The sequence below is a fragment of the Plecotus auritus genome (genome assembly GCF_963455305.1).
Source record: "Plecotus auritus genome assembly, chromosome: 8".
Taxonomy (NCBI): Eukaryota; Metazoa; Chordata; class Mammalia; order Chiroptera; family Vespertilionidae; genus Plecotus; species Plecotus auritus.
Window position 1 is genome coordinate 142,861,623 of NC_137782.1, and position 72,089 is coordinate 142,933,711.

The 72,089-nt window shown below is 39.6% G+C and overlaps 1 pseudogene across 1 annotated transcript; it reads left to right on the forward strand.

Annotated features, from left to right (window-relative positions):
• Window positions 1-5,169: 5,169 nt before the first annotated feature.
• On the forward strand, window positions 5,170-35,015 carry LOC308256692 (neurofilament light polypeptide-like; annotated as a pseudogene). Its single transcript has 2 exons — window positions 5,170-5,245; window positions 33,996-35,015. The product of its transcript is annotated as a neurofilament light polypeptide-like (transcript).
• The last annotated feature ends 37,074 nt before the right edge of the window (window positions 35,016-72,089 follow it).

Consider the following 72,089-nt stretch of genomic DNA (forward strand, 5'->3'; position numbering starts at 1 on the left):
GGGTTGTGACTGAGAGCAAATCCAGGTTTTCTAATTCCAAGAGGAGGGCATGAAACTAGGACTCCAGTTAATTGGCTTGCAAATGTGCGAGAAGGGGAATATTTTCAACAAAAAAAAAGTATATTGAAACAAAGAATCAAAGGGTGGATAGTTTACAGAAGGTTTTTACAAATTATTTATTCAGTTCCTGGGTCTGGATGGCAAGACATAGAATGTTGTCATGATCCCCAAGCTTCTTTTCAAAATTTCAACATAGATCACATGAGAAGCGAATTCTAAAAGTTGACAGCCCAATGCTTTAGCTTTCAGCAAAATGGTGTCATCTTCTCCTCATATTTCTATTCAGGTTGTTGCGAAATGTGATATTAAAAAAAGGTGCCTCAAATTTAAGCAAAGAAAGGAGGAAGTGAGAAATCATACCAACAGGAACACTCATGATTCCATTGATTGCTTTTTAATCTGTGACTGTGCCCAATACTATTATCATGAATTTATAATTCAACCATGAAGTCAATAATGCTAAATGACCTACACTGTTGACATTTCGCAACAACTAAATTTAGCATTCTGCTATTCTAACAGTAGTAGCAGCAACCATCGGAAATGTATAGTATGAATGTATTCACTAGTGTCTTCTCGTTCTGAATCTCCAGAATTGATCTCCCAGTTTCAAAAAGTATCCTTGAACCCCAAATACCAGGTGAACCATACAATGTAGATCAATAGATTTTTCAAGTGCAATAATTGTTTCTCCCTGGGAGATTCCCATTAGTCCCAGAAGGAAAAATACTTTGATTGACCTCGAGGAACACAGCAGATGTGGATAAGCTGTGTGTGCTGCTGACCTTATCAGAAGAAAGCCAGGCCTTGAAAATCACAGGGAACACCCTGGGCATATGCCTGTTGGCTGTGGGAAAGAAAACAGCTGGTCAAATGTGTACTCTCTTTAAAAACCAAACAAGCCAAAAAATGCAGACCATGAGAGGGGAAAGGAGAAAAAGCAGTGTGTGAATTAACAACACCTCTTTAGGTTTAAAAACATTCTCAAGAAATAGTCATATGAAGGACAAAGAGGAGGTATGTTGTCAGCATCTGGGAATTTTCAACCCACTAATATGAAGATTTTCTAGATAAAATGTTGGTGATCCAGTTGCTTAAGCTCCTGGGGACAGAAAAGTTAACTCTGTTACCTTTGAATTCTATATTTCCTGCTCTGTTTAGGGGCTCTATGACCAAATAAGATGGCAGGAAGAAGGTGGAGCATTAGCAAGACTGATTTCTCATAGATAACTATAACCCAAAGAAACAGTTTAAAATTAAGAGGGTGTTGGGAGAGGGAGAGAGGGAGAGAGGGAGAGAGGGAGAGAGGGAGGGAGGAGGGAGGAAGGAAGGAAGGAAGGAAGGAAGGAAGGAAGGAAGGAAGGAAGGAAGGAAGGGAGGGAGGGAGGGAGGGAGGGAGGGAGGGAAGGAGGGAAGGAGGGAGGAAGGAAGGAGAAAGGAAAGGAGGGGAGGAAGGAAGGGAGGAAGGAAGGAAGGAAGGAAGGAAGGAAGGAAGGAAGGAAGGAAGGAAGGAAAGGAGGGAAGGAGGAAGGAGAGAGGGAGGAAGGGAGAGAGGGAGGAAGAAAAGGGAATCTAGGACACACTCTGGGAAGTCTTGACTTTGGAATGACAAGAGTTTTTAGCTCCATTAAAATCACAGCCCAACACCAATGAGGCCAGACATCACTGGGCAGAGGCAATCCTTCGTCCCCTGCCATGAACTGCAAAAAGAAACTGAGTACATTGCTAGCATAGAAGAATCACAAGTGACTGCATCCCGACATCTCTGAGAAAGCAGCATGGACAAAGCACAGTGACAAGAGTTCATGAAACAAAACTTTACAATCTCAGGTTAAAATTATTCCAATTGTGCATCAAAACCAAGGCACCATTGAACAAATCGCACAGATGCAGGGACATGAACATAAGCCCTGGTTCACAGGCCAGGAGAGGACTTAAAGGAAGTGCCTTCTAAGGACCCACAACAGATGTGAAATCGGGAAATTCAAAATATCAACGTCTCTCTTAACATTCCTCAGAACTTGTTTAGAGGCCTCCATTCATTCAACTGGTATTTAAGGCAGGCCTACAATGTGTCAAGCAATATATTAGATTCTTAGAGACACAGTAACAAAATAAGACCAGGATCTTTGCTCACAGCTGAGCAGAGGGAAAACACCCTGGCATTTACTCACCACAGTGCAGTGTAATGAGCACACTATGGTTAAAGGAAGGGTCAGTGTGATGGAAATGAAGAGGGGGCAAATGGAAAAGCAAAGGCCAGAAGATGGAACGGGTGATCCTGGAACACTAAGGGAGCTGCAAGGAGTTAAAGCCCGTTAAACTTTTATTTTGGAACATCTCTGGGTAAATCATGCGTATTTCCCTAGCAAGCACAGGTCACACCACTCCCTAATCTCTTACATCGGGTCAGATGAACACATTTATGTTATCGGACTAGCCTCTGGCACCACATGCATTTGTGCATATGATTCCTGAGCTAGGTCATGACCAGGAGACATGCTACCTACCTCTACAGGTCAATTGCAAACGTGTGAGGGTGTTTTTCCTTGTCACTATAACTGCAGGTGCTACTGCAGTGGTTCTCAACCTTTCTAATGCCGCGACCCTTTAATACAGTTCCTCATGTTGTGGTGACCCCCAACCATAAAATTATTTTCGTTGCTACTTCGTAACTGTAATTTTGCTACTGTTAATGAATCGTAATGTAAATATCTGTGTTTTCCGATGGTCTTAGGCTCTACAGCAGCGGTTCTCTACATTACGATTCATAACAGTAGCAAAATTACAGTTACGAAGTAGCAACGAAAATAATTTTATGGTTGGGGGTCACCACAACATGAGGAACGGTATTAAAGGGTCGCGGCATTAGGAAGGTTGAGAACCACTGTGCTACTGGAAGTTGTAACCCCAGACTAAGGATGCTCCACATTCTGCAAAGCCCGGGAAAGCCCACAGCACCTCCTTTAGACACTCTTGGCCAAATTGTGCCATGCTACACCATTTGCACTTTAAACTTAATATTTACTGTCTGATTTATAATGCTGGCTCGACATGAGTTATTAACCTTTCTATACTGCTAACAAGAGGACACATACACAAAAAATAATTCCACAGAGCTTTATGTATAATTGACGCTGAGGAAGAGAGAATGCATTTTACTACATTTGCAACGAGGGCAATGTTTTCTTCCCTGAAAGAATAGCAGTACCTGGTTTCATAATAAAGAGAGTCTGTAAACAAGGTGTTCTCTTCCCACTATGATTTCATACCAGCACCTTATTAGAGAAACTAGAGGTAGAGCTATCCAACACGGCCTTTACGGGGGAAAGCTTTTACATGTGAAACGTCGGGCATCGCCCTCCTTTGGATGGTAGTAAATGCTGTATTGGGGACGAGGGGCCACTTCTTGCACACATCGGGAACCAGAGTGATGTAATGGAAGTGTTTCTGGTTGACCACGCAGGGCAGAGACCACAGTGGGAATGGGTCAGAGCCCCTCACAATGACACTCACTGTTTCTCTGATCTCTCTCCTGGTGTGAAACCCAAGAAAAGAAATTATAATTGTAATGCTCTTGGAAGCTTCAAAGAATGTGTAGAAAGGGACAAATGATGTTTTTCCTGGGATTGAAAGGCCAGTTACTGTACACGACGCTACAGAAAGTAAAAAGGGAAAGTCTGCTCCCCCAAGGATAGTCCTGGGAAATGACTGCCCAGGAGCACAGCCGTGGTTGACATGCATGAAGATGGACAATAATCCTGTGGTCAAACCATTACTTCAGGTTTTCAGCAAATAATTGGGAAAATGGGACAGAGATGAGTCTTCACATATCTGTAACCATTAAAGAGCTGCAAAGGGGCATTCTTAAGTTGCAAGGGTGGAAGATTCCTATTGAAAGCATCCCCTCACCCCCTGACTGCCAATCTTTTTTGGAAACTGAGCCCACTCTTAATGTCCCCACTCTATTATTCCCACTCTTATCCGTCTGGCTTCTGTTGCTGGGGGGATTCTCATACCACATTCAGTAGGGAATCATCCCCAGCCAACAATCTCTTCCCCGCTCACTGTCCCTGCTGCCTCTTCTCATTATTTATGCAGTATTTATTGCTATACCACTAGATGCAATCATTATTCTAGACCCAGATGAAAACAGCAGTGAACAAGAGAGGCAAGACCCAGCCCTCAGGGAACATAGGGTCTAATGGGGGGAGGTGAGATAAATAGACAGTAACTGAACAAAACAAAAAATGAAGAGTTTATCAACTAGCAAGCAATGCCACAGAAAACATCAAATAGGGCACGAGGCTAGACAGTGACAAGGGAGGGGGCTATGAAAGACAAAGGAGCTTTTGAGTACTAGGCCAGACCACCAGTGTTCATATCCTGGCTGTGTCACTAACTAGTTGTGTGACCTGAGGGGAGTTGGGTCACTTGCTGGTGCCCCAATTTCCTTGCCTATCAAATTAATAATAATACATGCCGCTCAGAGTGGTTTTGAGGGTTAAATGAGTTAATAAGTGCTTTCTATAAGTGAATAGAATAGTGCCTGGCATTAAGAGTTTAACTGCTGGTCCACCACTTCTATTACTATTCTCATGATTACTTACACTAGAGGCCCAATGCAAGAAATTCGTGCAGCCCTAACCGGTTAGGCTCAGTGGATAGAGCATCAGCCTGCGGACTCAAGGGTCCCAGGTTCGATTCCAGTCAAGGGCATGTACCTTGGTTGCGGGCACATCCCCAGTGGGAGGTGTACAGGAGACAGCTGATTGATGTTTCTATCTCATTGATGTTTCTAACTCTCTATCCCTCTCCCTTCCTCTCTGTAAATAATCAATAAAATATATTTTTTTTAAAAAAGAAATTCGTGTAAGGGGCTTGGCCCTCGCAGCCCCTCGCAGCCCCAGCCGGCCCTCGCAGTGCCAGCTTCATCTGGAAGGTCATCCAGAAGGTTGTTCAGCTGTCTGCATATTATACTTTTATTATTATAGATTGGGTGGTAAAGAGAGACCTGTTTAAGGAGGTGGCATTTGAGCTGGAATCTAAATGGAAAGCAGCGGAGGAAAGATATGGGGGGCGATTATTCTAGGCTGAAGAAAAGCCAAGATGAGGAAGAGCTTAAGAGGTTCCCAGGAACAGAAGAAAGAGCAGTATGACAGGATCCTGGATGATGGGCAGAGTGGTGAGAAATGAAGTCAAAGCAGCGAGCAAGGCCAAATCAAGTGGGGGCTTATAACGATATAGAATACCTCTCTGTTATGTAAGCAACTGATAAGTTTGCCCATCCACATGGACGTTAACAGGCTATTGTCCCCACAAAGGCAACCCAAGTAATATAATCACCAGCATTTGTGTACAGTTTTGCTTCTTACTGGTGATCATAAAACACGAGATAGGTGGTCAAGGGACTTTGATGTGGTCCTTACTGGTTAAGTGACAGAAGACAAATGAGTTAATTTCTCTACATTTATTTCTCAATCTGCAAAATAAAATGGATTGAATTAGAGGTCCTTTCCAATCTGTGATTTTATATCCCCATTCTTGCATCTCTGCTGTATAATGAAAACAAATCTAGGTCAGTAGAACTACAACATACTTTACATAAAGCTATATCCTTTCTTTACTTTTCCTATTAATGGGTCTGTTAATTAGAAAATAGTAATCTTCTCGAGTTATATGTAAAAGTAAACACCACCACCAAAATCTGCCTTCTCTAAGACTCTGATTTTGTAAGAAAATCTTACCTTCTGGTAAATACAAGATCTGACTGGAAGATTTTTCACTCCTTCCTATGTGCAATTAACAGCAAACACCTCATCATAAACATTTTTGAAAGGTCAGAGATGGCAACAATCTGCTAGAAATAAATAGTCAAATAAAACACTGCCCTGGTAATTCCTGGGCTCCAAAAACCAGCATAAATCTGATCAATAATAAGACACACAAAAGGGATTGTGGGATAAAGGGCGGGTCCAATTTGAGGTATTAAAAACCTGCCTAAGTCATTTTTCCCCAAATACATCTTGTGCTGCAGCAGATACTGAAGCCATTAATGATAGATTCATATTTACAATGTTAGAAAAATAAGATTCTGATTATGAAACAAGAGATTGTTTTAGGTTGAAGAAGTAAATAATAGTAAGAATAAGGACTTTTGCAAGTGCCAAGGTAAGAACATTTTTACTTCTGTAATAAATCAGCTACTGAGCTCAAATTCTAAATGTGATTTTCAATTGTACTTGTTGACTTTTACCCTTTTCATAGCACAAACCACAAGAGTTCGAAGCATGCTAAGTTATTCCTAAAATGTGTATATATATATATATTTTAAGTGTGCCTGAGTAATAGCATGTTTTATTAATATGTTCCTATCTATTGCTGTTGTCTTAAAAGTAAATTTAACTTTTTATGCATTGAAGAGATAAGTTTCCTTTTAAAATTTTTCTTAGTAAATTTTATTTTTTTAATCAAGGCTTTCATTTCCAGTTCTTAGGGAAGATTTTTATATTCCTGGAAAAAAGTATTTTATCACTTAAACTGCATTACACATTGATTATCTATTGCCTGCTCATATTAAGAAGCCTCTATTGTCACTTAATGTTTACTAAACAATCAATAAAATCTAACTGAAACCAGAATAAATTCAAACAAATAAGTGGGCTGAAACTCAAAGAAAATTGAGACCATATCCACTTTAGAAGGGCAGCCTTTGTGAGAACTCATTTCTGCCTAAAAGAGCTAATTTATCCTTTTTAATGCCATCAAATTTAATAATGGATGACATGTCTTATAGCTTCAGAGATGCAGCAACTTGTCGATAACACAGAGAATTTAGAAACCAATTCATCAATTCATGATTTTTTAATTGGACCGTGGATGGTTAATTTTAAGTCATTAGACTCTCCGATAATAAAAACCTAGAAAGAGAGAGTTAATTAATACAGAATTGGGCAGCTGTCCCCTCTCTCTTCAATGAAAACTCAGAGTTCCTGTTCTGCCTCAATAACAGGTGGCACTTTTCACTTTGAGCACTTTTGGGGCAGGTTGGGGGTAAGTTGTGTGGAGTGGGAAAAAGTGAAGTAGGAAAAAAAAAAAAAAAGAAGGGCCTGTATATAAGTATATATAATTATATGTGTGAGTTATTTATACTTATAATAAATTTACATTTGTATTTATTTTATAATTTTACATATTTATTTACATATAAATATATATTTTGTGATATTATACACACTTAACAAATACTCCTTTTCCAGATACCCACAAGGTGTCCAATATATTCTGGGCAAAACAAAAGGAATACAACTTCCCCTGACTTCTTTATTCAGAGGGGAGGTAGGATGGTTCAGAGATTTCCCCATGTCTCAGTTTGGCACTTATTGATTGGTAAAGGGAATCAGAGGCTCAAGGACATTAAGAGACCTGTCCAAGGTCACACAGCCAGAGACAGAGTCAGCCATCCTCCGGACTCCCACACCCAGCAATCAGTCCACTCCACCAAGCTTCTCTCATCTCCTCTGGCCGAGAACCTATCTTCTGACACTTGCAATGGAGAAATTAATGAGTCTGCAAGTTAAAGTTTCATTTTAAACAAATTGGTTCATTATTACTTAATTGAGGAGGCTTCAGAGCAATAAAAACCTTGCTTACCAAAACTAGATAAGCACTTCATGAAACATTGAGCTGAAGAAATGCAAAAACTGTCACAAGTCAATATGTGCTGCCTTTCTGTTTGATAAATGCCACCCAATAGCTTCAGAAGTATCAGATACTAATGGCATCCCAGCACTCTGTAGGCATACATTAATGGAATCAGGAGCATAAAATATAAACAATAATGTATATATTGATTATTCCGGACACTTGAAGCCCAACAAACATTTGAAAGGTCAGTCACTCTGCTTGCATAAAATTACAGTTAAGTCATTTGCTTGAAGCTGGAAAGTTGGCTCTCCATGTAAATTTAGCTCAGTGACCTATAAACTTAATCATGCCATACCTCTGTTAGCTCCCTTAAGTTGTCTGACATGAAAAATATACTGTAAATGCTTAACCCCATAAAGCAGCCTATCTAATAAAGAGGGAATATGCTAATTGACCATCACTCTGCCACAAAGATGGCTGCACCCACAGCTGAGGCCAAGTTCCCATAAGGAGCCTTAACGAGCAATCAGCAGGGACCTGAGGCTATGCCCTCCCCTGCCCCCGTGGGGCTTGACAGGGGATCTCAGGCCACACCCCCTCACCCAGCAGGCTTGACAGGGGACCTCAAGGTGCGCTTCCCATCCTGGTGCTGGGCTAGGGGACCTCAGGCCGCACCCCCCACCAGGTGGGGCTTGATAGGGGACTTCAGGCCATGCCCCCCACCCTGGCACCAGGCTGGGGGACCTCAGACCGCACCCCACTCGGCGGGGCTTGACAGGGGACCTCAGGCCATCCCCCCACCCCAGCACCGGGCCAGGGGACCTGAGGCTGTGCCCCCCTGCCTGGCTGGGCTTGACAGGGGACTTCAGGCTGTGCCCCCCACCCTGGCACCAGGCTGGGGGACCTCAGACCGCACCCCGCTCGGCAGGGCTTGACAGGGGACCTCAGGCCGTGCCCCCCACCCAGTGGGAATTGATGGGGGACCTCAAGGTGCACCCCCAGTGCTGGGTCGGGGAAACTCAGGCCACGCCTCTGCCCAGCAGGGCTTGACGGGGGACCTGAGGCTATACCCCCCTGCTGGTGGGGCTTGACGGGGGACCTGAAGCTGGGCCCCGCCCCCCCTCCTGGTGGGGCTTGATGGGGGACCTCAGGCCATGCCCCCCACCCAGCAGGGCTTGACAGAGGACCTCAAGGCATGCCCCCCTGTCCTGGTCTGGGCTGGGGGACCTCAGGCCACGCCCCATGTCCTGGCACTGGGCCAGGAGACCTGAGGCTATGCCCCCTGCCTGGCAGGGCTTGATAAGGGTGGGACTGGCCGGGTCTGGATCTAACCCAATGGGGGAGGGCCAGCTGGGTCTGGGTCTCACGCGATTTTGAGGTGCATGTGGGTGGGCAGGGACTTGACTCTGGGTCCTGTGGTGAGCCCCAGACTGACAGGAGGAAGGTTTTCATATACACTTTACTAATTTTTTTTTCATCTCTGACACTTCTATTATAGAGAAAGGGCAAATAGCAATATTAAATTATTTCCTCTAATTAATCTCCTTTTAATGTGCATGAATTTCGTGCACCGGGTTACTAGTATACAAACAAACAACAATATACTACACCTTACCAGAAAGGATATTGTCTCCGTGAAATCTGGTCTATAGGCTGAATAAACATCATGAAACAGCATTTTACTCTGACAAAACATCTTCAAAGGTTCCTGTAAGTCAATTACGCCATGGGCTTACAAATGAAAATGTATGCTTTGAGGATGTTTCAAAAATATACGAGTTTAAGAAATACAATGACATAATTATTTTTACTTTTACCTAAAAACTAAAATCTGGTTTTACCAGGTCACACAAGTTTAGGCAATTTTTTCTATAATGAAAGATTTACTCAGAGCTCCTCTAAAACATCTTAAAGCAGGCTGTGTGGGTTCCGTGGAGAGGGAGCCTTTTGCTGGTGCTTTCACACCCAAAGGCTCCTCTCCTCCAGAGATGGGCTTCTATCTAGCATGCTCACCGGTGCCCCTACATCTGGACAAACTGAATAGCAGGAGACAGTTCACAACCCCACAGCCCCAGTTTCTTTCCTGAAATGATAGGTCCCTCTGTAGAGTCAGTATTCCCTTGCCAACTTTTAAAAAGGGCAAGAGGGACTTGAGAGGTTGAAAGAAAGACTTGCAGTGTATGTCCCCTTTATGAGAACAGGCAAGGGTTGGAAGTATTCCACCTCTCCTTTACAAGGGCTCCAATTATCCTCAGCTTGGAGAGTTCCCCGTTTGCTGCTAAGGATCATTGTCGGGGGAGTACCAAGCTTTCAGAAAGGTCTCCCACTCAATAGGGGGGTGAGGGGAACTGAAGCAGGACAATGCCATCTGCAAGAGGCCTTGCTCTATCTGTAGAAGAGTGAACATATACCTGCCTTTAGCTGACAGTTTTAACCCTAAGTATATGCAACTGTGCCCTTTAAGTAAGGTGACCAGATTTCTTCTTTCTGAATTTTACATTTTATGAATCTTTCACACTGATTCATCCCAAATTCTACAACAGCTAAAACCAGCCATTTTGAAAATCAGATTTCCTTACTCATGATTCACGCCAGTTTTAAAAACACTTTTAAAATTCATATTACATTCATTAGCAATGGGTAAGCATTGCAAAATCATATATTTGAAATTTACATTAAAATGTCATAATCCTAATAACACAGCAGAATTAAAAACTCCAACAGAAAGTAATGGTGATTTATTTGGGAGCCAAATGACTTGATTTTAATATTGAAGACATCATTTTATAGTTTACTAATAAAATATTATCTATAAAAGAGATTATTCTATTTTAAAATATACATAAAACCTTAAATGAACCAAAGAAATTAATAAATATCAATTTAACCAAAATTCAATTATGTTACTGGTCAAAAATGGGAAAGCATTTCAAAGACAGACCTTTTGTTTCCTCTTAAAGCAGATTCACTGTGAATAAAGTTCCTAAATGTACATTGTATTCCATTAAAGTAAATAAGCTTACACTATGTTTTTCTGGCTATGTAGATTTTAAAAGGCTCCAAAATCCTGAGTATCTCTAACATCTTTTATCATAATCAAAACTCAATTAGGTCATTCATATTAATATTTTTAGGAAAGGAAATTTGGGATTTTCATTTTTGATAAATGTTATATTCTGAAATTCAGGCCATAACATCCCTTTGTTCTAAAAGCCATTAGAATGGTAAAGAAAGGCAGCAGCTTTTAATTGCTAACACCATTTTGAGAGTATTAAAACACATCTTTTACTGAGCAAACTTTTAATCATGAAGATCTGACTAAGCATACCCTAACAAGTAGTTATCTGTATTTCAAAAACTATTTTCTGCACTTTAAATTTTAAACCAAGGCTTTGATGATCAATGAAGAAAAACTTTTAATTTGAGATACACACAAAAATATCCTACTTCCCCCATTGTTTATAATACATTAAAAAAACTGTTCACACATCCAAAAATGCAGGCTTATAATGACATGTAAGAACAGAGCCCTTTGAACTATCAAGTTGAAGTAACTGCAGAATTCTACCAAGGACGTCTGCAGAACAAAAATAAAAAAAGTACATTTATTACATTCTCCCTTTAAATGTTTCCTCAAAAGCTATGCTAATTTTTCAAAACTCAAGTCTAATGGACAGACTATTTTTCTCTACTCCCAACCAAGGAATATTTCTTTCTCACGGACAACGTATCACAGGACCCAATGGCTGTGTACCTCCAATTACTGATCATGACGTTTCAGTTTTAGAAAAATGAAACGAGGCTATCGATGCCACCTGAGTTTGAAAGGACCATTGTCTGCCACAGTACCTAAATGCAAAGGATTTCCTCCTGACACGAGGCTTGTGGTGATGTGAAAGGGAACAGAGTCCCTACTGGGACTGGGAACATCATCACATTTGTGAGGCCAACTGCCACACTCCTGCTTTTCTTGTTCCCTGACAAGGCTTGTCCCAGTCCTTTCTCCTGGGAAGCCTTTGACAGCAATTGCAAACAACAGAAGCCAGCAGGACCATGTAAGAACAGGTGCTGGAGCCTCCCAGGGCAGCCTGCCTGCAGAGAAAGGGCCTCCTCAGCGCAGCCCTGGGACACCCCACTGCGGAGGTGCCCTCTTGCCCCCAGCCACTGCAGGATCATGCTTCTTTTTACACAACAGATGTTTGGAAAGATTGGTGACAATGCATTATGGCTTCTAAGTTGCTGCTGGTAAATTTTCTTGGTCATCTTTTAAGGGGACTTTGGTGAAAACTCCAACAATATAAAATAAGGATGGAAAAGGTCATTCATGGGTTTGTGTTCAGATAAAGCAAATGATAATAACGAAGACGTAGGACCTTTCCCTAGTACTCCATTATTCCAGGTTGCTTCTTCCCACTTCCTTCCACATCTCAGCAAAGGGGACATTCCTAGGTTCGGGGGATCTCCAGCTTTGGACAGGAAACATATTGATAGCACTTCCTCCACATAGTAGATCCCACTTTAGGAATATTCACACACTCCAGCATAGTAGACCCCACTTTAGGAGCATCTGGCCAACTACTATGAACCTTTAATCTTTTCCTTTATTAAAATTGCTTTGTGGTCAGTGCGCTGTGCACCATGGAGACAGTCACTTGTGCAAGTGAACAACCACTCAGATGGCTGCTATGGCTGCTTCTCAGTGTGGTCCATGGATCAGCAGCAGCAGCAGGTGTCACCTGGGAGCTTGTTCGAAATGAACCTATCCCAGACCTATCCCAGACCTACTGAACAGAATTTAAGGAGATGCCAGGTGATTCATATGCAGATTCCAGTCTGAGAAGCACTATACCACAGTTTCTTTTTTTTTTAATTTAATAAATCTTTATTGTTCAGATTATTACAATTGTTCCTCTTTTTTCTCCCCATAGCTCCCCTCCACCTGGTTCCCACCCCACCCTCTGCCCTTACCCGCCCCACTGTCCTCATCCATAGGTGTATGACCTTTGTCCAGTCTCTTCCTGCACCCCCCACACCCCTTTCCCCCCTGAGAATTGTCAGTCCACTCCCTTTCTATGCCCCTGATTCTATTATATTCACCAGTTTATTCTGTTCATCAGATTTTTTTATTCACTTGATTTTTAGATTCACTTATTGATAGATATGTATTTGTTGTTCATAATTTTTATCTTTACCTTTTTCTTCTTCTTCCTCTTCTTAAAGAATACCTTTCAGCACTTCATATAATACTGGTTTGGTGGTGATGAACTCCTTTAGCTTTTTCTTACCTGTGAAGCTCTTTATCTGACCTTCAATTCTGAATTATAGTTTTGCTGGGTAGAGTAATCTTGGTTGTAGCTTCTTGATATTCTTCACTTTGAATATTTCTAATATTTCTTGCCACTCCCTTCTGGCCTGCATAGTTTCTGTTGAGAAATCAGCTGATAATCATATGGGTGCTCCATGTAGGTTACTAACTGTTTTTCTCTTTCTGCTTTTAATATTCTCTCTTTGTCTTTTGCTCTTGACATTTTAATTATGATGTGTCTTGATGTGGTCCTTTTTGGACTCCTTTTGTTTGGGGTTCTCTGCACTTCCTGGACTTGTAAGTCTATTTCTTTCACCAGGTGGGGGAAGTTTTCAGTCATTATTTCTTCAAATAGGTTTTCAGTATCTTGCTCTCTCTCTTTTTCTGGCACCCCCATAATTCAGATGTTGGTACGCTTGAAGTTGTCCCAGTGGCTCCTTACACTGTCTTCATATTTTTGGCTTCTTTTTTCTTTTTGCTTTTCCAGTTGAGTGTTTTTTGCTTCGTTGTATTTCAAATCTTTGACTTAAGTCTTGCGACCCTCTAGTCTGCACTTAGATCTCTGTATAATATTCTTTATTGCAGTCAGTGTATGCTTAATTTCTAGTTGGTCCTTTTTCATATCCTCAAGGGTCTCACTAAATTTATCGGCCTTTTCTAGAAAATTCTTGAAAAACCTTATAACCGTGGTTTTGAACTCTATATCCAGTCATTTGCTTTCCTCCATTTCTTTCATTTGTGACCTGTTTCTTTGTCTCTGTATTTTGGTTGCTTCCCTGAGTTGACAGAGTGGCTTTGTGTGCTAGGTGTCCTATAGGGCCCAGTGGCTCAGCCTCCCCAGTTACCTGAGGTGGACACTCTTGGTGCACCCCTTTGTGGGCTGTGTGCACAGTCTTGTTGTAGTTAAGCCTTGATTATTGTTGGTATCACTGGGAGGAATTGACCTCCAGGCCAATTGACTGTGAGGATCAGCTGTGTCTACGCTGGGAGAACTTCTGTGCTGGAGATACCCTTATGAGACAAGACTTGCAAAAGCCTCTGTCCTCAGCTTGCATGGGGTGGAGTCTCAGGGTGGAGCAGACAGCATTGGTTTCCCGTCAGCCCTACCCTAATAGGCCCTTGTGTTTCAGTGTCCTGTGGTAATCACTGCAAGCATCTCTGAGAGAAAGCCGCCCTTGAGTTCCACCCACTGCCAGAGAGTCCAGTTTCTCCCCGAATGAGTCTGGGTCCCCAGAGTCTCGCCCAGAACTGGAGTTCAGTGCAGTTGGAAACTTTTGTCTCCCTCCCACTTGAGAAAGCCAGCCATGCACTCAGTTGCCCATCCTCTCCGCACGCTCGTCTCAGTACCTCTGCCTCCTGCAGCTCCTCTGAGTCTCAGTGTGCTTTTCTCTTTCCTTCTAGTTGTAGAATTTCCACTCAGCCAGCCTTCCTGTGGTTCTGGATGATGTCCATTTTGTCTTTTAGTTGTAGTTTTGCAATTGTTGTGTGAGGCAGCAGTTTAGGTGTTTACCTATGCCACCATCTTGGTTTCTCCCACAGTTTCTTACAATAGCTCCATACTCAGGATTTAGCGAGCAAGATGCTGCCCTACCCCAACGCAGTGATTCACTCTACTCCAAGAGCACTCAGATGTGGTATTTAAGCCTCAAACTCTCCACACAAAATACCAGCAAGAATCAATGAATCAATGTTACAGTTGAAAAGACCAAAGTTAAGCAGTAGATGATTGTTGGTAGTAGGACTCAACTCAGAACTTCCAAATCCTACACTCTGCCCTTTCTGCCGCCTCAGCTAGTCCCTAAGGAATGGCTGCTTCTTTCTCATCTGGGCTTTGTGCAACCCTCCCACCCCCACCCACTCCCCCTCCTCATTGGTAACTTGTTATTGTAGGAATAAGACTTCAAGTCTTGGTTCTGAATTACTCACCCCCATTACCTTGAACACATCAACTTTAAAAAAAATAGGTTGGAAGACAAATAAGCTAAAAGGTATTTATAAAATAAGGTGAATAAACTAAATATGTAACAATACTACAAAAACATTAAAGTTCTAATCTAATCTGTAATCTAATTTCTGAAAATGTATCCTAAGAAAATACTCCCAAGGAAGAAAATGTTGTATGCACAAAAATGATCATTAGAGTATTATCTATAACTAGAGGCCCAGTGCACGAAATGTGTGCACTGGTAGGGTCCCTAGTGGCTGCTGGCTGCTGGCTGCTAACCGGTGCCTCCCTCCCTTCCCCCGCCAGCCCCACCCCATGGTCAAACTTCCAGACGAACTCCTGGTCGAGGGGACAATTTGCATGCTATGCTTTTATTATATAGGATAGTGAAAAACTAAAAGTAGCAAAATATTCTTAAGATGTGGCCAATCCTATATAATAAAAGGCTAATATGCAAATCAACTGAATGGCAGAATGACTGGTCACTATGACATGCACTGACCACCAGGGGGCAGACGCTCAATGCAGAAGCTGCCCCCTGGTGGTCAGTGCGCTCCCATGGGGGGGGCACTGCTCAGCCAGAAGCCAGGCTCATGGCTGACAAGCGCAGTGGCGGTGGAAGGTGCAGGCCTAAGCAGTCAGGCGGACATCCCCCGAGGGCTCCCGGACTGCAAGAGGGCACAGCCTGGGCTGAGGAACGCTGCCCCCCCCCACCCTGAGTGCACGAATTTTGTGCACCGGGCCTCTAGTTAAATTATAAAACATTTAATCATTTAAAATGATATTCACCAAGACTTGGCAGCAACATGAAAAATTCTGGAATAATGTTATGAGGAAAAGCAGGTTATAAAAGTATGGTACATTATGATTCCAACTATGTAAAGATAATAGGACTCTTTTAAAGAAATGGAAAACATTTACAAAACCTAATCATGTTCTGTCAAGATAAATAGGATATAGGTGATTGTTTTCCAAATTTTCAGTAGTTAAACTGTTTTATAGTATTTCTTTTTAAAAAGCAAATTATGAAAAAATTAAAACAAATGTAATAGCCACGAGACCTAATATAGTAACTATAAATTATCATTAAATCTGACTTTGAATTCAATAGATAATAATAACAAAAATGAACTGATTCATCAGCATTGCTCATTAAATCCTCTGAGGTCAGTAATATTATGATCCCCATTTTTCAGAATAGGAAGCCAGAACACATAGTACTTAGCCTCTTTGAACCTCAGCTTCTTCTTTTGTGAAATAGCAGCAATAATAATAATAATATCTACCTTGTAGTTTTCTTATGAAAATTAAAATATTGGCTTATTAACCTGTATGGTTTCATGTAAACGTCACAAAGGGAGATAGAAACTAAAGTGAGGGGGCAGGATTGGATACTCTCCACTTTTCTTTCAAGAAGGGAACAGAAACAACTCCCTGATCCTGGTGTCCTTATCCCCTGTCACCACACAAGGCTGCCTGTCTTATAGAAAGGTACGAATTCAGGTGGCATCCTCAAACATCTTGAAGCAATATTATTTTCAGGGCACACATGCCAAGCCACAGAAATCTGTGTTACATTGAAGGTTGGATGGGTCTGCCAGCAATACCTGGCCTAGGAATCAGGAGACGTGGAACCTGAACCTGATTATATCATTTCTCAGGCCTCAGCTACCCATTCTGTACAATGGGAACATGTGTTGGTATTGCTCACCCAATGAGCAGGTCAGCTCCTCCCAGCCAAAGATCCACTCTTCCCCAGCCAACCCTTTCCTACAATACTGCCAAAGTGGTCATCTCAAAATTCAACTTAATTAGGTTACCACATTATTATGCAGCTTCAAACAATCCATTTGCTTCCAGTTGCTCTTAGGATAAAGCCCAATTATCCTTACTATAGGCCTCACTGCCCTGTAAGATCTGCCCACCCCCACCACACACACTTCACATTCCACACTGCCCACACACCACCTTTCTTTCGGGTCCTCACACTAGCTTGTGAGCCCTTTGCCTTTGCCCGTGGTGTTCCCACTGTCTAGGTATCTCTCCCCTCTCTGCCCTACCCCAGTGTACCTCAGCTCAGTCATAACTTCGCCAGGGCACCTGGTAGACCTGTCTGACAGAAAAGCTCACATTTCATAGCTTTATGTCTCTTCCTCATTCTACTTACAGCAGTAGCAATTTTATAATATTTCTGTAACTAATGACTCTGTATGTCCTGTCATCATCACCTCCACCTGCTAAAATGTAGCCTCCATGAATGCAAAGGCTTTTTTTTTCCAATTGTTATCACATGACAGGGCTTTGAAAAATCTTTTTTTTTTTTCATTTCTCTGTATTGTTGAAAGTATTAAGATGTACCCTCTTATTTCCCCCATTGACCTTCTCCACCCTGCACCTACCTCTCAAAGCCCTTCACCACACTATTGTCTATGTCCATGACCTATGCATATGTGCATATAAGTTCCCCAGTTAACCTCTCCCCACCCCACCCCTGCCTTTCTTCTGAGATTCAGCAGTATGTTCCATGTGTCTATATCTCTGGATCTATTTTGTTCATCAATTTATTTTGTTCATTAGATTCCACATATGTGTGAGATCATGTGATACTTCTCTTTCCCTGACTGGTTTGTTTCACTTTGCATAATACTCTCCAGGTCCCTCCCTGCTGTCTCAAATGGTAAGAGATCCTTCTTTTTTATAATTGCATAGTATTCCATGCTGTAAATGTACCATAGTTTTTTATCCACTTATCTACAGATGGGCACTTGGGCTGTTTCCAGATCTTAGCTATTGTAAATTGCACTGCTATGAACATAGGGATTGAATGACTGAATGAATGTTATCATGGGCCTCCCCCCAGAGTACCACAGACCCATGTGACTAACAGATGCTCAGTGAATCCAGTAGACTTAAATTGACTACAAACATAACAATGATATGACATTTAGATTCTTCTCCTGTACCAAAAAAGGAAAAAAGAAAAGGTATTATGCCAGATTAATTAAGAAAGTAAGAAAGTCAATGCAAAGGAGTATGTTGTAAATTCTAAATTACAGTGTAAACATAAGGACCTGCCTCCACTCTTCTTAGAAACAGCTGCAATATAAATATACTAGTGGCCTGGTGCATGAAATTCATGCACAGGGGTGGGGGGGGTGGGGGGCAGGAGTGGTGTCCCTCAGCCCGGCCTGCACCCTCTCCAATCTGGGACCCCTCGGGGGATGTCCCGACTGCCGGTTTAGGCCCGATCCCTCTCACAATCTGTGACCACTGGTTCCTAACTGCTTGCCTGTCTGCCTGCCCGATTGCCCCTAACCACTCTGGCTGCCGGCCTGATTGCCCCCAACTGGCCCCCCACTGCTGGCCTGATCACGCCCCCCCCAACTGCCCTCCCCTCCTGGCCTGATTGCCCCTAACCACCTCTGCCTCGGCCCCACCACCATGGCTTTATCCGGAAAGATATCCAAGAAGGTCTCCCGAAAGGTCTCCCTCTAATTAGCATATTACCCTTTTATTAGTATAGATACATAAAATACAAAATACAGGGTATTTTTGTTACTGGCAGACTATAGAGCAAATTAATAAGTTAAATTTTCTAGAAGGATTTAAACACAGTCAAATCATATTAAAATATGGCTTTAAAAAACAAACCAACCAAGGTTTAGATAACCAAGAGTAGACTTGTCTGGGCCTTGGTTTCTTCATCTCTAATGAAGGGATCCACGAAACAATCCTTACCATCCCTCAAACTCTGAGATTATGACAACCAACACTGTAACCGTGAAAAATAAAGAAAGTCTATACATGCTCTTTGCAAAGCAAGTATACTCTATGCACACTGACCAGCCTCCGTAGGTGAAACCCTGAGGAAGCCCAAGTTCATCTCCCTGATCTACACCCTCTTCCATCTAGAGGTGCCTCCCTTCCTGCTCACCTCTTTGCTCTCAGAATAACTGGCAGCAAGATTAATGTAAGTCCCTGTGCTCCTTTTCCTTCGAGGCATTTGCCTTTGAATCTTCTCTCTCAGTGTGGTGAGAGTTGTGTCCTAGGGGAAAAGACTTCAGGCATTACCACACTGGTGGAAGATGTGTGTACAGAGCAGAGGCCCTGTCTGCCAGCACAGGCTGCTTCCTTCCTCAGCTTCCAAATGAGATCAGCACCTCTTAGGACAAAGGGCAGGTGAAGGAAGCTTATAGAAGGGGCAAAGCTCCAACTCAAATATTACCTCTTCAGACTTTGTTCAAATGCATTCATGCGTATGTCCACGAAAATCTATATGGCTGAAGTCTCTTGTAAAACAGAAGCACAAAAATCCATTCTTGTAATATCAGAAACTATTTGTTATTATTTAACACATTTTGACCTTGTAAAATAAATTATTTCTTGGTCACTTTAAACAACAAAATCACCTTCTGGGTGTGCAATTTTTTAAGAAAAAAAAATACATAAAGTATTTCAAGCATGTATATGGAGGGCTCTCAAATCTTTGCAAAATCTACATATGAGCAAAATGAAAACTTTAAAAGTACACACTTATCTAAACACAATCAATTACTTAAAATACTTCTTTACAATATCTTCTTGACAATGATATTATCCATTAAACAATGAATAATTACATGCTATAGTATAGTATATATCTAGTACATATAGTATATATTGCTTTATTATCATGACATAGTACCTTAAATAACTATTTTCAGCATTTGGAAACATTGGAAGAAAGATTAGATAAAACAAAGAATAAGTCCAAATAAAGAACAAAATTTAACTGAAAATTAAAATTTGGAATAATTCTACTACAAAAGACCTCACTTTTTTCAACTTTTAAATTCTAAAATATTAATATTTTATGATTCTGTGCTTATGGAACTTCCTCTACATTTTGAAATGAATTGTATACACTAGAAATGGTTTTCTAAATATAAAGATTCTAAATAATACCTAAAAGTAGTCATTAAAAATACAAAAAGTTTAAGTATAATGCAAAATAGATTCACACTTCTAAAAATATGCAGCATTTTGATAGCATTTTGTCAAAAGCAATGCCTTTCTAGTTCCTTTATATTATCAATTGATATGTTGTCTTCTATACAAATGCAGCATGAGCTGCTGTACCACACTTAATTTAATTGATTTTATTATGATTAGGCTTGTTCATTTTTTAGAATTGATTATGCTAGAGAGAGGAGAAAGAGGGTGCTCTGAATGAGATTTCTTTTTATAAAGCAAGAGCTTAACACATTAAAACCTCTATTTTTTTGGAAAGAAGTAAATTTGTTGTTTTTATACATTTAATTAAACTACATTAAGAATGTAGAAAAAAAATCCTGAGAGTTGAGAACTTTCCAAAACATTTATCATTTTAGCTACAAAGTTGACAAAACCCATACCAAACGACGTGCAATTTCCTTATTTTGTAGTATTAGTCATTTGGAGTGTAATTATGGAGTTCCTCAACCCACACTTTCCTCTGTTGATAACCATTAAGAAAGGACCTAGAATTCCTCATTCAGTTTATTCAAATTTGATAAATTGCAGAGTAAATTTCTTACCCCAACATTAGTGTTACAATGCACAGGAGTTTAACTGTAGTTAGCGACTTCCATTCAGTGCTCTTTTTAGCATCTTATAGTAAAGGCGTGGATGAGAAGGAGGGGGATATAAAGCTTTGACAGATGGTACTCAGCGTTTGACTCCTGCTGAGCTCAGCAGGACCTGTGGTTTCTAAGGTTATGGCTGTCAAAATGGCTCTGTCTATCAAGTGAATAACAAAGTGTAGACTGCCTGTCTGTTTCCTACACAAAACTTAGATTACATGTGCCAACATTGTCGGTCTTTCTGCTGATTTAATAACTTCCAAGGAGAAGGACTGAGGGCTCACTATTTAAGAAACTACATGGAAAGAAAGTCTCAAGGGCTGAAAGAGGTAGGCTCAGATCTCATTTCTTTCTCTTTAGTTTCTCTCTAAGTTTTCACAACTTGAAAAGGATTCAAAAGCCACCAAAGGTTCACTTTAGGCTAAAAGCTAAATGTGAAACTTTCAAAATGAACTTAATGATGACTCATTCTCAAGAGGGTAAAATGTTTTTATTAAGAATCCTTGGGGTGGTTATTCAAGTAGAAATATTAACAACGAAAAGGAAATGTTTCTATTATGAAATACATTTATGTGTTTAGATGTGTTTGTCAGGGCTTGATTTTTCACCTTTCATAGCTCTTAATATTAATACCACCCCCTCTTTTTCTTTCATCTCTGTCTAAAGTCTTCAGATGATCAGAGAAAGTATTTGACGGTGAAAGACAGAAAACTGAATAATGTCATCAAAATTTGCCTTTTGTCTTTCGCTGTTGCAGCTAGTTTTCTTGGTAAGTCTGTTTTTCTTTATGCATATTTTATGATTTCAAGATTGTTATTGACCTCCTGGGATTCTAATAAAAGGCCTATTGGTGGATTCACAAACCCAGGCTTTTGATTAAGAAGATGCTAAAATTAGGATTGTGGTAGTGCCCTTGAATAAGATACTTATTGTATTTCAATGTTTAGCTTATAACATATAAAACAAAATTTCTGATTGTTATGTCAAAAGGACAAAGTAAAATTAAATGTGGAATTTTGAAAGTGACAGAATTGGACATGCTTTAGTCTTGTCGTGTTACGAAGCTATCAGTTGCTATTTTTGACAAGCTGATATAAGTACATATCTTGTCTCTCTCTCTCTTTTTTTTTTTTTTTTTCTGGGTTGAGCAGACACATCCACTCATGTGGTGGTTTTTCCATATAGCATGACTGAGAGAAGACATTCTTGCTATACTCTTTCTTCAGTTATATTCTTACTATAGCTAAAGACTTTTCCTCTGCAAATAATTTATATTAGTCCTATGATCATAATGGCAATGTTATTTAATGAATAAGTATGTATTACTATTCCTAGTACATTTAGTTACTTTAAACACTTAAAAAAGTTTTGAAGTATTTACCTTCTTTTAAAACTTAAAAAAAAATAATCCAACCCAGCAGTCTCCTCTCTGAGACACTACATAGAAGATATTCAGGAAATGTTATTGAATTGAAATAAATAGAATATGAAATATTAAAAAGAATTCTTGAATTGAAATAAAAGGGTACAACTTTTTCATCAGATTATTATAAGAAATTATCAAGTGCCAATTGAGCATAAACCCTTTCCCAGTTTTGCTTTTTATCTTGGAAATGTATGATGTTTTTAATCAATTCTGTAGACAATAATGATAAACAGAAATTTGAAAAAAAAAATCCTAAACCAAGATGAAATTTTCTTCTCTCTTTTTTTTCTCTACCTCTTTGCTTGCTTTTTTCAATAAGGTAGTTTCTAACCTTCTTTCTAACAACCTATAACATCTCCCCAAAGGAATTTTTATTAATGGTAAACTTGCTGAATCATATTTGCTTTTCATGTGTTTGCATTTTTGAAGTCTCTGTGGGGTTTCTTCATGTGTCTCTGGGGAAAGTATGATTGTGTAATTTCATTTGAGTTCATAAACTACAGGCCCTGGAAATTAAATCCATCCTTGGCAGAAAGTCAGCAATCTTAGAGAAAGGAAACAGAACTAAAACAGATATGGTGTTTGAGAACTGTTATCATACACTTAACCACCCACCAAAACCATTTTGGATTTAACCTACAGCACTGGCCCAGAACTCTGGGGCCAAGAAGTCAAAATGTCCAGGCTTAATTAATATAACTAATATGCTCTAATTATACTAGACCCTTCAGTTATTTCTATTTAGTTTTTAATTTTGGTAAAATACACATAACTTAAAATTTACCATCAAACCATTTTTTAATTTACAGGTCAGTGGTGTTAAGGATATTCTATGTTGTTGTACAACCAATCTCCAGAACTCTTTTTATCTTGCAAAAAAAACTCAGCACTCATTAAACAACTCCCCATTGCCTCTTCCCGACCTCTGTCAACCATCGTTCTACTTCTGTCTTTGAATTTGACTACTCTAGCGATCTCATACAAATGGAATCATGCAGTATTTGCTTTTTGGTGACTGGCTTATGTCATGGTTCATCCATGTTGTAATATGTGTCAGAATTTCCTTCTTTTTTAGGGCTGAATAGTTCCAGTGTATGTACATGTCACATTTTATTTATTTCTGCATCCACAGGGGGACACTTGGGTTGCTTCCACCTTTTGGCAATTGTAACAAAATGCTGATCTGAATATAGGTGCACCTTTGGTTGCTTTACTTTTTTCATTATTATTTCTTTTAATCCTCACCCAGGGATATGTTGTTTTTTTAAAATTATTTTAGAAAGAGAGAAGAGAGAGAGAAAAAAAAACATTTATATGAGAGAGAAATATTGATCAGTTGCCTCTCATTCGTGCCCCAAGCAGGGATCAAACCCGCAACCTGGGTATGTGCCCTGAGCAGCAATTAAACCAGTGACCATTCCATACATGGGATAATGCTCCAACTGAGTCACACAGGGCAAGGCACCTTCCCTCGTTTTAGAATGTGATTGTTACATGCTACAGAGTAAATAAATATCACAGCACATACTGGATTTAAAAAATCACATAAAATTGCAATAATAAAAACATTAGCCAATGTTTGTCAAGTGCTTACTATGTGCCAGGCACTGAACCGTGAACATCACTGGTATTAACTCTTTGAAAAATGTACTACTGTTATCCTTATTTCATAGATTTCATAGAAGTGAAAACTGAAGCACAGAGAGGTTGGTTAACTTGTCCAAAGTCACTCAGCTTGTATGTCACTAGGATGCAAATCTGAGAAGTGGGAGGCAAGAGTCTGCCCACTTGGTGGAGGAAAGAAATCACTGCCAAAGCCAAGTAATGAAGAACTCCTTGACCACTGCCAAGGGTGCGGGCTGGCTAAAAGGGCAGGCAAACAGGAGCCAGAAAGACCATTTCTATCACCACCTAGCTGTAGGACTCCTAACAAGAATACGACTCTCTATGGGCTCAGTGCTGTGAAAGGGAAGTTGAATTGGGTGTCCTATGGTCTGTGGTTCCTAACAATCCTTCATTCAAATGAGATTTACTACCTAATACTTTATAACTAGGAGTATCATTTCACCTACTTGGAGATAATGATGTAATTTTAAGTTTTTAAATGTATGCTCAAATCTCTAAGTTTTGATAATGAATAGTTTCTGATTCTCATTCCACTATATCCAAGTCGTACCTCTCTAACGACACTAAAATGTAAGAATGCAATGACAGGACCCACAAGAATGTATGAGGTAAAATGAGGATTCTCTTCTAGAGGGTCTCTAGGTGTGTCTACCCCAACAAAAGCAAAGTAGAGAATTGTGACCAGTGCTCATTTAATATATAGTCACATAATTAGGATCATATAATCCCCAACACCCTGCCACTGAGTCCCCAATGAGAGGAGTGAATCTGAATGAATCCACGTTTTCCTCTTCACTGTCAAAATTTATCACTTCGTTGTATCTCTAAAAACAAAGATTGTATGTAAGTACCCTCGCCATCATAAATAGTTTTACTAGCTCTTCTGGTTCTATGGTTATGAATTTATGTAATAGATCTTTCTGTGTTCATTTTCAGAGCACAACCCTAATTCTTATTGTAGTGATTAAATTGGACCCAAGGAAACAAAGGAAAAATATTTCTCAAAGAAAAAATTTTAAAGCCTTTTAAAAGTTCTAACGTCCTAATGAAGAGCATTTGAATGCCATTGGCCTAATTTACAAGTAGATGCATGTTTGGAAGCTCACGAAGAATACTTGCCAGAAAAGGCCTCGTAAGCCAGGCTCAAAAGAAGCCTTGAGTTGTTTGAATTCTGTGCAAATCAAGTGACAAATGCTTATTTAACCCAAGCCCATGAATTTCAAATAGAGTTCAGACAAGTGATTGATCAGGTCTGTATTTTCTATAAGTGATATCTGCAGGTAAAGTACAATATTAATTTTTTTTAATATTTTCATTTACTTTCAGCCAGCATTTACAGCAGGGTTGATGATTTTATTTTAAACCAAATTATTACAATGGAAGCATCCTCCATATTCCAATTCATGAATTGCTATTTGACAGACATTAACTACATCCCTCCTTTAGCCAAGCTAGAGAATTCTGTGATACATACTGTATCTTCCATCTGTGGTTTCAGAAGGTGCAAATTCTTTAAATCAGACAGAAGAGGGAGCTAACCATCTGGAAATTAACTGATCCTTTCAACCATATGTCAAATAAATATAGAAAAAAATTCTAATATGATCAAGTCTTACCTTGTTTGGTCTTGTATTTTATAGCAACACTATAAGTTTTCTGGTACATAAAAACGGGAAAAAAGAACAGCCAGCAAAGGCAAAAAAAACATTGAACTAAATTAATTAATGAACAGACAAAATATACAAAACATTAAAAGGTCAATTAAAAATTTTATGATTTGCTCTTACATTTTATAGTAAAATATAGAATTAGAATACCTCCCCAAAAAGGCCAAAATAATATTGTATTCCATACACATCATCAATATTTCCTTGCAATAACTCCTGATCATGAATGGAACTCTCACCTTAAAATTGATAACATCTGGAAATAAGGACAAAATTGAAAAACTCTTGGGCTGCATCTGTCTTGAAAATGCTATGTAATAAGATTTACTTAATATATTTGAAAGGAAAAAAAATGTTTTGTTCCCCAATTTGTTGCAACATCTGAAAGTTCATGAGGTTATGACCCCTCTTTAAGAAAGCATCTCCCACCACCTGCAAATACCCCAGGAAAAGCAGTTGGAAACAATAAAACACGTGCTAGTTAACTGTTACCAAGGAAACGGTTCTGGTTCACCAATCTGAGCGCCTGCGCTTCCAGTGGCTTTGTCCGAGAGAGACATGCGCCAGCTGTTAGTGAATAGCCATTGTTATAGATCATCAGGAAATCAGTCAGCAGGCAACCCAGCCCCAGTGGAAATTTATTTCTCATATTTGTTCATTGCCAGGGCAATCCCCCATCTTTAAAACATCCTCTTAGGCTGGGTTAACTAAATAACACCCTATACCAGCAGGGTCGTTTAAAGGAGCAAGTTGCAATATGGTCTTTTTGTGCAGCAAACAGGAATCTAACTTTGATTCCAATTGCATCGCTCTCCGGCTCCCTTTACTTTCCACTGGGATTACAGAGCAAATATCTGAAGTCAGTACCCCTTGCCTTGATTGGCCACTTAGATACACCCGTCCCCTCCCCTCCCCTTGCCCTCCAAGAGCTTTCAGAGATCATTGGCTTAGTCCTTGCTAATGAAGGACTCGCAGAGGCAATTTGGAACTGCCCTCAGGGGACGGTCTGAGAGGATAAAACTCTGGGTCTCTGCTTCACCAACACTCATGCTTCAAACAGAACAACCCCACTTTTACGAATATTATATTTTCTATTACTTAATAAATTCATAGATTTTCTTTGAAATAAGATGGCATTGCTTTTTTAAAGTTTAAAAGGCAATGAGCTCCAAATCCACCCAATTATCAGGCTCGTCTTGATAAAGAGACTTAACAGACTTCCAGTTTTCCATGTGGCACCTAAGGAGTTTAAAGTCCCCATTCCATCTTTACAACAAGTAATAACATGAATAAACTGAAAAATCAACAACTCATCTCAGATTTATCGGAGAAGTGAGTTCACTACCCCCAAATATTGGAAAGACAGGTGAAACTAGAGAATCACAATTTATTAGAGCAGAAACCTGCACAGGAACCAGTGCCAGGGGAGGGGGAAAAAATGCAATTGATGAATTGCTGGAGACTCAGTGTGGACAAGTCCGAGAGTTAAACACTCCAGTCATAGAGGGGACCCCACACTTGTGAGTTTTACCTCTGGGAGCTCAACCAGATCCTCACCTTGTACATGAGAGAAAAATGTCCTCATGCTTCCAGCAGGGGAGAGGAACCACTTTGAAATACTGCAGTCCAGAGCATTGTGGTCTTCTTAACAAGGCCTTACCCTCAGGGAAAACTATTTTATCAGAGGTCTAAGCAGTTGCTATCTTATCAGAGCCCAGCTGAACTGAGGAAAAGGAAATTGGACTCCCTCTAGCCAACATGTTCCACCTGGACTGGGAAGCACTGGTGAAACTCACAGTTCAGTGGGACAGGCTCACCAAAAGTCGGAGTTTTCATGACTTTAGAATACTTCCTCGCCCCCCACACCTTACCATCATCTTAGTAAACGCCTATTTACCACAATTTCTTTTATCCAGTACATTGTGTCTACCTTTCAACAAAAAAAAATGACAAAACATACTAAAATGTAAAATACACAGTTTGAGGAGACTAAACAACCTGAGAACCAGAATCAGATATAGCAATAGTGTTGGAATTGTCAGACCAGGAATTAAAAAACAAACACACAAACGATCTATGATAAGGGCTTTACTGGAAAAAATAGACAACATGCAAGAACATATGGTCAATGTAAGCAAAGAGATAGAAATTTTAAGAAAAAAAATCAAGAAGAAATGCTAGAGTTCAAAAATACTATAGCAGAAATAAAGAATGCCTTTGATAGGTTAATTAGTGACTGGACACAGCAGAGGAAAGGATCTTTGAGCTTGAGGATATGAAAGTAGAAACTTCCAAAAATGAAAAGCAAAGAGGAAAATGACTAAAATAAAAAAGAACAGAATATCCAAGAACTGTGGGATAAATACAGAGAGTATAACTTATGTGTAATGGGAATACCAGATGTAAAAAAAAGAAGAGAATAGAAGCAATATTTGAAGCAATAATGATGGAGTAATTTCCAAAAATTAATGTCAGACATTTAACCATAAATCCAGGAAGCTCAGAGAATATCAGCAGGATAAATAGAGGAAAAAATAAACAATTATACTGTTGGCTGGTGTAGCTCAGTAGATTGAGCGTCATTGCCCCACCGACCAAGAGATCCCTGGGTACAGGCACAAGTTGCAGTCTCAGTCCCAGCAGGGGGTCTGCAGGAGGCAGCTGATCAATGTGTCTCTCTCACTGATGTTTCTTTCTCCCTCTCCCTTCCTCTTTGAAATCAATTAAAAAAATATATTTTAAAAACACAACTATACCTAGGCATATCATTTTCAAAATTCAGAAATTAATTATAAGAAAATCTCCAAAAGAAGATAATAATTACCTATAAATAAGCAAGGATAATAATTGTATTAGGCTTATCCTTAGAAAACATACAAGCAAGAAGAGAGTGGAGTAAAATGTTTAAAGTGTTGAGAGAACAAAACACCAACTTAGAATTCTGTACCTGTGAAATTATTCTTTCTACAAAAGATAAGGAGAAATAAGACTTCCTCAGACAAACAAAAATTGAGGAAATTTACTGTAAACAAACTGCTTTTGTTTCCAAGAGATGTTAAAAGTTCTTCAGAGATAAGGAAATGAATATAAGCCAGAAACTTAGATCTAACTAAAGAAAAGAAGAACATCAGAAAATGGATAAGTGAAAATAGAATAAAAATGTGATATTTTATTCTTAATTAACCTAATAGATAACAGTTGTTCAAATAATAATTATTAAATTACATATGCTTATGTGTAATATATTTATATCTATATAAATATACTAGATATATTATTATGTATGTTTATGTATAAGTGAAATAAATTACATGCCTAAAGGGATAGCCTGGAGGACTTAGGAACATTTTGTTTTTATAAAGTATTTACACTGTCTGTGAGATGGCATAGTGTTACTTGAAACTAGACTTGGATTAGTTGTAAATGTATATTGCAAATTCTAGGGGAACTGTGAAAAAAAGTAAAAAAAAAAAAAAAAAAAAAACTCTAATTGTTATACTATTAAAGGAGAGAAAATGGAATCATGAAAAATGCTCAGTTAAAACTACAAAAGGCAGAAAAAGATTGGAAGACAAAAATAGGAACAAAAACAAGGGCAAGAAATAAAAAAAAACAACAATACCAAATATGATAGATATTAATCCAACTACATCAATAATCACTTTTAAAAATATATATATTTATTGATTTCAGAGAGGAAGGGAGAGGGAGATAGAGATAGAAATATCAATGATGGGAGAGGATCACGGATTGGCTGCCTCCTGCACGCCCCACACTGGGGATAGAGCCCGCAACCTAGGCATGTACCCTGACGGGGAGTCGAACCATGACCTCCTGGTTCATAGGTCGATGCTCAACCATTAAGCCACATCAATTAAAAGACAGAAACTATCAGAGTGTATAAAAAAATAAGACCCAGTCCAGCCAGTGTGGCTCAGTGGTTGAGCGTCGATCTGTGAACCAGGAGGTCTCGGTTCCATTCCCAGTCAGAGTCATGCCCAGGTTGCAGGCTCGATCCCCAGTGTGAGGCATGCAGGAGGCAGCCAATCAATGATTCTCTCTCATCATTGCTGTTTCTATCTCTCGCTCCCTCTCCCTTCCTCTCCGAAATCAATAAAAATGAGATCTAAATATATATCATCTATAAGAAATCCACTTTAAACATAGATATACATGTAGATTAAGAGTATAAAAGAAAGTGAGAATAGCTATATTAATTTTAGACAGAGCAGACTTAAGAGAAAATAAAGTTATCAGGGGTAAAGAGGGATAGCACATAAGGATAAAAGGGTTAATTATCCAAGAAAACATAACAATGCTTAATGTGTGTGCATCTAACAACAGAGCATTAAAACACAAGAGGCAAAATCTAATAAAAATGCAAGGAGAAATAGATGAATACACTATTTTAGTTGGAGACATTAACACTTTATCAGAAATAGACAAATTCAGCAGCCAGAAAATCAATATGGACATAGATGAACACAAAATCACTATCAATCAATGGGAAATTATTGACATCTGTATACTACTTCATTCAAAAAGAGAAAATTACACATCTTTCTCAAGCTCATGTGGACTAATCACCAAAATAGACCACATTTTGGGCCATAAAACACACTTTATCAAATTTAAAATAATACAAATGTGCTCTCAGGCCACATTGAATTAAACTAGAAATCAGTAACAGAAAGATAACTGGAAAGTCACAAAACACAAGGAGATTAAACAACCTACTCTTAATATATGAATCAAAGAAGAAATCTCAAGAAAAATCTAAAAATATTTTGAACTTAAGCAAAATGAAAACAAAACTTACCAAATTTTTTTTTGCTGCTGTGAAAGCCGTCCTTAGAGAGAAATTTGTAGCATTGAATGCCTGTTCAGTTGGCCCTTAAACAACTGAAAATCTAAATGTCACTTAAGTTGACCCTTCACATATGGAAATTCCCAACATTGAATTAAAAATACGATTGGCCCTTGAACAACACAAGTTCGAACTGCATGGGACAGTTCAAACCCATGTTGTGCAAGGATGAACTGCATTGGAAAAGAAACCTCTAAAATCATCATGTGAAATTCCACCATAGAAAACTAGATAAAGAAAAGTAAATGAAATCCAATGTAAGCAGGAGAAAAGAAATAAAAATTAGAGCAGAAGTCAGGAAATTGAAAACAGGAAATCAAGAGAAAAATAAACAAAACCAAAAGCTGTTTCTTTGAAAAGACCAATAAAATTGATAAGCCTAATGAAGAAAATAAAAGAAGACACAAATTACTAACATTAGAAATGAAAGGGAGGACATCATTACAGATCCTATGAACATTAAAAGTATAATAAAGGAATATTGTGAACAATTCCATGCCCACTAATTTGATAGCTTAGATAAAATGGACTGATCTTCCAAAACTTACAAGATGAAATAGATGATCAGAATGACCTATATCTATTGAAGAAATTAGATCAATAATGAAAAACTTTCCAAACAGAAAGCACCAGACTCTGATAGTTTCACTGGTAAAGTCTACAGAATATCTAAGGAGGAAATTATACCAATTCTCTATAATATCTTCCAGAAAATAGAAGAAGGAATACTGTCTAACTTATTCCATTAGGTCACCATTATTCTAATACCAAAACTGGACAAAGGCTTACAAGAAAATAAAACAATAGACCAATATCTCTCATGAACATAGATGCAGAAATCCTCATCAAACATTAACAAATTCAGCCCTGGCTGGGTTGCTCAGTTGGTTAGAGCATTGTCCTATACATAGAAAAGGTTGTGGGTTCAATTCCCAGTCAGAGCATATAACTAGGTTGTGGTTCAATCCCTGGTTGTGAGGCAGACAGAAGGCAACCAATGGATGTTTCTCCCTTGTTTTTTTTCTCTCTCTCCCTCCCTTCCTTCTTCCCTCCTCTTCTTCTCTCTCTAAAATCAATTAAAACATATCCTAGGGTGAGGATTAAAATAAATATATTAGCAAATTGAATGAACAATATATAAAAAGAATTATACACCATGACCAGTGGGATTGATCCCCGAAATGCAAGGCTGCTTCAACATTCAAAAAAATCAATTAATGTCATTTATCACATCAACATACTACGGAAAAAAATCTCATGATCATATCAGTTGATGCAGAAAAGCATTTGACAAAATTGAACACCTATTCATGTTAAAATCTCTCAGCAAACTAAGAATAGGGAGGAACTTCCTCAACTCAATAAAAAAAATCTGCAAAAAAATGTACAGCTAATGATAAGAAACTTTAAGTTTTCCTAAGATCAGAAATAAGGCAAGGACCTTCCCTCTCATCACTCTTTTGAACATTGTACTGGAAGTCTTAGCTAATGCAGTAAGACAAAAAAAAAAAAAAAAAAAAAAAAGGAAATAGAAGTACACAGAGTGTGGGGGGGGCGGGAGGGAATAAAATGCCTTTGTTTGCATATGGCATGATTGTCTACATAGAAAATCTGAAAGAACTAACTCTTGGAACTAATAAGCAATTATAGCAAAGTTGAAGGACACAAAGTTAATAACTAAAAGTCAATCACTTTCCTATATACCAGTAGAATTTGAAATTAAAAATACATTGGCATTTACAATAGCACCCCCAAAAGTGAAATACTTAAACACCTCTGATAAAAGGTGTTTAAAAAACAAAACACCTCTGATGAAAGATTTCTAGAAAGAATGGAATAATTGTAGAGATATTACATGTTCAAGAATAAGAAGATTCAATAGTGTCAAAATGTTAGTTCTTACCACTTGATCTATAGATTCAACACAATCCCAATCAAAATCCCAGCAAGTTATTTCATGGGTATTGATAAACAGATTCTGAAGTTTAGTATATGAAGATGCACAATAGCCAGGATAGCCAAGTCAATATTGAAGGAGAAGAACAAAGTCAGAGGACTGACACGATCCAATTTCAAGACTTACTATAAAGCTATAGTAATAACAACAGTGTGGTATTGATGAAAGAACAGACAAGTAGAAAAATGGAACAAAACAGAGCCCATAAATAGATCCACATAAAGATAGTCAACTGATTTTTTTACAAAGGCACAAAAGCAATACAGTAGAGCAAAGGTAGTCTTTTCCACAACTGGTTTGGAACAAGTAACTGGACATCCACATGCAAAAAAATTAATCCATAAACATACCTACACCCTTCACAAAAATTAACTCAGAATGAATCACAGACTTAAATTAAAATATACAACTGTAAAACCTCCTAGAAGATAACATAGGAGAAAATTTGGGTGACTTTGGGTAGGACTTTTAAGATACAACACCAAAGGCACAATCCATGAAATAAATAAGTGGGCTTCATTATAATTAAAAACTTCTGATCTTCAAAAGACAATGTCAAGAGAATTAGAATACAAGCCACAGACTGGGAGAAAATACTTGCAAAAGACAGATCTGATAAAGCACTGATACCCAAAATATGCAAAGAACTCCTAAAACTCAACAATAAGAAAACAACCAGATTAAAAAAAAAAAAAATGGGTTGTTTTTAAATCTCACCAAAGACACTTCACCAAGGAAGCAATACAGATGGCAAGTAAGCACATGAAAATCATATGTCATTAGGAATTGCAAATTAAAACAATGGGAGACCAATACACATCTTTAAAATGGCCACAGTCCAAAACACTGACTACCCTAAATGCTGATGAGCGTTTATAGCAACAAGAACTTTTGTTCGTTACTGGGGAGAATACAAAATGGTACATCCACTTTGGAAGACAGTTTGAAAACTAAATGTACTCTTACCATATAATCCAGCAATCATTTGTGCTCCTTGGTAATTACCAAAATAAATTGAAAACTTTTGTTCACACAAAAGCCTGTACATGGATGGTTTTAGCAGCTTTATTCATAATTGTCAAAACTTGGAGGCAACTACAAAGTCTTTTATCAGTAGATAAACGGATAAATAAACTCTGGTACATCCAGACAATGGGTATTATTCAGTGCTAGAAAGAAATGAGTTATCAAGCTATGAAAGGAAGAAATGTAAATGTATGTAAAAAATCCAATATGAAAGGGCTAAAATACTGTATGATTCTAACCTTATGACTTCCTGGAAAAGACAAAATTATGAAGACAGTAAAAAGATCAGGGTTTAGGAAGGGAAGGATGAATGCACGGAACACAGACAATTTTTAGGATGGTAAAGCTATCTACTAGTCTATACTAATAAAAGAGAAAGATGCTAATTGACCATACCTCACGCCCACAGCCAATCAGGAGTGATATGCAAATAAATCCAACAAAGATGGTGGGTAAATTTGCATATGCAGGTGGGGCAGGCAGCGCCTGATGCCCCGCAGAGTCCAGGTGGCGATTGGGACCGGGCAGCCCGGGGACAGCACCTGACACCCCCCATGGAGTCCAGGTGGAGATTGGGACAGGCAGTTCCATCAGGCAGCACCTGACACTGCCCACGGGGTCCAGACGGCGATCAGGATGGGGCAGGAGGTGGGGGGGGGGGGGCGGGCCAGGGTCTCCAGGATCACTGTCTGCCCCAGGGCTGCCTGTGGACACTGGTGGAGCAGGCCCGGGTTGAACATTTTAATGAAAATGGGATGCCTGTGCCCTGCCCCACCACGCCCTGTCCCTGGGGTGGAGAGGGAAATGGGCAGTTAGGAGGCACAGGGGCTCTGAAGTGGCTGGGAGCAACCTGTAGGTGTGCTACCAAGAAGAGGTGCTCAACCATGAGGACACAGAGGGCTAGCTGATGGAGGCGCGCAAAGGTGCAGATGAGGCGGCTCTCGCTGGCGCTGAGCTGGAAAAGTCCATCGACAGCCTGATGGATGAAATCGCTTTTCTGAAGAAGGTCCAGGAAGAGAAGATCACCAAGCTGCAGGCGCAGATCCAGTATGCTCAGATCTCCGTGGAGATCCGACCTCTCCGCTATGCTCAAGGACATCCGTGCCCAGTAAGAGAAGCTGGCTGCCAAGAACATGCAGAATGCCAAAGAATGGTGCAAGAGCCGCTTCACCTTGCTGACCGAGAGCGCTGCCAAGGAGGAGGTGTCCAAGAGCCACTGGCTGCTCAAGGCCAAGACCCTGGAGATAGAAGCAAGCCAGGGCATGAACGAAGTGCTGGGAAAGCAGCTGCAAGAGCTGGAGGATAAGCAGAACTCCGATGTTAGTGCTATGCAGGACACAATCAACAAATTAGAAAATTAGTTGAGAACTACAAAGAGTGAAATGGCACGATATTTAAAAGAATACCAGGACCTCCTCAATGTGAAGATGGCTTTAGACATTGACATTGCAGCTTACAGGAAACTCTTGGAAGGTGAGGAAACCCGGCTCAGTTTCACCAGCATGGGAAGCATAGCCAGCGGCTACTCCCAGCGTTCCCAGGTCTTTGGTCGATCTGCCTACAGTTGTTTGCAGACCAGCTCCTACTTGATGTCTGCTCACTTCTTCCCTTCTTAATACACCAGCCACGTCCAGGAGGAGCAGATCGAGGTGGAAGAGACTATTGAGGCTGCAAAAGCCGAGGAAGCTAAGGATGAACCCCCTTCTGAAGGAGAAGCTGAAGAGGAGGAGAAGGAGAAGGAAGAGGCTGAGGAAGAGGAAGAGGAAGAAGATGCCAAGGAAGAATTTGAGGATGCAAAGGAGGAAGAAGGAGAAGATACCCAAGAAGCTGAGGACAAGAAGAAAGATGGAGGTGCTGGGGAGGAGCAAGCAACCAAGAAGAAAGATTGAGCCCCCCTTTCCTTAATTATTTCAGGAATAATCCTCCCGAAACCAGGTCAACCCCATCACCAACCAAGCAGCTGAGTTCCCAATACTATATGAATTAAGAAGTCAATATATATAACATTCTGAGGTGACTCAGGTTGGACATTAAATGTTATGCTATGACTTTTCTCCTTATGCAGAGTATCAGTTTGCTTGCAGAGTGGCTTCCTGGCTTGCTGCCAGCCTGTGCATGGTCCACGCTTATGAGTTCAGGATCTATGATGATGTGAATAATTCAGATGTTTACAATAAAAACACATGAACACATGAATTCACTGATGTTAATGTTAAACTTCATGGAAAAAATAGTCCTTTGAATCTTTGGTGGTTACAAATTAAAGACCTCAACTCATGTGCAATAAACAGTAAATAAAGTTACATTGAATGACAAAAAAAAAAAAAATACATTAGGGGCCAGGAAACGTTCAAAGAACTGGGGAACCATTCCCAAATCAGGAAGGGAAGTCACAGGGTGTATATTATTGCTACAAATACAGTATTTCCTACTACTTACAACATATACAATGTAATATATTAGATGCCTTCCTATCGCATGAAGTATGTATTCTCATAGAGTAATACTGGTAGATATGTTATAGTTATGGCAGTATGTCATATCCTATCTATATTAATAAAAGGGTAATATGCTAATTAGACCATGAGACCTTCCAGATGTCCTTCTGGACAAAGCCATGGTGGTGGGGCCAAGGCAGAGGCGGTTAGGGGTGATCAGGCCAGGAGGGGAGGGAAGTTGGGGGTGATCAGGCTGGTGGGGGGGTGCAGTTGGGGACAAGCAGGCCAAAAGGCAGAGTGGTTAGGGGAAATCAAGCAGGTAGGCAGGTGAGCGGTTAGGAGCCACTAGTCCTGGATTGTGAGGGGGTTGTCTGACTGCTGGTTTAGGCCCGATCCCACAGGGGTCCCAGATTGGAGAGGATGCAGGCCAGGCTGAGGGACACTCCCCCCTCCCCCATGCACAAATTTCATGCACCGGGCCACTAGTATATATATAAAAGCCTAAGCGACCATTAGGGAGGAATGACTGGAACGACCGGAACGACCAGTTGCTATGTCATGCACTAAGCAGGCAGGCAGGCGAGCAGTTAGGGAGAGAAGGCAGGCAGGCAGGCAAGTGGTTAAGGGCAAGCAGGCAGGCAAGCAAGTGGTTAGGGGCAAGCAGTCCTGGATTGTGAGAGAGCACAGGCCAGGTTGAGGGACCCCCCCCCCATGCATGAATTTCGTGTACCAGGCCTCTAGTCCTATATAATAAAAGCCTAATATGCTAAGTGTCTGACTGTTCAACCAGTCCCTATGATGCACACTGACCACCAGGGGGCAGATGCTCTGACTAGTAGGTTAACTTGCTGCTGGGGTCCGGCTGATCAGGACTGGGCGAGAGTGGCCAGACATGTGCTGGAGCCCTCCCACAGTCTCTCCTTGGCCCCAATCGTGCACCAGTGGAATCCTTCAGCCTGGCCTATGCCCTCTCGCAATCCGGGACCCCTCGGGGGATATCAGAGAGCCAGTTTTGGCCAGATCCCCACAGGCCAGGCCGAGGGACCCCGGATTTGTGCACCGGGCCTCTAGTTCTGTATAATACTGCAATGGTAGATACATGTCATCATATATTTGTCATAACTCATCCAACAGTAAGAATAACCCTAATTTAAACTATGGACTTAGAGCTATAATGATGCGCCAATGTAAGTTCATAGATTGTAACAAATATTTCACTATGATGCATGATGTCCATAGTGGGGGAAGCTGTAGGTGTGTAGGAGTAGAGAAAACAGCAGGTCCCTGTACTCCCTTAACATTGTTTCATTGCATGAGACACATAGGAACTTAACTCTTGTTTATATCAACTAGTCTATGGTAAAATTGGTCTCCTTACACATTTCACTTAAGGTTGCAGAACCTATTGACAACATTAAGTGCAGACTTACTGTACATGGGAACTCTCTGTTTCACTTTCACTGAATTTTGCTGCAAACCTAAATCTTCTCCAAAAAATAAAGTGTATTAATTTTTCAAAAATAGAGACTTCTCAACTTTACATCTTAGATGCTCAGATTCAGGAGGTCTTGGCTGGGGCATGGGAATCCATCTGTTCTATAAATTCCAAGAAGATTCTGATGTGCAGTCAGGATTGAGAACTACTGGGTAGATCTTGGCCTGCTGATCTTTCAAAATGTAACTGTACTGTTCATTATTTTTAGACCTTTCATATCTTCTGGGCACAGTCTTATAAATGTACTGTACTGATACATTAATGTCAAATAATGCTTACATATAAAATACTTGCATTTCTAAAGAAGTCTCATTCTATATCAGTGATTTTTTAAAAATAAATCTTTATTCTTCAGATTATTACAGTTGTTCCTCTTTTTTCCCCTTATAGCTCCCCCCCACCTGGTTCCCACCCCACCCTCTGCCCTTACACCCACACACACACACTGTCCTCATCCATAGGTGTATAATTTTTGTCCAGTCTCTTCCCACACCCCCTCGCCCTGAGAATTGTCCAGTCCGCTTCCTTTCTATGTCCCTGATTCTATTATATTCACCAGTTTATTCTGTTCATCAGATTTTTTATTCACTTGATTTTTAGATTCACTTGTTGATAGATATGTATTTGTTGTTCATAATTTTTAACTTTACCTTTTTCTTCTTCCTCCTCTTCTTAAAGAATACTTTTCAGCATTTCATATAATACTGGTTTGGCAGTGATGAACTCCTTTAGCGTTTTCTTATCTATGAAGCTCTTTATCTGACCTTCAATTCTGAATGATAGCTTTGCTGGGTAGAGTAATCTTGGTTGTAGCTTCTTGCTATTAATCACTTTGAATATTTCTTGCCACTCCCATCTGGCCTGCATGGTTTCTGTTGAGAAATCAGCTGACAGTCGTATGGATGCTCCCTTGAAGGTAACTAACTGTTTTTCTCTTTCTGCTTTTAATATTCTCTCTTTGTCTTTTGATCTTGGCATTTTAATTATGATGTATCTTGGTGAGGTCCTCTTTGGATTCTTTTTGTTTGGGATTCTCTGTGCTTCCTGGACTTGTAAGTCTATTTCTTTCACCAGGTAGGGGAAGTTTTCAGTCATTATTTCTTCAAATAGGTTTTCAATATCTTGCTCTCTCTCTTCTTCTGGCACCCTCATAATTCAGATGTTGGTATGCTTGAAGTTGTCCCAGAGGCTCCTTACACTATCTTCTTATTTTTGGATTCTTTTTTTCTTTTTGCTTTTCCAGTTGGGTGTTTTTTGCTTCTTTGTATTTCAAATCTTTGACTTGATTCTTGCGATCCTCTAGTCTGCTGTTGGATCTCTATATATTATTCTTTATTTCAGTCAGTGTATGCTTAATTTCTAGTTGGTCCTTTTTCATATCCTCGAGGGTCTCACTAAATTTATTGGCGGTTTCTAGAAGATTCTTGAATAACCTTATAACCGTGGTTTTGAACTCTATATCCCATAGTTTGCTTTCCTCCATTTCTTTCATTTGTGACCTGTTTCTTTGTCTCTGCATTTTGGCTGCTTCCCTGAGTTGATAGAGTGGCTTTATGTGCTAGGTGTCCTATAGGGCCCAGTGGCTCAGCCTCCCCAGTTACCTGAGGTGGACACTCTTGGTGCACCCCTTTGTGGGCTGTGTGCACAGTCTTGTTGTAGTTAAGCCTTGATTGTTGTTGGTATCACTGGGAGGAATTGGCCTCCAGGCCAATTGGCTGTGAGGATCAGTTGTGTCTATGATGGGAGAACTTTTGTGCTGGAGACACCCTTATAGGGCAAGACTTGCTTCAGTGGGGCTTTGGTCCTCACTGAGTCTGCCCCCTGAGTGTGTCCCTTATGGATCTGAGTAGTTGTAATCTGGATGGTCCCACTCTGACCACTGGGTACATTGGCTCTTGGGTCTCCAAGGAGGTGCAAATTTAGCCTCTGCTTGAGGCCACTCAGCAGGATCTACGGAGATATCTGCAGATTCCTCTTCCTTGTTTAGGGTTTGGAGGTGCCCAGATGAGGCCCAGCTGTGAAGCAATGCAAGCTGCTGTGGAGCCTTGGGCCTTCTTTTGGAAGTTCTGGAGCTCTCTGACGCAGCTGAAGTTTGTTAGGTAATTTTAGATTGCAAAGGGCCAGGCCATTCATATGCAAAAGCTTCTGTGCATAGCTTGGATGGGGTTGTAAATTGGGTGGGGCAGGGTCTCAGGGAATCAACAGGGCAGAGCAAACAGCAATGGCTGCCCATCAACCTTGCCCCAAAGAGGCCCCCGGGTCTCAGTGTCCCTCAGTAATCGCTGCAAGCACCTCTGAGAGAAAGCCACCCTCGAGTTCTGCCCAATGCCAGACAGTCCAGTTTCTCCCCGTATGAGTCTGGGTCCCCAGAGTCTCACCTGGAACTAGAGTTCAGAGTAGTCGGGAGCTTGTGTCTCCCTCCCGATTGAAAAAGACAACCGCGTCCTCAGTCGCCAGCCCCTTTCCGTGCGCGCCCTGTACCTCTGCACTTTACTTCCACACCTCCTCGGAGTTTCAGTGTGCTTTTCTCGTTCCTTCTAGTTGTAGAGTTTCCACTCAGCCAGCCTTCCTGTGGTTCTGGATGATGTACGTTTTGTCTTTTAGTTGTAGTTTTGAAGTGGTTGTGCGAGGCAGCAAGTTCAGGTGTTTACCTATGCTGCCATCTTGGTTTCTCTTATATCAGCGATTTTTAATTGGTGTGTCAAAAGAATTTTTAAAATATGTGACACCTGAATAATTCTGGAGGGAAACCAAGATGGCGGCATAGGTAAACACCTAAACTGCTGCTTCGCACAACAATTGCAAAACTACAACTAAAAAACAAAATGGACATCATCCAGAACCACAGGAAGGCTGGCTGAGTGGAAATTCTGCAACTAGAAGGAAAGAGAAAAGCACACTGAGACTCATAGGAGCTGCAGGAGACAGAGGTACTGAGACGAGCGTGCGGAGAGGACTGGCAACTGAGTGCACGGCTGGCTTTCTCAAGCGGGAGGGAGAAAAAAGCTCCCAAATGTGCTGAACTCCAGTTATGGGTGAGACTCTGGGGACATAGACTCATACAGGGTGAAACTGGACTGTCAGGAAAGAGAAAAGCACACTGAGACTCAGAGGAACTGCAGAAGGCAGAGGTACCGAGGCGCGTGCACACGGAGAGGGCGGGCAACTGAGTATGCGGCTGGCTTTCTCAAGTGGGAGGGAGACAAAAGTTCCCAACTGCACTGAACTCCAGTTCCGGGCGAGACTCTGGGGACCCAGACTCATTCGGGGAGAAACCGGACTGTCTGGCAGCGGGTGGAACTCGAGGGCGGCTTTCTCTCAGAGATGCTTGCAGTGATTACCACGGGACACTGAGACACAAGGGCCTATTAGGGCAGGGCTGACGGGAAACCAATGCTGTCTGCTCCACCCTGAGACTCCACCCCATCCAAGCTGAGCACAGAGGCTTTTGCAAGTCTTGTCTCATAAGGGTGTCTCCAGCACAGAAGTTCTCCCAGCATAGACACAGCCAATTGGCCTGGAAGTCAATTCCTCGCAGTGATACCAACAACAATCAAGGCTTAACTACAACAAGACTGTGCACGCAGCCCCCAAAGGGTGCACCAAGAGTGTCTACCTCAGGTAACTGGGGAGGCTGAGCCACTGGGCCATATAGGACACCTAGCACACAGAGCTACTCTACCAACTCAGGGAAGCAGCCAAAATGTGGAGACAAAGAAACAGATCACAAATGAAAGAAATGGAGGAAAGCAAACGACTGGATATAGAGTTCAAAACCACAGTTATAAGGTTTTTCAAGAATTTTCTAGAAAAGGACGGTAAATTTAGTGAGACCCTCGAGGATATGAAAAAGGACCAACTAGAAATTAAGCATACACTGACTGAAATAAAGAATATTATACAGAGATCTAACAGTAGACTAGAGGATCGCAAGAATCAAGTCAAAGATTTGAAATATGAAGAAGCAAAAAACACTCAACCAGAAAAGCAAAAAGAAAAAAGAAGCCAAAAATAAGAAGATAGTGTAAGGAGCCACTGGGACAACTTCAAGTGTACCAACATCTGAATTATGAGGGTGCCAGAAGAAGAGAGAGAGCAAAATACTGAAAACCTATTTGAAGAAATAATGACCAAAAACTTCCCCTACCTGGTGAAAGAAATAGACTTACAAGTCCAGGAAGCACAGAGAACCCCAAACAAAAGGAATCCAAAGAGGACCTCACCAAGATACATCATAATTAAAATGCCAAGAGCAAAAGACAAAGAGAGAATATTAAAAGCAGAAAGAGAAAAACAGTTAGTTACCTACAAGGGAGCACCCATATGACTGTCAGCTGATTTCTCAACAGAAACTATGCAGGCCAGACGGGAGTGGCAAGAAATATTCAAAGTGATGAATAGCAAGAAGCTACAACCAAGATTACTCTACCCAGCAAAGCTATCATTGAGAATTGAAGGTCAGATAAAGAGCTTCACAGATAATAAAAAGCTAAAGGAGTTCATCACTGCCAAACCAGTATTATATGAAATGCTGAAAAGTATTCTTTAAGAAGAGGAGGAAGAAGAAAAAGGTAAAGTTAAAAATTATGAACAACAAATACATATCTATCAACAAGTGAATCTAAAAATCAAGTGAATAAAAAAATCTGATGAACAGAATAAACTGGTGAATATAATAGAATCAGGGGCATAGAAAGGGAGTGGACTGACAATTCTCGGGGGGAAGGGGGTGTGGTGGGTGCGGGAAGAGACTGGACAAAAATCGTACACCTGTGGATGAGGACAGTGGGGGGGAGTAAGGGCAGAGGGTGGGGTGGGAACAGGGTGGAGGGGACCTATAGGGGGAAAAGAGGAACAATTGTAATAATCTGAACAATAAAGCTTTATTAAACTTTAAAAAAAAGAACATAAAAAATAAAATATGTGATACCTGACTATTTAGTCTGGGGCACTGACCTCTTTTCCCTTAGATTTTCAAATTAAAAAATGACAACAGCCAACACAACAATAACCGTCCAGTGTGAATGAATCAAAATTATATCTTTTTTTATCAGATCAGCAAAAATATATATATTTTGGTGTGTCTCAGAATTTTAGTAATTAGTTTATGTGTGCCATGAGATGAAAAAGGTTAAAAATCACTGTTCTACATAAGTGCTTAAACTAACAAGCACTCTGTTTATAGGCTGGCTCTCTCTAAAGAGCCTAGTCACAGAGCTAAAATGATAATGCTATTCTAAAGCTCTGTTCCATTCATTCCTTCTGATGGAGCAAGGAAACAAACAAGATATCAACCATCAGGAGCATGGCAACTATGATTCCATCTTTCACAAGTTCTTTTTTTTTTTTTTTTCAAAATAACAAATAATACTATTAACTAGGCCCTGAAAGCACATATAACACAAAAAGCATGATTGGAAAGGGGAAAACGAAAATGGCATAATAAGCCTTCTCATTCTCCCATAACCAAAGTATACTAGTCCCACCCTTTGGAACATAGATGAACACAATGAGGATCAGGGAGTTCCTAACACTAGTCCCTTTTTTTCTACATAACCCAGAATGATGTAGCTCTCCATTTAAAAAACAGTAAAAAAAGATGAAAATGTTCTCCCTTGAAGCCCAGATGTTTTCTATCTTGCTAAACTCCAATTATTTCAACACATTATTTAGCTCCACTCACATCAGATCACAGCCACCTGTTATATCCTCTGCACACTTAGGACAGATTTAATGTTAAGTTTGTACTAATGGTAGAAAGTCAGAATGCAATTGAGAGGATGCTTTTAGAGTCATCTTGAGGTCAAAGGATGTGTATATGGCAGATTACCAGATAATCAAGACACTATTGTGTAGTGTAAACATAATCAAACCTAATTTTGTTACTCACCATTACATGAATTTGGATATAATCCAGGACTAAAAAACCTCATTATCTGAAGTAAAACTGCATGTAAGAGAGGTATAATATAACATTATAAGACTATAAAGAAATTCTTTTTAAAGTTCCATTATAATGTATTTTAACATAGGAATATTCTTTATTACCAAGATGGATTTTTCATATTTAAATGCCCTGTTTGTTTTTATCTTATCTAAAATCAAATATATTCACTCTGATATGAATGAAATATGTGATTTGAGGTATATATATATATATTGCCATTCTAATAGTAAATAAGTACTTGCAAAAAATAAATCCTAAGTAAATTCATGTCTATTCAGTAAATAAATGTTATTTACTGTTCCAGGAATTGTTCTCTGTGCTTAGATTCACAAAGAATATACAATGGCCTTATTGTAGTCAAATGTTGAAATAAATGTATAGTTAATACTAGAAAAAAAGTGTTCTTGCAAAGAAAAAATAACTGATATCACAAAACTAACAAATTAGATTATTCTTGAAGCTTCTGAAATAATTATGACTAATTTTTCATTATTCCAGCACTTTAAAAATTAACAGCAGATGATGTCATAAGACAGTGACTGGGTAGAAAAAGAGAGGAGGAAATAAATGTGAAAAGCACACACTCTCATTTTACTCATCTTTCTTGTGATTAGTTAGGCTTAACTGCAAATTAAGAAAGACATTGAGAACCCCAACTGCAAAGTTTGACCTTTAGATAAAATTGTTTGAAATTCAAGGATATTTACTTAGATTGACTATATTATCGCGACCCACAGGTTGAGAACCGCTGCTGTAGAGCCTAAGACCATCGGAAAACACAGATATTTACATTACGATTCATTAGCAGTAGCAAAATTACAGTTATGAAGTAGCAACGAAAATAATTTTATGGTTGGGGGTCACCACAACATGAGGAACTGTATTAAAGGGTCACGGCGTTAGAAAGGTTGAGAACCACTGGTCTATAAGGTTTTTCAGTGTAGCTAAAACACAACTAAGATTGGTTGTGGCTTCACTTTTCCCATTTTCCTTTATTCTCCATGGGATGTGTGGCAGAATTAGAGTATCCATTCTCGTTTAGTGTCCTATCTGAACCCTTACTATGACTCTTTCCCCATTCATCTTTAATCTTAGATAAACATCGTTTTAAAATTAACAGTCCTGGAAAGATCACTGTAGAAAGAAGAAAAATTTTTTCCATCTCAAATACAACTTCAAAGTGGCAGACTGGAAAATCTCTGCAGGCAAATGTGATGTCGCTAAAGAAATCACACACTTACCTGTAGAGATTCTACAGTCTGACATCTTCAAGCATCAAACCGTTCCATCTGTCACGCTTTTCTGTATGCAGTTCCTGGCGCGAAATAAATCTGGAGTGGTCAAATAACCACACTATAGCTAACTTATTGAACTTCAGCTTCTTCTAAACCAAGGGGATGTGGCTGCCTCATGATGATTTAATCTCACCAAATTAAATGGTAAAATAATAAGGTTAGAATGGTTAAAATCAGTTGTTATCCAAGGGAACCTGTTAGACATGCAAATTCTCACACCTACCCTAGGCCTCCTGAATCAGAATCTCAGAGAATGAAGCCCTGGGAGGTGATTGAAGGACCACTCAAAATGAAGGCTTAAAGAAAACAAAAAATTCTTGCTGGAACACCGAACTCAGAGATCTTTTGATGTTTGATAATAGATGAAAAAAATCAGACAAGCCTGGCTGGTCGTTGTTCAGTGGTTAGAGCGTCAGCCCACAGACCTAAGGCTCTCAGGTTCAATTTTTGGTCAAGGGTATGTGCCTTTGCAGATTTGATCCTTGCTCAGGAGGCAACCAATCTCTCTCTCTCTCTCTCTCTCTCTCTTCCCCCCCCCCCCCCACGCCTTGCATTCTCTCTAAAAATCAATGGAAAAAAATATCCTTGGGTGAGAATTAATTTTTAAAAGTCACACAAAATAATGTCTTCATAAAAATACTGTCTAGTATACATTTTTCTAAAATGATTATCTTAAAAATAAGCATAAGAATTGATAATGAAGAGAAACATATTCCTTTAACTCTTACTTTGCCAAAGGAATTGCAAAGCTCTGCTTATTTTCTTAGAAACAAAGAGTTAAGGAATCTAATTTAGAAGAAAACGTTTTCATGTTTGGGAGGATTAAAAGAGTACTGACGTCATTCAAATCATGAGCCATAATTCTTATTAGCTTTTATTGCTACATTCTTCACACAGCTTCGGAAAGTTATTCCTAAGAGCTCAAAGTATGTACTTAGACTGCACACAGAGAAGGAAAATGCTCTCACAATGAAATTATTTTAGCCTGACCCAATAATACTTGAAAGACTCACAACTTGTTCTCTATGTAGCGTATATTTTCAAAATAAAAGATGAGTTTATATAAATTTGTCTTTTGCAATATCCTTTATAATTTTCTCTCTTAAAAGCTAAATTTGTCTATGAAAGATCTAATTTCTGTATGTAATACCAAAAAAAATTATTTTCCTCTCTGGTACTATAAAAATCTTATGGATGAAGGGTTAAAAATAACAAAAAACAAAAATTATAATTTAACTTGACTTTGAATGACAATAAAATACACAATTAAATTTTTATATGGCAGAATACAGTATCTGAAATGTTGGTGTGCCTGTTAATTAATAACTTCTGGTAACATGTTAAAAATTCATCTTCAGTTTCATTCTTAATGAATTCATTTTTATTATTTCTGGACCACACCAATTTCCCATGATGTGATGGAAAAAACTGTAACATTCATAAATTGAATTAGATCACACACAAAATGTCAACTCACTCAGATTATAATAATAAAGTTTGGCTTATTCATTGAAAAGTGAAAGCTCTACTATGTCCAGATTCTGCAATTACAGTGCCAGAGATCAGCAGGATGTTTTAGATACTTCAAACAACCTGGAGGAAGTACATTTATTTAGATGAGGCTGAAGAGGCTCTCTAAATATCAGGTTTCTTTGCTTTTATTACATTTAAATCAAGTCAGTAGTGATGCAATTGCTGATCAGAAGCTCCAACTGGCAGCCTTAAATGCATTTGATAATAACAAAGAAATTATTAACCCATATATGCAATTTGATACACAAAATTTTTCAAAACATGGGGTTCACTGGAGGAAACAATAAAGAGGAATCCTATAAATTTAGCACCCTCCCAGGCAGTAAGGGAGCTATAACTATCTGATATCAACAACTAATAGCTACTACTATTTATATTAAACATTCTATACACATTTATCTAATTTTGTCCTTACACAAAACTGGTAAGGAAGGTATTATTAACAATTCCATTTTACTAACAAAGAGACTGAAGCTTAGAGACACATAGATGAGAAGGAAAGACATTATCTGAGTCTGCACAACTGTACCTCTGAGACAAAATGGTACGGAGGAACAAGCATAGAGCTGCAACTCAGGAAATCTGTGTTTTGAATATTTGACCTCCCACCCCACCTAAGCCTCTCTGGGTCTCAATTTCCTCATCTTTACAACAAGCGAAGTATCCTTTTTCTTGTTTTCTTTCCATGGCTAGGGAAACACTTGCCAGTGATAAATAACTGGGAAGATATAGGATGTTGTTATTATGCTTGGGGTAAACTGGGTAAGCTTTGGGGATGGCCTGGTCTCCTGCAATACACTGACCACCCCCCCCCCTCCAAACACAGACACACACACACACACACACACACACACACACACACACACACACACCTGCATCCATTGCTGTGGAAACTACTGAATTTGCCCTGGTCATAGCCCCACCCAAGAACACTGGCCTTCTGTCTTTGTTCATCCTCCTTCCCAGGTCTAGCCATGCACCTTTGTCCCAACTTGGTGATCCCAAAGCCACCCTTTCTTAAAGCAAGCAACAACTTCTCTTAAAGGACTGTGCCAGACAAGGCCACAGGGTTCCTCTTTTGACAGGGTAGCAGATTTCCTCCTCTTTCTTTCAAAGGATGACAGGTTTTTCAGTAAATGTGTGACTGAAATAGACCAATGCCCCAGGGCCTATGAAGAAGAAAAGCTTGGCTACAATGTGCCACACCTCAGGAAACTGAAATTCCTAACTGGATACAATCCTGATAGACACTTCAGAAGTTCCCTCACTCACAGAATCTTAACACTTCAGATCTGGAAAGGAATCGAGTGACTACTTAACACAATTCAACTATTTATTGAGCAATGACGGTGCTGGGCATTTCACATGTACTGTCCCATTTAATCCTTCTCCCAAATTTATATGAAGTGGAACTATTAATGGCCCATTTTGTATATGAGGAAACTGAAGCTCCTAGAGGTTTAATAAGGGTCTTGAACCAGGTCTTTTTGATTCTAAAGCCCATTTTCTTTTTTTTTTCTTTTTTTTTTTTTCTTTTCAAATTTTTATTAAGGTATTATATGTGTACATATCTTACCATTGCCCCCCACCCCCACCCCACTCCCATACATGCCCTCACCCCCCAATGTTTTGCATCCGTTGGTTACTCTTATATACATGCATATAAGTCCTTCAGTTGATCTCTTATTTCCCCCACCTCTCCCTAACCTTACCCCTGTAATTTGACAGTCTGTTTGATGCTTTACTGCCTCTGTAACTATCTTTTTGTTCATCAGTTTATAATGTTTTTCATTATCCCCAAGTGAGTGGGATCATGTGGTATTTTTCTTTCATTGACTGGCTTATTTCACTTAGCATAATGTTCTCTAATTCCATCCAAGTGCCTACAAATGGTAGTAATTCCTTCTTTTTTACGGCAGCATAGTATTCCATTGTGTAGATGTACCATAGTTTTCTGATCCAGTCATCTGCTGATGGGCACCTAGGCTGTTTCCAAATCTTAGCTATTGTAAATTGTGCTGCTATGAACATAGGGGTGCATATATCCTTTCTGATTGGTGTTTCTGGTTTCTTAGGATATATTCCTAGGAGTGGGATTACTGGGTCAAATGGGAGTTCCATTTTCAGTTTTTTGAGGAAACTCCATACTGTTCTCCACAGTGGCTGCACCAGTCTGCATTCCCACCAGCAGTGCACGAGGGTTCCTTTTTCTCCGCATCCTCGCCAACACTTGTCGTTTGTTGATTTGTTGATGATAGCCATTCTGACAGGTGTGAGATGGTATCGCATTGTTGTTTTGATTTGCATCTCTCGGATAATTAGTGACTTTGAGCATGTTTTCATGTGTCTCTTGGCCTTCCTTCTGTCTTCTTTCGAAAAGATTCTATTTAGGTCCGTTGCCCATTTTTTTATTGGATCCTTTATCTTCCTTTTATTAAGTTGTATAAGCTGCCTGTAGATGTTGGAAATTAAACCTTTATCAGTGATACCATTTGCAAATATGTTCTCCCATACAGTGGGGTTTCTTGTTGTTTTGTTGATGGTTTCTTTTGCTGTGCAAAAGCTTTTTATTTTGATGTAGTCCCATTTGTTTATTTTCTGTTTGGCTTCCATTGCCCTAGGGGCAGTATCACTGAAAAAGTTCTTTTGGCATATGTCTGAGATTTTGCTGCCTGTGGATTCCTCTAGTATTTTTATGGTTTCCCGTCTTATATTTAAGTCCTGTACCCATTTTGAGTTTATTTTTGTGTATGGTGTAAGTTGGTGATCTAGTTTCATTTTTTTGCATGTATCTGTCCAATTTTCCCAACACCATTTATTAAAGAGACTGTCTTGACTCCATTGTATGCTCATGCCTCCTTTGTCAAATATTAAATGCGCATATTGGTTTGGGTCGATATCTGGATTCTCTATTCTGTTCCATTGATCTATATGTCTGTTCTTGTGCCAGTACCAGGCTGTTTTGAGGACAGTGGCTTTGTAATACAGCTTGAAATCTGGTATTGAGATCCCTCCTACTTTATTCTTCTTTCTCAGGATTGCTGTGGCTATTCGGGGTCTTTTTTTATTCCAGATGAATTTTTGGAGAGTTCTTTCTAGGTCTGTGAAATATGCTGTTGGTATTTTAATGGGGAGTGCATTGAATCTATAGATTGCTTTGGGTAGTATGGACATTTTAATGATGTTGATTCTACCAATCCATGAACATGGTATGTTCTTCCATCTGTTTACATCTTCCTCTATCTCTTTTTTCAGTGTCCTGTAGTTTTCCGCATATAGGTCTTTTACCTCCTTGGTTAGGTTTATTCCTAAGTATCTTAATTTTTTTGGTGCGATGGAAAATGGGATTGCTTTTTTAGTCTCTCTTTCTGTAAGTTCATTGTTGGTGTATAGAAATGCCATAGATTTCTTGGTGTTAATTTTGTATCCTGCTACATTGCCGAATTCATTTATTAAGTCTGTTAGTTTTTTGATGGAGTCTTTCGGGTTTTTTATGTACAATATCATGTCATCTGCAAATAAGGACAGCTTTACTTCTTCTTTTCCAATTTGGATGCCTTTTATTTCTTCTTCTTGTCTAATTGCAGTGGCTAATACTTCCAGTACTATGTCAAACAGGAGTGGTGAGAGTGGGCATCCCTGTCTGGTTCCTGTTCTTAGGGGAAATGGTTTTAGTTTTTGCCCATTGAGTATGATGTTAGCTGTGGGTTTATCATATATAGCTTTTATTATGTTGAGGTATGATCCTTCTATTCCCACCTTGTTGAGAGTTTTTATCAAGAAAGGGTGTTGGATTTTGTCAAATGCTTTTTCTGCATCAATTGATATGACTATGTGATTTTTATCTCTCAATTTGTTTATGTGATGTATCACATTTATTGATTTGCGGATATTGAACCATCCTTGCATTCCTGGGATAAATCCTACTTGGTCATGGTGTATGATCTTTCTGATGTACTGCTGGATCCTATTTGCTAGAATTTTATTGAGGATTTTGGCATCTACATTCATGAGGGATATTGGCCTGTAATTCTCCTTCATTGTGTTGTCTTTATCTGGTTTTGGTATTAGGGTGATGCTGGCTTCATAGAAGGAGCTTGGAAGTGTTCCTTCCTCTTGAATTTTTTGGAATAGTCTGAGGAGGATAGGTTTTAGTTCTTCCTTGAATGTTTGGTAGAACTCTCCTGTGAAGCCGTCTGGCCCCGGGCTTTTGTTTGCTGGAAGCTCTTTGATGACTGCTTCAATTTCCTCCATAGTTACTGGCATGTTGAGCTGTTTAGATTCTTCCTGATTGAGTTTTGGAAGGTTATATTTTTCTAGGAATATGTCCATTTCCTCCAGGTTGTCCAGTTTGTTGGAATAGAGTTGTTCGTAGTATTTTTTAACAATCCTTTGTATTTCGGCGGGATCTGTTGTTATTTCACCTCTTTCATTTCTGATCTTGTTTATTTGGGTCCTCTCTCTTTGCTTCTTGGTGAGCCTGGCTAGAGGTTCATCAATCTTGTTTATCCTTTCAAAGAACCAGCTCTTGGTTTTGTTGATCTTTTGTATTGTTTCTTTGGTCTCTATGTCGTTTATCTGTGCTCTGATCTTTATTATTTCCTTCCTTCTGCTTACACTGGGCTTTTCTTGTTGCTCTTTTTCTAACTCTTTGAGTTGTTGGGTTAGGTAATTTATTACCACTGTTTCTTGTTTTTTGCAGTAGGCTTGTAGAGCTATGAACTTCCCTCTCAGGACTGCTTTCGCTGTGTTCCATAGATTTTGGATTGTAGTGTTTTCATTGTCATTTGTTGTCATGATGTTTTTTATTTCTTCTTTGATCTCTCTGGTAACCCAGTCATGGTTTAATAGCATGCTGTTTAGTCTCCATGTGTTTGATTTCTTTGGGTTGTTTTTATTGTAGTTGATTTCCAGTTTTATGCCACTGTGGTCTGAGAAGATGCTTGATATGATTTCTATCTTCTTGAATTTGAAGAGACTTTGCCTATGTCCCAACATATGGTCTATCTTTGAAAATGACCCATGTGCGCTTGAGAAGAATGTATATTCTGTGGCTTTGGGGTGAAATGTTCTGAAGATGTCAATTAATTCCATCTGGTCTAGTGAGTCATTTAGGATTGATGTTTCTTTGCTGATGTTTTGTTTAGAGGATTTGTCCAATGGTGATAGTGGGGTATTAAAGTCCCCTACTATGATTGTATTGCTGTCAATCTCTCCCTTGATATCCACCAGGAGTTTTTTTATGTATTTGGGTGCTCCTGTATTGGGTGCATATATGTTTACCAGAGTTATTTCTTCTTGTTGGATTGCTCCCTTTAGTATTATGAAATGGCCTTCCTTATCTCTTGTTATGTCCTTCAGTTTGAGATCTAATTTGTCAGAAATAAGTATTGCTACCCCAGCTTTTTTTTCAGTTCCATTTGCCTGGAAAACCTTTTCCATCCCTTCACCCTCAGTCTGTGTGCGTCTTTTTTTCTGAGGTGGGTTTCTTGTAGACAGCAGATATATGGGTCGTGTTTTCTTATCCAATCCGTTACCCTATGTCTTTTGATTGGGGCATTTAATCCATTTACATTTAAAGTTATTATTGATAGGTACTTATTTGTCGCCATTCCTATTCTTTACCCCTGTGTTACTTCTTCGCTTCCTGTTTCTTTCTTTCTTTCTTTTTTTTTTTTTTTTTTTTTACAGCAGACCCTTTAGCATTTCTTGCATTGCTGGTTTGGTGGTAATAAATTCCCTTAGTCCTTTTTTGTCTGTGAAGCTCCTGATTTCACCTTCAATTTTGATTGACAGCCTTGCTGGGTACAGTATTCTTGGATTCAGACCCTTCCTTTGCATGACTTTGTATATTTCATTCCATTCCCTTCTGGCCTGATGAGTTTCTGTTGAGAAATCAGTTGCTAGTCTGATGGGGGTTCCTTTGTATGTAACTTTCTGTCTCTCTCTTGCTGCTTTTAAGATTCTTACTTTGTCATTGGTGTTTGCCAATTTAATTATAATGTGCCTTGGTGTCGGTCTTTTGGGGTTCATTTTGCTTGGGACTCTGTGAGCTTCTTGGATTTGTGTGTGTTTTTTCTTCCCTATATCTGGGAAATTTTCTGTCATTATTTCTTCAAAGAGGTTTTCTATTCCTTGCTCAGCTTCCTTTCCTTCTGGAACCCCTATTATGCGGATGTTGTTTTGTTTCGTGTTGTCCCAAAGTTCCCTTAGACTCTCCTCCTGCCTTTTAATTTTTTTTTTCTAGAAGTTGCTTTTCTTGGGTATTTTTTTCCATCTTGTCTTCTAGCTCACTGATGCGGTCCTCTGCTTCTTCTAGTCTACTCTTGATGCTTTCTATTGAGTTCTTTACAGCAGCGATGTCATTTTTTCATTTCTTCTTGGTTCTTCTTCATTTCCTCTTGGTTCTTGCTCATATTGTCGAATTTGTCTTCCATTCTTTTCAGCCACCTTATGACCATTTCTCTGAATTCTTTTTCTGGAAGGTTGCTTGCCTCCATTTCGTTTACTTCCTTTTCTGGTGATGCCTGCTTTTCTTTCATATGCGGACTGCTTCTTTGTCTCCCCATGGTCTCTCTTCTCTGGGTGTCTGGTTATGTAGTTCTCTCTCTCCTGGGTTGATTTAAAGGCACAAAATACAGCACTACCAGGTACAACTCACAAGGCACTGAACAGGAATGTATTCACGATATTAATAACCTCCAATAAAGGTGACCACCAGAGATAGGCAAATTAGGTGATAGGAGAGAAAGAAGAAGAGGAAAAAGGAAAGAAAGAAAGAAAGAAAAAAAGTAAAAAGGAGTGAGAAAATGAAATTGGGAAAAGGGAAAGTAAAGAGAAAGAAACAAAAAAAGTAAGAGAGATAAGAAAGTGACTAAGAGAGAAAGGGGAACAGACTATATATATTGGGGATAAAACTCCAATAGAACAATCACTAATCCCAGCAAATGCCAGCAACAAGTGCCTGGGGATTAGTACAAACTACCACACCAACTAATATGGAGTGAGGCAAGGGAAAGCTGAAGCACAAAACAAACAAAAAAATAAACAAAAGAAGAATAAGGAAAACAATCTCACAAAAAAGCATAAAAATTGGATATAATCTACATTCAAGCAAACAACAACAAAAGGACAGAGAGAAGGACAAGTTTATGGATAGCTCAGACAGCGAAGGGAGAGGTGTATGTGGACTTGGAGCAGAGGATTGGAGATTAGATATGTAAGTAGGGTGAAATTTTAACAAGGGGTAAGCAGAAAGAATAGGGAAAATCTAAAGCAGTAAAAGGGTAATATAAACAGGACACTGAAAAGGGGGAGGTTAGGAAGAGAGTGATGGCCTAAAGGTAGAGTTGAGATAGAGTAAAACGATGCTAAAGGAAAGATAAAAATAGAATGTAGAACCCTAATCCCAAAATAAAATGAAGAGAAAATAAAATGACACTTTAAAAAAAAAAAAAAAGATAAAATAGCAGTAGTAATAATACGGATTGAAAATAAAAATGTAATCATTAAAAAGGTAAAATCAAGTGATGAAAAAAGAAAAAAAAAGTTTCTTGATTAAAAGATGCAAAAAATGAAAATAAAATAAAATAAAAAAAATAAAAAAATAAAAGGTAAAAATAAAATGTGAAGTAGTGAAGGTCATTCACTTCCTCTGTTTTTCTGTTTGGCACGCCTGTTTCTCAGTCCAGACAGTATTGCAGTTCCCTGCGATCCACTGCTCTTCGGTGTTGTAAGCCAGTCCTGATTTTAAGCAGGCGGTGTGTCTTAATTTCTCGTATTCCTTTATTTTTGATTACACAAGAGTCGATTTGTGATTCAGGCCCTGGGTGGCAGTGCTTCTGGATTAACTTCCGGGTCTATCTATGGCCTCTCTAGGCAGTGTTAGAGCCTTCTTTCCCTGTGGCACTCGTCACCGGCCTGTGGGAGTGGTCTGCCTCAGAGCTGACTCTCTGATGGTCACTCCCCGCTCCGATCCCCAGGTTCCAGAAAAACAACCTTCCCCTGCAGTCTCCCAGGGTGTCCCCAACTGGGTGATCCTATGTATTGGGCTTAGTAATCAGAAGCAAGAATTTCAAGAGGAAAAAGCCCAGTTGTGCGTACTCCGGGACTCCGCGTAAGCCCAGGCACCCAGGGAACGCAGGGGCTGCGCGTAAGTCTGGACTGCCTGAAATTCTTAGGGTGTCCCTGCACTTCAGATCAAAATGGGTTGCTTTTTAGAGTGCCCTTCTCTTAGCAGCTCTGAGGACCCCTTTCCACAATCACAGATCACACCAGCCCCTACAGCCACGGATTTTTCTAAGCACAGACTTCCCTGGTCCTCCAGCTCCCGTAAAACGCGCGTTCCTCTCTCCCGCCGGGACCAGAGACCTCACCTTATCCCAGGCGAAATCTGACCTTTCCGTGGTGGAGTGTAGAGCTCCTCTGAACCCGTGTGCTTGCGCCAGTTGGGGAGCGTTGTTCTGGGGCTCACAGCTGTTCCTGGGGTGCCGCCGTTGTGGATTCTCAGGCTTCAGATAAGCTCCACTTTCCGGATCAAGATGGCGCAGACTCCGCGTCCAACCCCGCAGCTCCGGGAGGGGACCCAGCCACAGTTGGTGCTGTCAGGTCAGGGGAACCCCGTTCAGCAGTCCCCCACCTCCTTCTGGAATTCAGCTGTCTCCCAACCAGCCAACAAACACTCCTTGTGCGACCCTCAGCTGTTCTTTCTTTCTGCTCCGGGACAAGGCTCGGAACACGTCTGTCTATTCCGCCGCCATTATTCCCTCCCTAAAGCCCATTTTCTTAAACACCAACCAGTTTTAGGATCCAGTGGTTAAGTGGCCAGAGGTCATACAACTGGTTAGTGATAAACCTGTAAGTAGAGTTCAGTTTTCTTTACTTCTAAATAATTTACTTGTAAAAGTGCCTTAGAGAATTATTCAGTTTGTCATATAACTGAAATGACTGACTCAAGATGAAAAATGCTAAGTTGTAATCCATTGTCTATAGTGGACACCAAGGAAGAAAGGTTCATATGAACTCTGCATTTATTTACACTTTAACCACAACCAGCAAGTGCTAAGATTGTGCCTTTCTACAGCTGAAAACATGACAAATCATCAGATTGACACATCCTTATAAAATAAGTGTCTTATCCTTTCGTAACTTCTGCTGGCAACCTAAACAGCAAGGCCAAACCAATCATTAGTATATTTGTAGCACAGCATTTGGGAGTTTGGGAGGTTTTGTAAAACCAGGCTTGACTTACTACTTATAACCAGTAAATGTCACCAGACTCATTATTCATGGTCCAATTTACACATCACTTGTCCACTCTGTCTTCTTAAAGTTTCAACTGAAGGTCCCATTAAGGATATTACAGCCTGTAAAAAAAATAGACAATCTTTTCATCTGATAAATAGCTTTTAATTTTCTGTCTTAGTTGTCACCCACCATGGTGACTTCCATGGAGAACTTCCTTCAGCTTACAAATGATTATGTACCAAAATAAAAGTAGCTCACAATGAAATCTGATATAATAAAAGGCATCATTACTTGCTATGGTAAGTTATATCAATAACTTAAAGCAAAAGTGAGTGGCTGTAACTCATGTTTGTTTCCCCTCTTATACTTCTGTTCCCCATCATCTTGCCTCTTATTTTCTCCTCTCCCTCAATTATGCAAAACTCAAAGCTGTGTTTAGTTGTGGGAAAGAAAAGTGGTGAAAGGCGAAATCATTGCAACCAGTGCATAACACATCACCATTCACATAGATTATTCTCTCTCCCTGAGGCTCCAACCAGGGAGCTTCGAAAAACTAAAAGTCACATTTCTTTGCACAAGTTATTGCTTTAGGGAAACCAGGGGTCTCTATGCATTCTATGAAAAAGGTAACTTATTAGCATTATTATTACAGACAAATATTTGCTGAGCACACCATGGGCTTGGAACAGTGCCAAATGCTATATGTTCTTTAAGGTGCTAGGCAATGAAGACAAGGTATTCCATTTCTTAGTGGGGACTCCCCTCTGAAACTTAATTTTCAGTTCCCTAATGGGTTTGGAAAGTGCATAAAATTATCCCTTGCTTCAGGATTTAATTATACTTTATTCAGATTTTAATATCTAATTTTATGGAATTTTGTGGATTTTAAGTATTTTCTCCAACTTGTTTTTTAGAACAAGCTCTTTTCTCATTTTATATATCAAACATCCTAACTGGCCTCATTTGACTTTAAATATCTATGTTAGAAGGACACAAATTCATTTAAGAAACTAATCATGTGAAAGCTATGAGTAGTAAATATTTATGAAGATGGTAATGTTCTCTTTCTTGACCTGGGTGGTGGTTTCATGGGTGTGTTCATTTTGTGATAATTCCTCAAGTTGTACACTTATGATTTGTTCATTTTATGTAAGTGTACTTACCTCAATAAAATAATTTAAAAATTTGTATTTATGAAGAGTCTTGACATCTCCTCCCCAAACACATGCAAACCCAGAGTCAGAATAATGGATTTCACAAGGGAGTATTTGTTCTTCCTTTCCTAGAGGCCCCATTTCTTGCCATAGGGACTTTAATTCTTCAACCTCAATCCTAAGAGATTGTTTTTGTTTGTTTGTTTTTGTTTGCTTTTTTTAAATATATTTTTATTGATTTCAGAGAGGAAGGGAGAGGGAGAGAGAGATAAAAACATCAATGATGAGAGAGAATCATTGATCAGCTGCCTCCTGCGCACCTCCTACTGGGGATCGAGCCCACAAACTGAGGTTATGCCCTGACCTGGAATAGAACCGTGACCTCAACCACTGACCCACAGCAGGCAGGCCTAAGAGATTGTTTTCAGGGCCTCCTTCTCATCAGATAGTCTCCCTTTAGGCTTTTTTCCCTCTGGGCTTTCTTCTGTAGAGTGGGCCCCTATCTTCTCTAACAGTTTCCAATCTTTTCTTAATATCTCAAACAACAACAACAACAATGCAAAAAGTGTTTCCTTCATTTTCCCCCCCATAGTACTTTCTCTAGCTACCTTTGCTGCTACCCACAAAACTCCAGGTGTCCTTTCACAGGTGCTGACTAGGAGTCTTTCTCAGGCTTCCCCTCAAGAAAGGTTCATGATTAGAAAATGACTCTCTCTCTCTCTCTCTCTCTCTCTCTCTCTCTCTCTCTCCCTCCCTCCCTATCTCTCCCTTCCTCACTCCCTTCTATCCTCCCTCTTTTTCTCACTATATCTCTGAAACTTGTTTTACTCAAAAATATGTCCCAAGTTGGTTTACAACTGTATGGAAAAGTACTGCTATTGAACATTCTGCCCTTCTCAGTTTAATTTCTATAAAAACCCTCCTGGTAGGATTGTTGTCAAGATCAAATGAAATAATACTATCTAATAAAAGAGTAATATGCAAAGCAACCATCACTCCACTACACCCACAAGCCATGCCCACTAGCCAATCAGGAGCGAGTATGCAACTTAAACCAACCAAGATGGCTACAGCCATGGAGCGAGCAGGAGGCTTGGGTTTCCCTGGTAATGGAGGAAGCCAAGCTTTCTGCACACCCTGGCTGGCCTAGGCCTCTGCTCAAGGCTACAAAGTTTCAATTATAGAAGATAAATAAATCCCAACAAAAATGGCTGCGGCCACAGAGCAAGCAGGAGGCTTGGCTCTGCTCAAGGCTACAAAGTTTCAATTATAGAAGACAAATAAATCCCAGATACCAGGGCCTCCGCTTGGGTTGTCAGGGAGCATGGCCAGCCTGCAAATCACCACAGGTCCCTCGCCCAGGCCACCCCACGCCCCAAGGGAACCTCCACCCTGATCTGGGACACCCTTCAGGGCAAACCAGCTGGCCCCCATCCATGCACCAGGCCTCTATCCTATCTAATAAAAGAGTAATATGCAAATTTACCATCACTCCAACACATAAGATGGCTGCCCCCATGTGGTCAAAGATGGCTGCCCCCATATGGACACAAGATGGCCAGCATGGGAGGGCAGTTGGGAGGGGCCAGGCCTGCAAGGGAGGGCAGTTGGGGCAATCAAGCCTTCAGGGGAGGGCGGTTAGGGATGACCAGGCCAGCAGAGGAGGGAAGTTGGGGGTGACCGGGCCTGCAGGGAAGGGCAGTTGTGGGGGACCCAGGCCTGCAGGGGAGAGCAGTTGTGGGGGACCCAGGCCTGCAGGGGAGAGCAGTTGGGGGTGACCAGGCCTTCAGGGGAAGGCAGTTAGGGGTGACCAGGCCTGCAGGGGAGGGCAGTTAGGGGAAAACAGGCTGGCAGGGGAGCAGTTAGGAGGTGGTCAGGCTGGCAGGCAAAAGCAATTAGGGGCAATCAGGAAGGCAGGCAGGCGAGCAGTTGGGAGCCAGCAGTCCTGGATTGAGAGAGGGATGTCTGACTGCCCATTTAGGCCCGATCCTAGTAGGATTGGGCCTAAACGGGCAGTCAGACATCCCTCGAGGGGTCCCTGATTGTAGAGGGTGCAGGCTGGGCTGAGGGACCCCCCACCCCCCGTGCACGAATTTCATGCACCAAGCCTCTAGTCTACATAATATACTTAATACAAGGCTAGGAACATAGTAATCACTCTTTAAATAGCAGTTCATATTGTTATCATTAGTGGTATGATTAGCTAAGGTTGTTTTTTTGTTTGACAATAGGATCAACTCAAATTTTTAACCTATGCAAATTATTGTAATGCTGAGGAAATAATCAACTATCAGCTATTATTTATTAAGTCTTCTATATCAAGCATTATTAGGCACTTTATATAAATAGTCTTATTAAAGCCCCTAGCAATTTTATGAACTAGAAATTGGGATCCCATTTTAAAATGAGAAACCTGAGCACTTGTAATGGTTAAGCCACTTTGCTGGGTGACTAGCTAATTAAATTGACCATGGGGGTGCATTTGCTTCTGCAATAACCATCTTCTTGCAGGATGTGCATCCTGACAGATTGTGGCGTGGCACTCGACCCCTCAATAAGAAGCTGTTGGGCCCCAATTGGGCACTGTAAGGGTTACGGAAGAAGTCTCAAACTGGGCTCTGCCTCCAAGGGGCTGACAGTGGGTAAGTCAACCCTGTTGCAACCTTGCCAAACATTTTGCCATTGAGACTTGAAGGTTTGCAGGCTTCAAGTACCTAATTATCTTCCACTCTTTTATGTTTTTTGCCTTTAGCATCTCCTTCATCATCCCAAACCAAGTATCCTCTTAAAAAACCATGACTTACAGACTGAAGTTTATGCTCTGTTGCTAGAATCTTCAGAGCTCTGGGATTCTAGACACCCTCTCCTAAAAATTTGCAGGGTAAGCTTCCCTCCTTCTTTTACTGCAGGTGTACTCTACAAAAGAAGATAGGTTTATGCTGATTCAACCACAACAACTGCAACCCTGTTGGCTATGATCAGTGCCTTACTATTTATTGCTATGTCTCTGGTGTGCTTCAAAATATTTTCTTTTATTTTAAAAAAGGAAGTGTGGCATAAGCCAAGTCTTAAAGGTTGCAACCCAGCTATACACAGGCAACCTCTAATGACTGTTCTAATAGCAACCTCTTCATGTATTTCTCTTTAGTTACTCATGTCAGTATCCTTATCCAATTTGCTAATGGCTTTCCTTGAAGAGGTTATTTATTCATCTGCTTGGCTCCAGTTATGACGGATGCACAATTTCCCTTGAAGTAGAGCTGGCTTCTTTTAAAGGCTTTGTAAAAACTTGAACTAGAGAAGTATAAAGCCTTTTTTATGGGAACCATCCTTTCTATCAATTACACTTCTGCTCTGTCATGAGTTGTGACTGCCTATTCAAGAATGTCTCTACCATTCAGAATGTGGAAAACATGTCATTGGGGAGCTCAGCTCAATGGCAGTTCTGGCTTTGGCCTTGGGCTGGACACCACTTATTCATAGTATGACTCAGACTCCCTTCTCGTAACGCCTTATCTCTAGACACCATTCTCCATGAATCCCTTTCTCTATTCGTAATCACTTGTAATCCTCATGCTCCTCTATCTGACCTTTTCTTCCCACAAAAATTCAGAAAATGTGCACTTAATAAACAAAACAAATCCATTGACAAAGATAGATGTAGTCAGGGAAGCTTTACCAAAATTCGCTTCAACCTGGTATTTAACAAAACTCTAGCCAAAATGCTCATTTGTAACTCCAGCCAACTATTTTATTGAAATCAATTCAAAGCCAAACATTTTCTGAATGCCTACAAGGCAACAAAAATAATAAATAATGTTTGGCTATCTTTCAAACCTTGAGTCCCAATCCCAGATGAACATGAAGACAAGGTAAAAGAAAGCAAACCTGAAAAAAACATATTGACTCTCACTCTGAAATCAAAGACAGGAAGTTTCTTGGGGAACCTTCAGATTATCACCACAACTGCTAAGAAATTGGGATGCACAAGAAAGTCACATTAAATAGGTTCTAATAAGTCTTCTCTCCCACCAGCACCTTTTCCATTAATTTTTATAGATTTTCTGCCTTTGTTTTGAGTTAATTTCCAAAAGGCAACTGCAAAAGACATCCAAATGTGACAAAATTAGTACTACTCAAGCACCCGTGTGAGTTTGAATACCCAAAGTCCTAAGATGTTCCATAATTTAGACTTGAAGGTTCAGAGAAGACAAAATTTCTAAATAACATGACTCATATGGTAGTGCTCCTACTAGGAACGAGGAAAATGACAAAGACAACATAAGCATAAAAAATGAGTAGAGCCCTAACCGGTTTGGCTCAGTGCATAGAGCATCGGCCTGCAGACTTTCAAAAGGTCCCAGGTTCCATTTCGATCAAGGGCATGTACCTTGATTGCGGGCACATCCCCAGTAGGAAGTGTGCAGGAAGCAGCTGATCGGTGTTTCTCTCTCATTGATGTTTCTAACTCTCTATCCCTCTCCCTTCCTCTAAGTAAAGATCAATAAAAATATTTTTTAAAAATGAGTAGAATTTGGGTACCTTTTCTAAAATCTAGAGGTTGGAAATTTGGGGAAAAAAATAAAAAAGAAGAAAAAAAAGAAAACCTGATTGAGTTAACTAAAGCATATGGCAATAAAATAAAAACTAGAGTTTATTGAGTAGCTACCAGATTCTGTACTAACAAATATTAATACATTTAATTATTAACAATCTCAAACAAAATAATTTGCTCTAAAGCCCACAACTAGTAAGTGGTAGAATGGGAAATCACACCATGTCTACCTCATTCCAAAGCTCATGTGCAGCAGGAAGAATAATCCTTCCGAGTTTTCAGAAAGTACCTAGATAATTCCAGCTTTGAATAAATGGTTTTCAGGGAAATATAAAATTTCCCAGTCTGAACAGATTCAATGACCTGTTTCTGTTACATCCAAATACAAATCTATAGAAAGTCCAGAACTACTGAATAAGATCACAAATGCATATATTGCTATGCCCTCAAAGATGCCTGCAGAAACCTCCTATTATAGATTTAGAGGCTCCTTTCCTTTGGTAAAATCCTGAAAATATTTATACAGGATATATGGGTAGTATTAGAAATAGCTTACTCCTTGATGCTTCCTCTGCTACTACGTTTTCAGTTTATTTGGCCTATAGACTATTTGGCACATTAGCATAACTTTGTTACCCAAACTACTTTATATCAGTTTCCTCCTTTTTCATTTAATTTTTATTTTTTAGTCTTCACCAAGGGTATTTTCCATTATTTTCAGAGAAAGTGGAAGGGAGGGGGAGAGACAAAGAGAGAGAAACATGAATGTGAGAGAGACATATTGATTGGTTGCCTCCCACACATGCCCCAACTAGGGCCAGGGATCAAGACTACAACCTAGGTACATGCCCTTGATCTGAATCGAACTCATGACCCTTCAGTACACAGGCTGATGCTCTATCCACTGAGCCAAACCAGCTAGGGCTCCTTTTTCATTTTAATTGACCATCACAACAACCCACTAAGATGGGCAAGGCAGAAAAATATGTGTCTATGCTTTCCCGTAGAGCCCTCCCCACTATGGGCATGACACACCCTACGTCTTGGGTTCACCCAGGGCTATCTCATCTTCCTCAAAAATGTACAGTATTTCCATTTATGATCTTTTTCTAACATTTTCCAGTAGAGGGAAGAAGAACTACATCCTTATTCTCCCTATCTCTTTACAGTCACTTTTCAGTATTGAATCTTCTAGGGCGAAGGGCAAATCAAATCTAAGGTTAAGAGAAAAAAAAAATGAACTATCAGGCATGTTACTTTGAAATGGGGTTTGATTTTTGAGAGAAAAAACACGAGAAGTGACAAGCCCTTGTTTTTTTATTAGGATAAATTCTATTTATTTTTTATCCTGAGCAATTTGACTCCTTAGAACTATAGTTTAAATGTTAAATTCCAGTGAGCAGACATTTTTATTTTTCATAAATTAGCCTTTTACTAAGGAGCTCATATGAAAAACAAAATTATAGCCACTTGTTCTTTCTCAATTGTTCTGTAATTTTATATCTTCCTGAGGTGTTTTTTTCCATGAAAGCCATTTTTCTAACTCAGCAAATTATCACTATCCTAATTCAGTCAAGTCTCAGTTATTTAAAAAAGTTATGAACTGGAATCCATTATTCTTTGCGTCAACAAGCATTTGATTTAGTTCAACAAATTTTTATTGAGTACTTATTAAATACCAGATGCTATGCTGAGAATTTTATGGCTGAGACTATAAAGATGAATAAGCATGGTCCCTACATTTAGAAGTTCACATTCTAATTAGGGAAAACAACATGTAAGCAAGAAAATACCATGTGTATAATGGGTGCCAAAATAGAGTACAAATTGAATGTGATCACAGAGAAGGAAGACTGGAGAGAGAAAGTAGTGTCTGATATGATCTTAGATTCAGCATGTGTGTCAGTCACACAAGGTATGTATGAATGCCTATGCACATGTGTGTGTGTTAGAGGAGGGAGAGAGGGAGCAGAAACCATTCCAAATTAGTGCAAAGGCATAATACAGCTCATTGGATTCTTGCAACTTCAAGTGGTTTGTTATAGCTGGAATGTACTAGTATAATGGAGGGGAAGAAATGGTCTAGTATGAAATGAAGCTAGAAAGACAGGGGAAGTGCCTATCAAAGGTCAAATCCTAGCTCCTAAACCAGAACTACGGAATCAAAACCTGAATGTGGGTCCTGGGGATCTACATTTGTAAAGAGTTCCCCTGGTGCTTCTTATGTTCACTGAAGTTGAATTCCCCACAGCAAGTGATGGAGAACCTCTGCAGGCATCTCCTCCTCCCTTCTTCCTTGATCTTTATTTCTGCCATTGATTAGCAACACCCAGTGGGCTGAAGGGGCTAAGGCTCATGGTTCAATTCCACTTAGGTATACTAAAGCAGCATGGGCAAAGGGAAGGACATGGAAGTCACCATCTAGAAAAGAGAGAGACCTGGACCCCCATTGTCATACCTGCCTCTTTGGTGAGTATATGGTTATTACATTTTTTTTAACTTGTATAATTGGTGGTTTTCTTGCAATGAGGAAGTATTTTAGGGTGTTTGACTTTAGTATTTCCAAATTCTTGATAAAGTTTGTTTTAAAATGGTTTGCAAGTGATTGGTTTTACATTTTCCTATACTTCTACTTGATTGTGTTTCTTATCATGTAAGGATTAAATAGAACAACTCCTTTCTAAATGCAGAGATTATACTTTTATAACATTACATGCAATGATACATATGCCAGCAGAGTGTGAAAATAAGGTTTTAATTCAGCAAGAGGTGTAGCTTGATAAAGTCTCATCAAGAAGAAAGCAGGGAGATAGGATACTCAATGTCAGGTCTTTGGCTGGTGCACTCAGTGAATGACATGCTCCTGACCATGACACTGTGTGCCTCTGCCCACATGATTTTCTTCTTGCAGGTCTAATGTGGATGGCTGTGAATTGGCTTAATCTCAGCTGGCAACTGTGAGATATTCATACAGTCCCCCACAGTGGTCTCTGGGATTATGCTAAACAGAGCAATTTCCTTGCCCTAATGGATCAAAAGACTTCATGACCACCAACATTAGAGCACCAAATTCTGCTTTATGATCAAGGGGGGGAAAGCTGCTATAGTTATTGTTTTGTGTTTAACCTGTTTTAGTCTTACTAACTTCTTTTTCTGAAGCCCTGTTGTACTAGAAAGGCAATGGGTCTTGGGAATTAGTTTGCCTTTATTGGACTCATGTGCCATTTAAAGCGCTCCTTCAATACTACTTGTTTTATTGTTTTTGTTTTTTTTAATTGCAACTAAAGGATTTTGGGTGTTAGAAGCTGAATCTAAAATATTTTCCTTCTGAAAGCTTCTCCCACTCTTTTTGTGGGTGCTACTAGGTTAAATTCCAAGCAGTCAAAAAGAGGATGATCTGCCAGGCCCTCCTCAAACTTCAACTGCCCAGATTATCACAATGAATGGTCTTTCCTTATTGCCTCTGTGAGTGTTTCCCATTCAAGGCTCCTCATTGATATTGAAATTTAGAATCAACTGTGGTTCAAGCTAAAGTAGCTACAAGACTTGAGCTGTACCTAGTTCTAATTCTTCCTGACTCCTAAAAACAGGAGCAAAAAAAAATGTATTCTGTAAAACGAATGAGAACAAATGAAAATTCTCAGGGTCAAAAAATCAAGGCCTGTTCTCTTCCTCATTCGCCCAGCAACACAAAACAAATTAGATGGTGCAAATGTATAATTAAATGTAAGATTAAGTTTAACAACAAAAATTATTAAAGATGCTATTTCAAAGATCTTGAATGGCACACAGCTTCTTGGATATCTTCAGGAAGACAAGAAGCCCATGTTTCTATCTGATTAAATTACATTTCTGTCACTGAGGCAGATTAGTATAGTACGATATATTAGTTTTTCTTGACAGTAATTGATGTTGGATAGCAGGAGATGGGTTTGAGGACTAATTTTCCCAGACTAACAGAATAAACTTTAAGTCAAAAAATAAGTTACCTCTAGTAAGAAGAAGGGTTCATATTAATTCTCATGGTTCATTAAGGTTGCTGAAACTTTCCAAATGTTATCTATATCTTTCTGCTAGTTGAAATAACATTTTTCCCCAAACATTAAAAAATTCCCAATTCCAACTCTTGGTGACAATTTTTCAAACAGGATAGAAAATTCTTTTTATTAATAGGTAAGAAAAGGAATGCAATTCAAGAGGATCAGAAATATTTTCTTTTTATTTTTAATATATATATTTATTGTTGATAATATTACAGATGTCTCCCTTTCTCCCCCTTTTACCGCCCCTCCAAATATTTTTAAATAGTTGTACATACTATATGTCAAGAACTGTGCCTGTTGCCATGCTAGTACATGCAGTAAGTGTATTGTTGCTGTCTAAATGTTTGCAGTACTCTCTACACATCCAGGCACCAGGGGAGCTGGTAGAAATGCCAACGTCAAAGATTGCATCCACCACAGATGAAGGAAATCAGAATGCCTAGGGATGGGCCTAGAATCACTATTGAGAGCTACCCAGCTACTCACTAATGTGCAGCCAGAAGTGAGAACCACTGTATCTGAGCCCAACAGGGAGACTGTGGACGGAATGGAGTGAGAGAAAAATTGGTAGGAAATGAAGTTGGAGATTGAGGTTTAATGTGAATTGACGTGAGAAACAAGTGGAGAGTTTTAATTGGAGAAATGGCAAGACTTGCCCTATATAATAAAACCCTAATATGCAAATCAACCGGACAGCGGAATGAAAGGCGGAAGGAACAACTGGTCACTATGACGCGCACTGACCACCAGGGGGCAGACGCTCAATGCAGGAGCGCAGCTCAGCCAAAAGCGGGGCTCACAGCTGGCAAGGCAGTGCGGTGGCGGGAGCCTCTCCTGCCTCCTCTGTAGGCAGGCGGTAAGGAGCGAGGGGTCCCGGTCTATAAGAGGGATGTCTAACTGGCGGCTTAGACCCGATCCCTCCTTAGTGCTAGAAATCAACATTTCAGTCCTAGTGTAAAAAGTGAAGAAAGATTTCCATCCCTATTAGACAGCTGGTGCTGGGGGCTCAGGAGGCTGACTTAGCCCTTCAGTTGCTGCAATGAGCCTTGTGCTGTGAGGAAGCCCCAACTTGGGAGCAGTTAAATGGTCATCCTTGTGCCATCAAAGGACTTTATTGTCCTCTACATTTGAATGGATGTGATAAGGAATGTGGGCAGGTTCAAATCAGGCCAAAGTTCCATTTGCCACCAAGAAAGCCTATGAAGTCACTGGGAATAAAAGCAGCTGGAGATATTCCAGCAGCAAACCATTAAGAGCTGCAAAATAGCCCCAGGCTCACAGTGTCTGTCTTCCGTTGGACATCCAGATTAGAACTTTCTGTGGTCCTCCCAGGAGGACAAACAGTTGTTGAATGCTCAGAAAGTACCATTGTTGAATTCCTTTGGCAAACCCCCATTCTCCTGCCCTCCCCCAAAAAAAATCAAACCAGTAACAAAGCAAAATGAAAATGAGTTATGCTTTCAGTGATCATTACAAAGTCTCCATGAAATCCAAAGCTGCCCATCCTATCCAAGCCACAACTGTCTTCTGTTAAGGTAGAGCAAGGTTAGAAAAAAAATTTCCTGGCTACAGACCCAATCATATATTAGCTAGAACTCCCAAGTTTGGAACTTATCAGGTACCCACTTTCCTGGGTAATCCTCAAAGGCTGAACTTCTAAATATATAGCATTATTTAATTCACATTCTCAAAACTTGCTGCACTTGTGCCACACACTCTACTAGCAATGATCATGGTGGTCTGAAGTGGGTAAGGATGGGGAAGGTGCTAAACTCAGCCAACTTGCTTCACCAAGAAGAAATTCTAGCTTCAAGTTCTGCTACTCCCAAAATATAGCTGCTTTTTATTTTCCACTAAAAAACAAACAAACAAAAAATGTAATGACAGTGAGGCACCAGATTCTGTATTGGGAATGTAGCTGTGAGCAAACCATTCCTGCCCTCGGTCTAGTGGAGGAGTTGGTTGTTAGCCAACTATGTAAATATATCCATTGTGATTATAGATGTTTAACTGCCATAAGCAAAGAATGGAGAGATCTCATCTAGACTGAAGGTGAGGTAGAGATTTGAAGAATGAGTAGGAGTTATGGGAACTGTATGGTGAAAATCGTGGGAGAAGGGAGGAGTTCAATCAATTCTAGGAACACACGAGGCTGCCCCCTATCTGTCTGACAATCTTGTCACCTGGAATGGACTTACCAGTAGGATCTCTCTGGAAAAACCTCAAGGAGACACTCTGGAAAGCGTGATCCTCCACTTTTTAGTTCTATTATGGACACCTCAATTACTGGAAGATGACCTTACCCTTTACAATGCTCCAAAGATTGCTCAAAATTGTGACCTGGATTTTAGGATTCCCCTGTTTTATGATGATCCATCTCCACAAATCCCTCTTCCCTGCAGTAGTTTGTAATGATAGATGATATCCCCCTATCTAACCATCCCAGCCACCATATCCTAATCCTCAGGACTTTTAAAACTTGTTACATCTTATACTAAGTGCTCCAAATAGTCAATAGATGCCTAGAATCTTGATATGTGGGCAACTGAACTCCTGTCCCATTGCTTTTGATAAATGATGCTACTTAGAGAAGATCACACAGAGCATACTCTTTGCAACAATCAAACCTTGAAGGACCCCCTTCTTTGCCTACTTTTATTTTCTTATCATGTTCCTCCTACTCACAAAATGACACAATACCAAGTAATTTCCCAGCCACTGTTAGCGTTAACTCAGTTCCCTAATCTGTCAAATCTAACTAGCTACAGAAAGACCATGATATAGGGGAATATTATGACAGGCTGAATTTTTGGTTCCTTCTCCTGGTATTCCTTCTCCAATAGAAGTCTTTAGGGTCTCCAATACCATTCTGCTTACATGTCCTTTGGCTTACCTGCATATTCTGTATGAAAAGCATATAAACCTTAAGTAAGCATGTTTTAAAAACTGAGATATCACACTTGATCATAGATAAGAACTGTATTAAAAAATAGAGAGAATAAGCTGGAAATTATGTCCCTGAAGTACTTTAATATATTCCAAAATTTCACCATCCGTAAAATAAAAATACGAAAGCAACCTTAACTTTTAGTCCTATTTGGGATCCAGATAAATGAAGACAAATAGATAGCAATCAGGGAGTGAACTCTCCAGTCTCCATTTTGATCTCCACCATTCAGTAACCTCTATTCTACTTCCAAATCTCCTACCCAATTACTTTCTACCATTTATGTCTAAAATACCCCATGTAAACCAGAAGTTCCATTGGACAGAGGATATATTTACTAAATAATATTGGAGGCTTTTATTCATTCTATATTTGGGAGAATTCTAGAGGATTAATTAGAATTATCTGTTAAGATAATTAAAAGCAGACCTGAAAATGATCGATAAGGTAGGAAACCAGTAATGTTCTTGGGATTGTATGTTTGGCCATTACATTCTTCTTGGTGTCATGTACCTGCTTTATCTGCTAATTCTAATTCGAATATTCAGTGAGCTAGAATTTCAGTATAGTTAAAAAGACATGACAAACTTATCTTGAAAATGTACATGCAGTTTATGCTAATTAATGAATCTAAAATTAAATTATCATCAGATTGTTTCATTCATATACACCTTAGGATTTTAATAGTTTTTAAATTATCATTATAAATCAGGAATGAGTGACTTAAGAAAACCTATTTTTCAAATATCCTCTCTAAAAAATACTTATCCACACTAGTTTGCCCTGAAATAACTGATTATACTAAATGAGTGTTATAAACATTAGAGTTATAATGTTTCTTAGTAAATTGGGGAAATAATTCATTAGTGTGACTTCAAGCTGATTTATTATGCGACATGTTAAAAAGTTACTTAATTGAAATTTTCATATGTAGGAACAAAACGGGAAAAAGTTGCCACATTTGGAAATAAATGAGACTGAATATAATGATTACAGAGTTTTTGATGTCGCAGATACTGCATCAGGAACTGATTGGATAAGAATCGGTCACCATCAGTTCCTAATGCATTGCCTTCAGCATCTAAACAAGCATCAGTAAGGATTAAGCAAAAACAAATAAATCTCATAGACACAGGCAACAGTATGGTGATTACTAGTGGGGAAGTGGGGTGAGGGAAGGTAGAGGAGGGGGTATAGGGTGGAAAAATGGTGATGGAAGGAGACTTGACTTTAGGTGATCAACACACAACACAATATACAGATGCTGTATTATAGAATTGTATACCTGAAACCTATATAATTTTATTAACCAATGTCACCCCAATAAATTGATTAAAAAAAGAAACAGAATATTGCCAGCATTTTAGAACCACAAAAAAAAAAAAAAAGCATCAGTAAGCACCTCAAGTTAGATTTGCTGTGATGTGTTTATGGTTATATAATAAAATAAAATAAACACTCTTAATTTAACCCTGAAGAGAAATTTTCTAAGAAAGGTGGTCCCAATCTGCTAAAATAGTGTTCATTAGCCTACCACTCACAGATTTATCACCGAAACCAGAGAAGTTAGTATATTTCCATGTTTGTGCTTGTAATACACTTGTATCTTCCTTGCTAAATTTATTATGAAATAAAACAACCTAAAAGTTGCTGGTCATTTTTATAACTTGGGAGGAAAATGAGTAGATATTTTTGTTTGCCATCTTTGCTTACCTTTTTTTTAACTTAAGAGTTTATGAAGTTTGAGTAGGTATTCCTATTTGAATAGGGATTATCTCCCACAATTAACACTAAAATTAATGTTATAGGAGAAAAATTATACTAAACAATTGCTATAAAAGATAGCATGTTAGTTAAATTCAATTTTAACTAGCCTAAATTCATTTGTATTTTCAGCATTTTCTAGTTGAAGGGTCAAGGTGCATTGATGAGCAAGTTCATATTACTTCACTTACTAATTCATTTCTCAAACATCTATTGAACATCTATTATGTGCCAGTAATTATTCTAGGCACTTGCAATACAGCAGTGAGCAAAATCACTACCCTAATGGAGCTTACATACTAGTGAAGAGAGCAGACCAAAAACCAATTTATAATACTCTGTGTATTCAAGAGTTTTCAGAGGAGTAACAGTCCTGAAATAGATATTCTTTAACATGGATTGAATTATTATATACCATATACTATACACTATACATATTTTTTTCCATAGGCTCAGCTGAGTATATTCCTCAAAGGGAGAAAAGACTAAGCCCCTCTCTCATTCCCTCTTAAGACCTTACAGAATCAGACCCCTAGCTTCACTTTCAGTCAGTTACTGACATTCTTTCTTGCTTTTCATAATCAACCTGCTCCATTCTCCAGACGTTCACATAGTTAGCTCCCTCACTTCAAGTCCCTACCCCTTTTCAGAAACACCTTTCCCAACTACCCTATTTAAAATAACATCTTCAATTCATCCTCTTACCCAGCTTTATTTTTCTTCATAGTACCTATCACTACTTAACATTTGGTTATATAATTGTTTGGGTTTTTTTTATTGTCTGTCTTCCTCATCAGTATGTACAGACCTTGAAGGCTGAGACTGTGTAGTGTTCACTGTAGTAGCCCTACATCTAGAAGATTACCTGGCACATAGTAGGCTCTTAGTAATTGTTTGAATAAATGAGTTGTTTGTACTGGAAATCATCATTTTAATTCTTCTTTCCGGAGCAATGGTGCATACTTGAATATGAGAGTTTAGAAACTTTCCTAATTAGGTCCTCAGGCCTTTTCTCTACCTATAGTCTCTCCTGAGGGGTTGGAGGTTTCAGTATTGAGTCCCATATCTTTAAATATTATCTACATGCTAGTGAATCACAAATTCATATTTCTAGCCCTGACTATTCCCTGAGTTCTAGACCAATATATCCAACTCTTGGATTCGATTGATTGGAATAGGGTCCAGAAAGTTAGAAAAGTGTTGTGTGGAAAGACCCTGATGAAGCTGAAGATATTGAGCCCCTAATTTCTGAGGAGCCTTCTGTGCCAGCAGGAATGGCCTCTCCATTCCCCTCCCCTACCCCATCTGAGGTGATTAACCCTGAACTGTCTGAAAAAAAAACAAAAAAACATAATGGCTTCCACTGTGGCAGTTTCCATGCAAGACAATGCCGAGTTCCCGCAGGACCTACCCCTACCTTGCCTAATTTCCTTGGATGCCATGAGTTCTTGTGTTGCTTAAAAATACTTAAAAAAAAAAAATAACAAAAGTATTTTTGGAGAATCTATATCCCAGGCACTGTTCTTGGTACTGAAGAAATTATACAAAGTCACAGGCTTCATAGAGTGGGAGAAGAAATATAATAAACAAGGAAATAAAAAATAATTTTAGAGCATGTGAAATGCTAGGAAGGAAATAGAGCATGAATCAAATAGAGAGTAATTGCAGCTGTGGAACTAATGCATTACTTTATGCAGGTGATCATGGAAGCCCTCCTGAAGAGGTCACATTTGAGCTATCTCCATAAATAAGAAGCCAGCCTTGAAAAAAGTGAAGAAAGAGCATTCTAGAACAGGTTGTTTATTCATCAGGCACTAACTCTTCATATTTAAGGGGTTCAACTTTCCCTTCACAGCCAGGATCAATCACTCTAGCCAGCTCAGTAAATCTCTTCTTTGCCTATTGATTAAGAGGCATGAGGAATGCAAAGTGGTTAGGCAACAGTTTTAACGTCCAGTTCAATTGAATCATTGTTGTATCTCTTGAAGGAAGCATCCCTCCTTTTGAACTAATATCCCTAGGCAGCAGAGCAGAAGTCATGGGAATAGGAAGCAGAAGGACGTCCAGAATGACATCTGGAAGGTCTTTCAGCTGTCTGGTCTAATTAGCATATTACACTTATTATAGAGTAGTGGCCCGGTGCATGAAATTTGTGCACAAGGGGGGGGGGGTCCCCTCAGCCCAGCCTGCACCCTCTCCAATCGGGGACCCCTTGGAAGGTCCCACAGGTATCAGGCTTAAACCGGCAGTTAGACATTCCTCTCGCAATCTGGGACCACTGACCCCTAACTGCTCACCTGCCTGCCTGCCTGATTGCCCCTAACCCCTCTGCCTGCCTGCCTGATCACCCCTAATTGCCTCTGCCTGCCTGATCACCACCCTGAACTGCCCTCCCCTGTTGGCCTGATCGCCCCTTGACTGCCTATGCCTCAGCCCCCACCACCATGGCTTTGTCCGGAAGGAAGTCAGATGTCTGGAAGATGGCCAGTCAACCCAGTCTAATTAGCATATTACCCTTTTATTAGTATAGATAAATTATATAAGAT